Source organism: Lacerta agilis, chromosome 2 (assembly GCF_009819535.1).
Source record: "Lacerta agilis isolate rLacAgi1 chromosome 2, rLacAgi1.pri, whole genome shotgun sequence".
In the NCBI taxonomy this organism is placed as follows: domain Eukaryota; kingdom Metazoa; phylum Chordata; class Lepidosauria; order Squamata; family Lacertidae; genus Lacerta; species Lacerta agilis.
This window is the reverse complement of record NC_046313.1, coordinates 76206197-76278107: the sequence shown is the minus strand read 5'-3', so window position 1 is coordinate 76278107 and position 71911 is coordinate 76206197. Positions and strand designations below refer to the sequence as shown.

General features: G+C 42.8%; 2 protein-coding genes across 5 annotated transcripts; both read left to right on the top strand.

Moving 5' to 3' along the window:
• The first annotated feature begins 21080 nt into the window (after positions 1-21080).
• Positions 21081-57133, top strand: PTPDC1 (protein tyrosine phosphatase domain containing 1). 4 transcript variants are annotated; one of them, XM_033140863.1, is made up of 10 exons: positions 21081-21263; positions 39827-39919; positions 44791-44962; positions 45716-45796; positions 45985-46103; positions 46814-46951; positions 48798-49945; positions 51710-51895; positions 53450-53560; positions 56401-57133. In XM_033140863.1, the coding sequence occupies exons 2-10, from the start codon at positions 39835-39837 to the stop codon at positions 56515-56517; spliced, it is 2157 nt and encodes a 718-aa protein (XP_032996754.1). In that variant the 5' UTR covers positions 21081-21263; positions 39827-39834; the 3' UTR covers positions 56518-57133. The 4 variants fall into 4 exon arrangements, with proteins under 4 accessions (XP_032996754.1, XP_032996756.1, XP_032996753.1 ...); XM_033140865.1 differs by lacking the exon at positions 21081-21263 and adding an exon at positions 44234-44390; XM_033140862.1 differs by lacking the exons at positions 21081-21263; positions 39827-39919 and adding an exon at positions 43809-44390.
• Positions 57134-59691: 2558 nt separating this feature from the next.
• On the top strand, positions 59692-62623 carry LOC117042321 (probable E3 ubiquitin-protein ligase MID2). The gene is made up of 3 exons (XM_033141868.1): positions 59692-59924; positions 61256-61414; positions 62444-62623. The coding sequence occupies exons 1-3, from the start codon at positions 59751-59753 to the stop codon at positions 62621-62623; spliced, it is 513 nt and encodes a 170-aa protein (XP_032997759.1). The 5' UTR covers positions 59692-59750.
• The last annotated feature ends 9288 nt before the right edge of the window (positions 62624-71911 follow it).

Below are 71911 nucleotides of genomic sequence, written 5' to 3'. Positions count from 1 at the left end.
ATAGGTACTGTTGTGGTGGGAAGGTAAACGGCGTTTCCAGGCGCTTTGACTTCCATCACAGTGTTCTGTTGCACCAGAAGCGGTTTATTCGTGCTATATGACCCGGAAAGCTGTCTGCGGACAAACACTGGCTCCATCTGCCTGAAAGTGAGATGAGCGCCGCACCTCATAGTTGCTTTTGACTGGACTTAGCCATCTGAGGCCCTTTAACTATATGCTGACAACAACCTGGGTGAAACTGTTTCTGCCCAAATTCCTTCGTTTTTGCCATGATAGCTCATTAGTCTTGTGGTATCCCCAGAAAGACTAAATAATAATATTTCTGGCAATCAGAACTTCCTCTGAGTTTGGGTTTAAATGTGTAACCCAGGGCCCCTTACGCAATTCTTGTGGGTGCCCCTAGGGTCTCCTTCCCTTGCTGAAATTAGGCTTGAAAGGAGCATTTGAGTGCCCCCAGTAGACCAGGTAGCCAACATAACTTCCCACGACAGTTTGCAAATGCATCCATGGGCCCCACAGCTTGGCAACTTCTGGTGTCACTTGTTTGTGGTTCCTGGACTGAGTCAGCTTTGCAGCATGTGGAATGAGTAGGAGGAGACTGAGCAAGTGCAGAAAACATTTTCTTCCCCAGGAGAAACCACAGCCACCCTTCCCATTGTGAGCATAGGGGAAAGGGCAAGACCAGAGGTCCCCAAACTAAGGTCTGCAGGTAGGATAAGGCCAGAGGGACTCATTTATCCGCCCCACAGCAACCCCCCCCCCCACCCGCTGCTGCCACCCACTCTTGGCACAGCTGCCCACTTCTGGGTCGGAGAGCACCAGAAATAGCTTGTGCGCATGTGCAAGCGTTATTTCCGGTGCACATCTAGATCGGAGGAAGCCCGTGCACATGCGCACAAGCTATTTCTGGTGCTCCTCCGACCCGGAAGTGTACCAGAAATAGTATGTGTGCAAGCGTATGGGCGCGCTCCCCCCCCTGCCCGCTGTGCAATCAGCGGTGGAGACACCTGCCTGAGGGGCGATAAGTTTGCTGACCACTGGGCAAGACCCTCTAGGATCAGAGAGCCTGACTTCCAGGGATGGCACCTCTCTTTTTGGAGAAGCAGAGCATAGCCCCGAACTCTCCTGTCATCCAGGAAGCTTCTGCAGAGCTGAACATGCCACATTTAATATTATGACCAGCTGCAGCACTACTAGGCAATATTAGGAAGCCATCCAAGAAGATTCCTTAAGAGAAGATAGTTTTGCTGCTGCAGCAGCTGAAAGGGATTTTCCCATCTCAGCACTGTGTGTGGCTTTTCTTCTTCTGCCTGTCAGGATCAGAAATAAGAAGTGTGAGAAAGAGAGGACCCTGTCAGCAAAGTGGCATGGGTGGGTGGAGGAACTTGGAGCCTAAAGCTCCTGGAGACCCAGACAGCCAGAGCTTCTAGCACGGAATGGCTAGAAGGTGCAGGCAGGAAGTAAAGGAGAAACAGAAACAACAGGGCCAGCCAAGGACATTTTGCTGTCTGAGGGGGAAGGAGAAGATGGTGCCCCCCTTCCACATACAGATGCTGATTGGAACATAGGAAGTTGGCCCATTGGCCCATGGAACTCAGCACTGTCATTATCTTAGATTCATAGAATTGTAGAGTTTGTTCCATGTCTTTATAAATGACTTGGAAGAAGGAATTGAGGGGATGCTCGTCAGATTTGCAGATGACACCAAACTGGGAGGAGTAGCTAATGCCACAGAAGACAGAATCAGAATTCAAAATGACCTGAACAGATTGGAGAACCGGGTGCAAGCTAACAGAATGAATTCCTATAGGGGCAAATGCAACGTTCTGCACTTAGGTAGGAAGAATCAGATGCACAAATATAGGATGGGGGACACCTGGCTTACTAGCAGTACATGTGAAAAAGATTTAGGGGTCTTGGTGGGCCACAAGCTTAACGTGAGTTAACAATGTGATGCAGCAGTTTTTTTAAAAAAAACCAACAACAACAACTAATGCTATTATAGGCTGCAGCAAGAGAAGTAGTGTCCAGATCAAGGGAAGTAATAGTACCACTCTATTCTGTCTTAGACCACACTTGGAATACTGTGTCCAATTCTGGGCACCACAATTTAAGAAGCATGCTGACAAGTTGGAACGTGTGCAGAGGAGGGCAACCAAGATGATCAAGGGTCTGGAAACTAAGCCTTATGAGGAGCGCTTGAAGGAGCTGGGTTACCTGGGTAAGTTTAGCCTGGAAAAGAGGAAACTGACAGGAGATATGATAGCCATCTTCAAATATCTCAAGCGCTGTCACATGGAGGAGGGAGCACGCTTGTTTTCTCCTGCTCTGGAGGGTAGGATTCGAACCAGAGGCTTCAAGTTACAAGAAAGGAGATTCTGACCAAACATTTGGAAAAACTTTCTGACAGTAAGAGCTGTTCAGCAGTGGAACAGACTCCCACGAGACGTGGTGGACTCTCCTTCCGTGATGGTTTTTAAGCAGAGGTTGGATGGCCACCTGTCATGAATGCTTTAGCTGAGATTCCTGCATTGCAGGGGGTTGGACTAGATGACCATTGAGGTCCCATCCAACTCTATGAAAGGAACCTGAGGATCATCTAGTCCAACTTCCTGAAATGGAGGAATGTGCAGCTGTCCCATATGAGGATGGAACCTGCAACCTTGGCATTATCAGCACCATGCTCTAACCAGCTAAGCTATTGGAGTTACTACACTACACTAAATATGAAAATACTGTATATGTAACTGGATTGGAGCCAATGTTAGTCTTACCCAGAGCAGACTCATTGAAAATGATGGAGGTGACTAACATAGACCCATTAATTTCAATGGGTCTACTCTGAGTATATCTGTGTGGGAGACAACTCACTGTAATTAATTACTGAATCAACCAAAAACACACACCCTGAAATGATTTGATTGAGGCCTTTTTATCTGGATAACAGCTTCAAAATTATTACATGGGGGTAAACTCTACCACGTGCATTTTGCACCATACTAAAAAGTATGCAATCTGATGGCTGAACAAACTTTTAATCCTTTACATCAGCCATCCCCAAACTTCGGCCCTCCAGATGTTTTGGACTACAATTCCCATCATCTCTGACCACTGGTCCTGTTATCTAGAGATCATGGGAGTTGTAGGCCAAAACATCTGGAGGGCTGCAGTTTGGGGATGGCTGCTTTACATGCTCAGAAGTTCAATGGGACGGACTAGGGCATTGTTGTACCTTAGCTTGTTGAGTACGAGGAATACAAAGGAAGCCTCATTGGGAATTGGCAGCAGCGAAAACAAACACGGAAGCTTCAAGGTCAGGTGCAGGAGGGGGGACTGTTGTGATATGTCACTCAAAGCGTAGCCTTTGCTTTAGGCTGATGCTTGCAGCAATCACATTAGCCCTCCACTTCCTCAGCATTTGTTGTGGTTTCACCATGCCAGTTTCAATATAGGGGGAGTGTACATGTGGCTTTAGAGGTGATTGCAGGATCTCTGCATAGTGATTTGTTCTCCAATAAGATTAAGTTACATACACACGTTGCATCCAAGTTGAATAATTTAAACAGGTTCTTTTTCTTGGTGCAGAATCTGGCTGACTTTGGGGTTTTGCGTTTTCAGGAGTATACCCAGCACTGTCTAGAACAGGGGTTCTCAAACTTGTTGCAGTGATGCAGCCCTTCACTTTAATATTTTGCAGCAAAATATTTTAAAACTGTTTTTTTTTTTAAAAAAAAATGCCTACTGCTTATGGAGCCAGTGTGGTGTAGTGGTTAAGAGCGGTAGACTCGTAATCTGGGGAACCGGGTTCGCGTCTCCACTCCTCCACATGCAGCTGCTGGGTGACCTTGGGCTAGTCACACTTCTTTGAAGTCTCTCAGCCGCACTCACCTCACGGAGTGTTTGTTGTGGGGGAGGAAGGAAAAGGAGAATGTTAACCACTTTGAGACTCCTTCGGGTAGTGATAAAGCGGGATATCAAATCCAAACTCTTCTTCTTCTACCGAATAACATAAAGCTGGTCTTTTAAAAACTTGCCTTTACAGATCAGTTTTGTTCCGAACTTAACAATGTTACACACCATTTATTTAATGAGAATTATTAATGAAATGTTAAGAGTGACAGAATGAGGGAGGGAGTCAATTATTGAGCAAGGGAGAACCAGTCAGAACAACTTTTAAAAGAGAGCAACCTTGAGACTTTGAAAAACCTAGCTGTCAAGCTCCTGGGAGAAACCTTTTGCTTTGTTTGTCATCCTTAAGGGGTTGGCCCTGATCAGAGAGAGTTCTTCTCTCTGTGTTGTTAAAGGAACAGCAGGTTTCACCCTTCTGCTCAATGGAAGGTGCAAAGAGGGGATCAGGGACCCCCCATGACCAGTGCTTGAGCCGCACATTTAACCCAGTGGTGCAGACAGGACAGCATTGCTTTCCTAAATAAAAGTCCCACAAGCCAGAACAGCCATGCTGACTGGCACTGATGGGAGCTGCTGTCAAAAAAAAACCATGTCCTCGAGATCAGGAAAGACTCTCTTAAACCACCAGACCCATCTGGTGATCTCTCCCCATATGCTCGAGTTGCAGCAACACATAGTACTGTTTGACTTAGGTTAAATTCCTGCCTTGACAGCAACCAGCTGGATCTGCCAGTGGCCTGAGCCTGTACACCTCATCTGCCATTATTTCTGTGGGATGTGCATTCAGAACTTGTAGTCTTGGGTTGCATGGGTTGAGTTCCACTTGCCCCCTTTAAGGGTAAGGCCCAGTATGTTGCTTCTTGTGTTATATAATGGGTTCCCTGGGTGGCACAGGACCAGGACCAGCTTCTTCCTATTAACCTCCAGATGCTTGAATTTGGTGGAGACCTTCATGCCTGCAAAGGACACAGCCTCTTGCCTCTCCCTCTGCACCAGAGTAACTGCAAAGGGGAGATCAGCTGCTCTGATGTCTACCTTCCTTGCTGGTTACTGCGCTCAAACATTCAGGAAAGGCACGGAGCATGTGAAATCATGCTCTCATTCGTACAAAGCACCAGAGCAGTTGAAGGCATAATTTGGGCCTGAGTAATACACAGCATTTCATGGCTGAGTGAAATTTCGTCAGCTCCGAAACATGTGGCCCTCTTCCCCAAATGATTTTTCTGCAAGCACCTGGCCATCTCAGGCAGTTGCAACATGAGGCTATCTTTGAAAACGTGCAGTGAGATCACGTAATTGGCATGCCATGCGAGCTACATCCGACTGCACTCTGATCCTGTGATTTCCTCGCCAATTAAAATGGATCACCTTTTCACCACCATCTTCCTTTCCAGACACTCCAAATAAAGAGGGCTCAGTTCCTTCTACAGATTTCCATAGCTGTAAAAGGCCCAGCAGAACCACCCACGTCTAAAAGCTTTTGCAGCATCAACATTTGATTCTACTGCCTCATTTTTGCTCTTCTGCCTCATTCTCAGGGCACTTTAGAATTTCTTTTAAATTGTGTGTGTGTGTGTGTGTGTGTGTGTGTGTGTGTGTGTGTGTGTAATTTAATTTATCATTGCAAGGCATTCATGGGTAGTGTATATATCTTTCTTTCATGTTAACTGTTATCTAGCACCCTGTAGCCTCCTCTTTTGGTTTGAACAAGCCCTATAAGGAGGAGCAACTTTGTGATACCTCCCCCTGGGCTTTGATGGAAGTGAGGTCACCCAGGAAGGCTGCAGCCTGCAGACCACCAGTAAAACAATTTGCAAAATGAAAGAAATCCACACAGACAATTTCTGCCAGCTCAAAAATAGAACAAGTGCAACAAAGCTATACTAATGATGTAAACCCATTACCCAGGGCTTGTGGTGAAGGGACAATCATGCAAGGTACAATAAGCTCTTGTCCTTGAACACTGCAGTCACTCACCTCCTGTGCGTGGATATTTCCTGACATACATATTTCTCATGGAACCAAAGTCAATGCCCGTTCCTGAATTTATGCACAGTTCACTGAAGGCACACAAAAGTTCCATAGAACATACTAAAACACGCAATAACCTGAGATTATTTCAGATTCAAGGAAAGCTATTCATATGATGGGAGAATATTTGCCATTTACCTTCCCGCCGGAGTGGTACCTATTTATCTACTTGCACTTTTTGGCGTGCTTTCGAACTGCTAGGTTGGCAGGAGCAGGGACCAAGCAATGGGAGCTCACCCCATTGCCGGGATTCGAACCACCAACCATCTGATCGGCAAGCCCAAGGCTCGGTGGTTTAGACCACAGCGCCACCTACATCCCTTAGAGAGCCTTAATGTGGTTAGGAAGGAAAGAAAGAAAGAAAGAAAGAATCAGATACGTAGAAGCACATTTCTCCAGGCTGCTTGCAGAAAGATCTTTATTTGGAATAACAGCCATCAAGATACAACTGGGAAGGAAGCTTATATGTGTGATGTGATGGAGATAAACTCATACTCCAAAAGTTTCAGACCAGGGTGTGTGGGTGACCACCTGCCTCATCTTCTGGGTGCCACACCTTCTGAAGTCAAGTGGGTGGTGACAAGAGGCAGGATTTCTTACTGGTGGTGTCCTCATTATGGACCGCTCCCCCAGAACACGCCTGCCTGGTGCTGACCTTATTAACTGCAAGGTACATACTATTTTATTTTCTAAAGTTCTTAGAGGATGATCTTGTAACGCTGCTTTATTATTTTCTTTGTCACTGATGGTTTCATCGTTGGCCTTCCTGCCATATTAGTTTATTGCTGTATTAATTGGGCGCTTGTCCTTTTGGCTGTGAGCCACATCAGAAGTAGTTCTACCGAAGCACAGGCAATAAATATTTTAAATAAGCGCCATTGTTATTTGTATATAAAATCTAGCACTGGCACCAGGCCTAACACACAAGCCCTATGGCCCAGGAGGTGGATTGTGAGCCACCCCCACCCAACAAGAAGGACCCCCCACTTCGTGACCAGCAACGCAGCTTGTGGGGAGGGCCACCTATTTCCTTAGAGGTGGAAACCACCTTTTAGTTACTACTGCTGATTCCACCTTCTAACTGCTGTCACCAAGTATCTGTACCTGTTTACTAATTAATTTAGCTGTATCCCAATAGCTATAGTAATTTGGGCATGGAGCAAAACTATCCAGACACATTTTAAAAACTAAATATAATAATGAATATTACTTTTAAGGTTGGTATGATAAGAAAAACACCAGGCTTCAACTTTATACTTTTAAGACTTACTTATATTCAGTATAATAAGGTTACAGCATATCTTTAAATGAGTTACAGAGGTTTACACAAGGCTGGCTGATAAAATTTACTTCACAATCTCATTTAACTTATAATACAATTACACTTAGTCCCTCTTCCGGAGACAATCTCACCACTACCAACGATAGACTTCAGCTGGCTTTCTTTGAGACAGGTTTGCAGGCAGTTCTCACTCTGGTCTGTTCCCCAGGTTCCTTGCTGAATTCTGCTTAATGCCCTTAAATGGCCTCACTGCCAATCTTCATCTGAAAATGTATTTGGTAGGGACATATGAGAGTGGTGTGGCAAAATAACAAAACAGCTTTCTGTTTCTGTTATTAGTATGTGCACGCCTAGGACCAATGAGCCAAAGCACTCAGGGTTAGTGGAAATAGCATCAGACTTTTTTCATAGGCAATACTGTCCTCTGCTGGTTTGATATGCTTTAGCACTCAAAGAATAACAAACACTTTTGCTTAGTAACGGAAGGGCTTGCAAGTGATACAGATATTGCCTTCCACACATTTCTTTATTTTAGTTTTCCAGTCTCTTTACGTCAGGAGTATTTACAATGTATTGGTAAACTTATTTGTTTACATATTTATATATAGAATTCTTAGACTGTGCTCCTGAAATGTCTTAAACTGGGCCCAATTCAGCCAAACTTAACACTTGGATATCAGTGGTTTCCTTATTGTGAGGAATGGATGAAGGCAATGGGATTTTTGTATTTTTTTACAGCGAGACTTTGGAACAAATAACTATTCTAAATTGTGTGAAACTGATCTGCCATGAGACTTTGGGATAGAACAATCCTATTCACATCTTCTCAGAAGTAAGTACCATTGAGTTCAAAGGTCAGGAAAGATCATCTGACCTTTCTGTAGATGCTCTCTCCAGCATCCAGTTTGAAGCAAGGAAATTTGCAGTTATTTCCGGAAAAATAAAGGACAATCGTAGAAGTAAAGTTGTAGAAGAGTGGGACAGCTTTCTAGGCTATTTAAAGAAGAGGTGCGACATGTACAGGTTACTGTATTCACTTTGTAACAGCTCTTGAAGAAAAACTATGAAAAGTAGGGGGAAACGACTGAACAACAACAAATTGTTTTGTTTTGTTCTGTTTTGCTGTTGTTGTGGCTGTGAGTTTGTTTGTTTGTTTGTTAAAAATGTAAAATGAATAAATAAAAATGGGGGGGGGGATGAAGCAAGGAAATTTGCCATGTGAATGTGTGCTAAGTGATTTAGATTGCAGAATCAGATACTAGATATTTATTTGATGGCGAAATAGCTATTACCAAATGCAAGCTCCTCAATGTTTTACAGAATATCTGCATTATGTGCTCCTCCTAACAGTCATTCCTTCTCTGGTCACTGCTGTGGCTACACAACCTGACTGTCTTGTTTCCAGGCACTGTGATCATAGGAGCCAACTCCAGAGGGCTGTGAGTGCTTGGGCACCCACCAGGGCCGTCTTTAGCATATGCGCCGCCGGGGTGCAAAGATCCACCCAGCACCCCCAAATTTAGTTTAGCCACCCCCAAATTAACTGTTATTGAGCTTTTTTGGGAGGGGGGGAACCAAGGTTGTTGACCTTTTTTTTAGGGGTGGTGAACTCAAAGTTGTTGAGCTTTTTCTACTTTTGGTTCCTGACTCGTCGGGAATATTTGACGCAACGGAGTAACACAGTGACAGAGGGACAGAGGAGGGGGTGGGTACTTTCGCTCCATTGCTTTTCACTGCTGCTGATCGAGATGGACTGGTATACAGTTGGTATACATTTGCCGCCCCCCCCCCAGAGGAAGAGGAGCCGCTGCCACCGGCTGCTGCAATGCAGATGTGCAACATCGCATGCACATGTCCGCATGTAGTGCATGTGACAACACACGCACTACGTGCAGGCGTGTGCATGGGAAGTCACATGTCCATGTTGCAGCAGTGGGCACCCACAATCGAGGGCAAGTTGGCACCCCTGACTCCGATCATCTGCAAGGGATTCCCATACAGTGGGTTTAATGTTGCCAGTCTTTATGTCGCATTTGCAGACATCTTTGTAATGCAGAGTTGGTCCGCCTGATGCCAGCTCCCCGTAGACCACATCCCTGGGAATCCTGCCATCTTCCATTCTGTGTACATGACCAAGCCAGCATAAATGTCACTGAGATAGAAGTGTGAACATGCTGGAAATGTGGGCTTGGGAGAGCATATCTTTGTTTGAGACTCTGTCTGGCCACCACTCGACACATCAGCATTAGCAACCACACACTTCAGGTGGTAGACAATTTTGTCTACCTAGGCTCCACCATAACCAGCAACTTCTCTGTCAATACTGAGCTGGACAAGCGTTTTGGCAAGGCAGCCAAGGCAATGGCTTGCCTCTCCAAGAGGGTATGGGAGACTGAGATGCTAACTTCAAAAAACAACAGGCTTGCATGAACATGTCTAGAGGAGGGCAACCAAAATGGTCAAAGGCCTGAAAACAATGCCTTATGAGGAACGATTTAGGGAGCTGGGTATGTTTAGCCTGGAGAAGAGAACGTTAAGGGGTGATATGATAGCCATGTTCAAATATATCAAAGGATGTCATATAGAGGAGGGAGAGAGGTTGTTTTCTGCTGCTCCAGAGAAGAAGACACGGGGCAATGGATTCAAACTACAAGAAAGAAGATTCCACCTAAACATTAGGAAGAACTTCCTGACAGTGAGAGCTGTTCGACAGTGGAATTTGCTGTCAAGGAGTGTGGTGGAGTCTCCTTCTTTGGAGGTCTTTAAGCAGAGGCTTGACAGCCATCTGTCAGGAATGCTTTGATGGTGTTTCCTGCTTGGCAGGGGGTTGGACTAGATGGCCCTTGTGGTCTCTTCCAACTCTATGATTCTATGCATGTTGAGTGTGCTACTTAATGGAAGTGGCGGGATTTCCTTTCCCAAAAGAACATACCCCAATTATCTTGCTTCTTCTATTTATTTTGTTCATACATAGATGTAAGGAAGGCATATATGGTATCTAACATTTTATCTCCCTTAGCTGCCTGGGATAAATCAGGTGCAATCAGACACAGAAATGCCAAGGCACATCTGTGAAGCCCTTCAGGTTGCACTAGACTAGAGAAATAACAACTGTGGCCAGAAGAGGGCTACAGAACCCAGTGGAATGTCAAAGGGAACACAAATACAGTACTGTAAAGTAGACTGTTCCCACACACCTCCTCCTGTTCCATTAAAAACATTCAGGATTCAACATTACTGTATTCACAAAGTGCCCCAGTATGGACCAAACTTAACTACCGGTAATCCACAGACTTACAGACAGGCTGCTCTTCTTTATTTCTTTATTTAGAACAAAAATATAAATGGATTCATTAAAAAAATCTCTACAAGAATAATATATAATAATTATCATGGATTAAATCAGTTAAAATATAAAAGTAAAAATCCATAACTAACTTATGAATAGGCTCACTAGAAATAAATTATTATTATTATTATTATTATTATTATTATTATTATTATTATTATTATTATTACCCCACCAATCTGGCTGCGTTTCCCCAGCCACTCTGGGCAGCTCCCAACAGAATATTAAAAACACGATAAAACATCAAACATTTAAAACTTCCCTAAACCGAGCTGCCTTCAGATGTTTTCTAAAAGTCAGCTAGTTGTTTATTTCCTTGACATCTAATGGGAGGGTGTTCCACAGGGTGGGCGCCACTACTGAGAAGGCCCTCTGCCTGGTTCCCTGTAACTTCGCTTCTCGCAGTGAGGGAACCGCCAGAAGGCCTTCGGCACTGGAAGTGTTTGGACTGAACAATTGGGGGGGGGGCGGAGATGCTTCTTCAGGTATACAGGACTGAGGCCATTTAGAGCTTTAAAGTAAGGTTACCAGATTTTTTCCAATGAATCTGGGAACATTTTTCAACTTCAATGGATTTTGTCAGGGGACTGATTTGTAAATCTGGGGACTGTCCCTGAGAAATGGGGACGTCTGGTAACCTTACTTTAAAGGTCAGCACCAACACTTTGAATTTCAGTAGACATCTAAAACAATATATTGGGGGCACCTGCCTAAAATATCCAGAATAATGTTTTTTTTTAACAGCTTTTTGGTTGTTGCAATGGTTTGTCCACCTTCTCTTCCATGCACTGCATTGCTCCATCAGACAAAAACAGTATTTATATTATTCCATTTCCGCCCTCTCCCAACACACATTCATACTTGAGCAAGAGAGAATGAATGACACTGGCCCCTGGGGAGCTTTGGTGCTGAGCAGGGGATTTCCCCAGACTAGATCAAGTAGCATGATCTAGTACCACAGCACCACAGTGGTACAAGTCCACACCCACACCATACATTGATACCACATTAAAGGTTGCTTATAGGAAAATCCTGGGAACTGTCGTTTCTTATGGATGCTGGGAATGGTAGCTCTGTGAGGTCAATACCCTATACCTGATTACCTGAGAGTGAGCCCTACTGAACCCAGTAGGGCCTACTTCTGAGTTGGCATACAGAGGTTTGTGCTGTGAGAGCCAGTGTGGTGTAGGAGAGCCAGTGTGGTGTAGTGGTTAAGAGTGGTAGACTCGTAATCTGGTGAACCGGGTTCGCGTTTCTGCTCCTCCACATGCAGCTGCTGGGTGACCTTGGGCTAGTCACACTTCTCTGAAGTCTCTCAGCCCTACTCACCTCACAAAGTGTTTGTTGTGGGGGAGGAAGGGAAAGGAGAATGTGAGCCGCTTTGAGACTCCTTCGGGTAGTGAAAAGCGGGATATCAAATCCAAACTCTTCTTCTTCTTCTTCTTCTTCTTCTTCTTCTTCTTCTTCTTCTTCTTCTTCTCTGGATGAAAGCCAGAAATCCCAGTTGGGACAGCCAGGTGAATGAGTGCCTGCATCTCTGTGGAGAAGAGGATATTTCTGCAGGTGTAGCTTTTCACGTGTGGCAGATAATGTATGTATTTCCATGTTTTTTGGTGTTTAATGAGCCTGTTTTGGTTTTAATATATTCCATGAGACTAGTTGCCTTGGGGAAAACAGGGGTTAAGTGAAAATGTAACTACTTGGGAGTGAGACAGTTCTGGGCAGTCTTGGCAAGCGTTGCCAAGGGAGTCAGAAGTTTGGGTTGTGGGGGAGAGAAAATGGAAAATGGTCTCATGAGGAGGAATAAAGGGCAGCTGTGAGTTTGTGAAGCAGCAAAACATGAAGGAGGACATGCAGGCCCCAAACTCTAAAACTGAACTCAAGCACAGAGCCTAGGGCTTGCTGATCAGAAGGTCGGCGGTTCGAATCCCCGCGACAGGGTGAGCTCCCGTTGCTCAGTCCCTGCTCCTGCCCACCTAGCAGTTCGAAAGCACGTCAAAGTGCAAGTAGATAAATAGGTCCCGCTCCAGTGGGAAGGTAAACAGCATTTCCGTGCACTGCTCTGGTTCGCCAGAAGAGGCTTAGTCATGCTGGCCACATGACCCAGAAGCTGTACGCCAGCTCCCTCAGCCAGTAATGTGAGATGAGCACTGCAACCCCAGAGTCGGACTCGACTGGACCTAATGGTCAGGGGTCCCTTTACCTTTTACCGCTAAATGGTATGGGGACGACGACTTCAAACCATTTGTTGAGTACAAGGAATACAAAGGAAGCCTAATTGGGGACTGGCAGCAGAAGCCTATGTGGGATAGTTAGGAGTGAAAACTAACACAAAAGCTTCAAGGCCAGGTGCAGGAGAAATTATAGTCTTGCAGTGGTATTATATGCTGGGGGAAAGTCATTCCTTCCCTCATTTATAGTAAAAGCTATTTTAACAAAGGTCTTTGTGTAGGCTTTGCAATGCTCTTGCTAGAGTGCAAACGTGGAGTGTGACTCTTATACCTTTCCCACACCATTTGGCACCATGCGCCACATATGCAACCTGCAGCAGCTGACCTGCCCACTTTCTACACAACTGTTAAGAGGTGCAGGGGCCCTGTCCTTCCTCTTTTTCACCTTGGCACCCTTCCTTAGGGAAACTGCACACTCATGCAGAGCTCAATGGTGCTCAGGTAAACACAGTTTAGTATTGACTTTGGTTAAAAATAATTTGGGATGACATTTAAGTGAATGTGCAAGTGACCTTTGTAGACACAATGGCTTCACGCAGCTACCCACCTCCGGAAAGCATGCTGAGTGATAACATAATTAACTGTTGACAGTGTTGCCTTGCAGCAACTGAAGCTTCAAAGTGATAGACTGGTTTGGCATCCCCCTTTGGAAGTACAACATTGATGGAACAAGCTGTTTTCAAATCACAGTGCCTGTCTCTTTTTCATTCTCTGTATCTGTAGTTCTGCATCTCTTCCAGCTGTTTTTCACAGGAAATGTCCTAGAACCTACCATAACCAGTTGGCAGTCTCATTCTGAATGTTGTCCCTGAGATGAGAACAAGCTACACATGACATTAAATGTTCTCCCCAGCACTTTCTCTACATTTGGGGAACTCAGATGAATTTTGTGTCTCAGTTTTAACGACAGATTCTAACCCAATGATCACAGGGACTAATTCCAAGTTCCATAGTGCAGCCATCAGAAATAGGCCATAAATATTAAAGAGAAGATGAGTTGTGAGTTAAAGTTGTCTGTAACTTTAACTATTTTTTTATAGATTTTGTAATACTCTCATTTATTCTCATGTGTGCATGTATGCACATCATGTTTCTTTTCTTGTTTGCTGTGGTTGTCTTGTTAACCCTACACTGTTTTTGATGTTCATGGCCTGTAAACCAAAGAAACTGAACTTAGAATCATAGAATCATAGAGTTGGAAGAGACCACAAGGGCCATCCAGTCCAACCCTCTGCCAAGCAGGAAACACCATCAAAGCATTCCTGACAGATGACTGTCAAGCCTCCGCTTAAAGACTTCCAAAGAAGGAGACTCCACCACACTCCTTGGCAGCAAATTCCACTGTTGAACAGCTCTTGCTGTCAGGAAGTTCTTCCTAATGTTTAGTTGGAATCTTCTTTCTTGTAGTTTGAATCCATTGCCCCGTGTCCGCTTCTCTGGAGCAGCAGAAAACAACCTTTCTCCCTCCTCTATATGAATCCTTTTATATATTGAATTATATATAACCTGAATTAAACATGGTGCCACTCAAAGATTTGATTCTCCTCTCTGCCTCCAAAACATATAGGCAGTGGCAGAGGAAGGGGGTGGGTGGGGTGGTCCGCCCCGGGTGCCATCTCTGAGGGGGGGGGTGAAAAGAAGGCACCCCGCAGGGGGGCTTGCCCCGCCGAACCCAGGCACAGCGGCGCGAGCCCCCGCCATCGCACCACCGCAGCCACATGTGGAGGATCCCTCCTCCACCGCTGCAGCCACGAGCAGAGGATTCCTCCACCATCCATACTTTACCTCCTGAGATAGAGCAGCAAATGGTGCTCTCCCCGGCCCGGCCCAATCAAGGTGCATAGTAGTTCATGGCTAGCCAAGTTATTTTTGCTCCTGAGACAGAAAATTCCACCAGGGTCTCCATGGGAGTTAAAATGCAACAATATTAAATTCATTCTCCTGCCCTCTTATGAGACTCAAATTCAGCTGCTTGAGGTGCCAACTCATTCCGCCTAATGGTAGGACCAGCCCTGTATGGTGGGAGAGAGGGGTTACTGAACACATGCTGGTTTGGGTGGCAACCATCACACACCTAGTGTAACATCATTTTGACATGATTTGGGCTCTACATCCAGGTTTCGTGCATATGAAGTTATGGCCTAGTCTAAGGAGATCCAAGGGGTTGCATCACAAGGCTGAGCTAGCTTCTGTTCTTTCTTTCTTTTTTAAAAATACAGCTCAGATGTATGGCGAAAGATGCCATTGCAGCCGTACAAATGGTGGCCGTGCCTATACCTTTGTGCAGCCCAGCTGATGCTGATACTTCTTTATGTGCTGCTGTACCCAAGAGAAAATAAATTCTCGGCTTCCCTATGTGAACCAACCTAATGTCTCCATAGCTGGACAGGAGGCACAATAGCTGGCCTATATGAGAGGAAGGAAAGTTTCTGTTGTGAGAAGAAAATAGGAAACATCAAGAGTCATGGGACTGGCCAATGCAGGCAGGAGAAAACGCCCAGAATGGATCTACAGCTTTTGCCTGCATCTGTCTCTGGACGTGGCAGTGGGGTGATTGGCAGGATTGGTGCTTCCAGAGACAGGTGCAGGCAGAAGCTCCATCCTTTTTCTTCTGCTTGCATCTCTTTCTTCGGTTTCTCTCCTCTTGCCTTTCGCCTTTGTCTCTTCCCCATTGCTGATTCCCTGTGGGTCATGGCAGCAGAGAAAGTCAGGTACTCTGTACTCTTTCCTGTCTCCACAATCCCTGTTTTTGATTATTAAACATTAGGGTGTGCCTTGGCACACACAAAATACCCTGTGTACACTCCCATAATGATAAAGAAGATAGCATGATATTATTAAAACATTGTGACGCTACAGATGGTTTGGTTCTCATGAAAGCATTTTTTTTACTTGCAACAATTGTTGATTTGGCCTCAGAGGGTTAAAATATTAAGTGCTGTGAGTTTACATAATGTTCACCCATAAGCAGATTTATTGAAAACATGGTAGATTTGCAGATCGCCTCCCAAACCTTTGGATTGCAGTTCATAAATGGTAATATAGTACCAGTTTGTTTCTTTGCATTCAGCTTTAAAAATAAATAAATCAGCAACTGCTGAAAAGGTAAAAATGAATCTGATGTGACCAAACAAAGGAAGGGGGAGTGGTTGAGGATTATTCATTCACAGATAGAATATATGATTTTTTAAAATAAGAATAGTGTGGTACTTTGTGGTAGAGTCCTACAATATTACAGAAATATTTATTATACAGTTTCTGTGGGAATGGCTGATCATAATCAGCCAGTGTTGCTGCCTACCATAGGCTGTGCCTTGCTGTAACGGCTGACTAGCCTTCTTTTGTTCTGTTCTCAGTTTTGTCACAAACAAGACAGTTATTGTGTAATGTGTGATGCGTCTATGTAAACAGGGTAAGCGAGAGGCCTCTAGTGAAAAGCAATGTTGTCTCTGGAAAGGCTGTATTCACTTAGGTAAAGAGCAGAGATACATAACTGTCGCTAGTGATAAACAGAATTAAAGGAGAAACAGCCAGAAAAGGATGTAAATAATGTTCATAACAGAGCCAGAATGAATTGTGTGTCAATGTTTGGAATTAAAACGCTGACAGGAACTGAACTAAATACTGAATCCCTGCTGGAGGAGCACCATTCACCTTGGCTATAGTCACACCGAGACTCTGGTGCGTACTTTGGGAAAATAAGAAAGCTACGTTTATTGTAGGAAATACATGCTTGATAGGAAAGACCCATCTAACTAAGGTGGAAATGCAATGAGCCATGCTTTCTCAGCAGGAGACACAGAAGGAAGATGTCTCCTCTCTCAATATGAGGATGAAGATGTAGGAAGTGAGGTCAGTAACCTTAAGGGTATAAGGTGGAATCAACACACATTTAAAAAAACGCTATGAAAATGCTTTTTAAAAGTTTTGCAAAAAAACATTGCATTTGGCATAGCTCACCATCTCCATCTGGTGTTATATTTGTATAATGCATTTTACAACACATTTAAACCGTTTTATATACAGCTGTATAGCTGAGTATATGAGATGGTTGGACAGTGTTCTTGAAGCGACTAGCATGAGTTTGGCCAAACTGCGGGAGGCAGTGAAAGATAGGCGTGCCTGGCGTGCTCTGGTCCATGGGGTCACGAAGAGTTGGACACGACTGAACAACAACAAAAGCTGAGTCTAGCGTCTGATGGGAGGTCAGCACTGGTTAGCTCAGAAATGACAGTCTAGATAACCTGGAGGTTCCTCTATCTACTTCCCCCATGCAGACACATCAGCCTTCAGTGCAAGTTGAGTGGCATCTTAACCCTTCCAGTATCAAGGATACATTGTTCTGCAGTTGAAATACGGGTACATAGTGACTTGGTATATTTACTTCCCTTGAAGGGCTCCTCCACACTTGTCTCACTGCTTTCACCCATGAAAACTCATGGTTTAGTGCTGAATCGGAACAAACAGGCTTTTCCATGCATTGCTATTTGCTCTGATTTAGCGCTAAACATTGGATTTTTTTTAGGGGGGAGAAAGGCAATATCCCTAAGAAGCCTTATGTTTGAACCCCTGATCTAGAATAAGAAGCATCACGTAACACAGTGTTTTTCAACCACTGTTCCGCGGCACACTAGTGTGCCGCGAGATGTTGCCTGGTGTGCCGTGGGAAAAATTGAAAAATTACTTTATATATAGTCAATATAGGCACAGAGTTAATTTTTTTAACATTTTCTAATGGTGGTGTGCCTCGTGATTTTTTTCATGAAACAAGTGTGCCTTTGCCCAAAAAAGGTTGAAAAACACTGACGTAACAGACATACCTGAAAATCATCTTCATGTTAATTACTTACCACAGTTATGCCATGGTGGCTGAGCTAATATGAAGATACTTATTCAAGAAACTCATCAAGATTTCAGAGGTCCCAGATCAGAGGCAAGGTAAAATAAGACCCAAATAGCCCTTTTAGGAGTGCCAAGGCTTAATACACCTTGAGACATGTTACCTTTCCCTGCCCCACAAAACAATTCCTTATATTTTGGGTAAGGATGTTTCAAGCTACTCCAAGTTAACTTGGGGAGGAGGGTTTGGCTGGTGAAATGGCATAAGAGCAGCTCATGGAAGGAAGACTTAAAAGCACCATCATATGTGCAGAGCTCAGCACCCACTTGTTGGATTGAAGCCAAATACTGCATTCCTTCACTCAGTCTTATACATTCAATTAGAGCATTCACAGGGTTGGAGATGAAGTGTTTATTTCCAAAACAGAGATGTATACCAGTGTCCAATTTTAACACCTTTCTGAAGCAGGCCTGTAATGAATAGGAACAAGGTACTCACATTTTGAGGTGGTAATTGTTGCTGTAACTCATGGGTAGGCAAACTAAGGCCCAGGGGCCGGATCCGGCCCAATCGCCTTCTAAATCAAGCCCACGGACGGTCTGGGTGTTTTTACATGAGTAGAATGTGTCCTTTTATTTAAAACGCATCTCTGGGTTATTTGTGGTGCATAGAATTTTGTTCATTTCCCTCCCCAAAATATAGTCCGGCCCCCCCACAAGGTCTGAGGGACAGTGGACCGGCCCCCTGCTGAAAAATTTGCTGACCCCTGCTGTAACCACTTGCTTTTCAATGTTTTCCCCAAGTTAGTCAAAACAAAACCGTGCCAGAAGAAATCCAAAAGGAATGTTTAGCATAAGTGTCACCAGTCACCCTGTTTCCTACATTCATGCTTTACTTATAGGAGCGTCTTAAAAAGTGACACCTGCAATCTTAAATGGCCCATCACATTTAATCTCCTCAAATCCTTCCAGCCTCATCCTGCTACATTTGTAGACCCAGCACAAACTTCACAGAACTAGGTAGAACTTCATGGGATATCTGGGGATAGTTGATGGAGAAACTTACCACTCTTTGTCATGAGATTCACCAAGTGAGATTCCTCACAAAAGTGAGGAAAGAATGTGCTGCCTTCAGGTCTGCAGTCCCCCTGGGCAACACATCTATGGAAATCTAGGGAGTGAAAATCATCTGGGGGGAGTCATTTGGATTGTAGAAGTGGCTGGAAGGGGAAAAGATTCGTCCTCTGCTTCTGAGCTCCAAATTGTTCCTTCTGATGCATCTCTGTCTGTCTGTCTGTCTCTCTCTGTTGGGCTTAAGATAACATAAGAAAATGAAAACAAAATAATAATTAAAATTCCTTCCAGTAGCACCTTAAAGACCAACTAAGTTTGTTCTTGGTATGAGCTTTCATGTGCATGCACACTTCTTCAGATATTCTTTAGGTATCTGAAGAAGTGTGCATGCACACGAAAGCTCATACCAAGAACAAACTTAGTTGGTCTCTAAGGTGCTACTGGAAGGATTTTTTTAAATTTTTTATTCCTTGTTAATTGATGAGTTGCTTGGGACATGATAATAGTCTGAAAAGTGGGGTTCAGAATAAATAGCTGCAAAAACACAGTTGGAACCCGGCATGAAGAGGCAGCTTAGAGGTCAATTTGGAGTGAAATGTTAGGCAAGGATTGGAATGAATTTAATACCCCAGCTGATTCTCCACTCCTGAAGCGGTAAGGAAAAGAAAATACATTTGGGTTTGTTACACATATTGGCAGATACTGTTTAGGCCATAAATTGACCCAAGAGACAGAGTATCGGCTCGGAAACCCTAATTTTAACTGATGGAATAAAGAAAGCAGTGTTCATTCTTCATCTCTTGTGTTGACTTGCACTGTGGAGGAACAATGGAGCAATTCAGTATTCCAGCAACATTTTGTATCCCTAGAAGACCTTAAAGCTTGGCATAGTACAATGGGAACCTATTCCCTCCCTTCCCTTTTGACCTGCTTGCTACTGGGCTGAGGACAACAATAAAGTCTCCCAGAAGGAGTAAAACTTGTAATTCTTTGGCATATTTATGGGGGCTATTGGGTTTCTTTCTCTTTTCTTGACTTGGGGAATATCAGATTTATTATTAGAGTTGATAATAAATAATAAATAAAATTATATACCACTTATTATACTAAAACCCCCAAGCAAAAAAGTCCAAACACACCACACATTAAATATATCAATAATAGACAGTTAAAACAGATACTTAAAACATTCAAAAACAATTAAACTCAACCATAAGCAAATAAGAATTAATTTATAAAAATATTTGTATACAGCTATAACATAAAAATATATCTAAGCAGTTTACAGCAGTAAAAACATAAAATAGTTTGCAAACACCTAGTGTTGTTTAATGTTCCTGCAAATGGCAAATGAACTAGGATGAAAACTGATTTGCATACACAAATTTTCAGGGAAATTAAAACAGCATCAGTTACTTAATTATTGAGCTTTCTGATTTGCCACACAGATTCTATGACATTGCATCAAGCAAATTTGTACCCCACACTCCCCAGTCCATTTTCTCATCACTTTCATTATTGCAAAAAAGGGTCCGATTTTTGTGTGGTGAGGGAAGCACGTTTTCACGCAACAATGATAAACCAACATTTAATAGCACAACCTGAGTTTATATACACACAAACACATATACTTTTTATCATTTTCTTTAAAAGGTTACACAAAATTCTGCAAAATATGTTATGAAACAGGATCTGGTGACAATATATGTAGTTTGTATACAAATACTGACAGAAAAGGAAACTACAGTAAATGAACCATGGGTATGTGAATGCATGGAAGGTAGCGACTAGAACTGCATTTTGATGGCAGAAAGTGGATCTGTTGCACAGGAATGCCAAGCTCAAGCCCACTCTAAATGTGCAGCCTCCATGCTGTGGGATATCCAGCCTATAATGATGGTGATGATGTTGATAATGGTAAGAGCTGTTTTAACAGTGGAATGGACTCCATCGGAAAGTGGTGGACTCTATATCCTTGGAGGTTTTTAAGCAGAGGATGGATGGCCACCTGTCATAATGCTTCAGTTGAGAGTCCTACATTGCAGGGGTTTGGACTAGATGGCCCTCGGAGGTCCCTTCCAAATTCTAAGGGCAACGAGCCCCAGTTTAAATTTACGAGCGCTCGCTCTTTTTTCCGTGAAGCTACAAAGCCCCGCTGGACGAAGCGGGAGACAGTCAACCAAACCCAACGTGCCGTTTCCCCTCCAACAGAGCACGGGCGGCCAGCATCTGGCGCTGAAGGAAAGGCCTCCCTCCGCCCCTCCCTCCCCGGTTTCGTTTTTCCCGCCGGGCTGTCACCATGGCAACAAGCCCAAGCAAGGTCTGGCCTGGCGGGCCGCGCAGGCGCTCCCCCCGCCCCCGGAGGCCGCTCCTCTTGGCTTCGCCTCGCCTTTTCAAGAAGCCGCCGCCTGGAAGGCGGGACGGGCCCTCCCATCCCTCGGGCCTTCCCCAATGCCGGCTGGGCCCGGCGCGGAGAGGAGGTCCGGGAGCGCCGGATGGGGGGTTTCTCCGCCCCACCGCCGCTGCCTCAGAAGCCGACCGTGACGAGGTGGGTTCGCTTCCGCTGCTTCGCAGGATATGCTCCCGCGGCGTCCGCCCTCCTCCTCCCCACCCCCCAAACCGGAGGGGGGCGTCTCCTCGAGGGCTCCTAGGCGAGGCTCTCCCCAGCCAGCCTCGGAGCTCCCCCGGTGCCGCTTCCTCGGTTTTCTGGGCCCTGAATGCACCCCACCCCATAAGATTTTCTCCCACCCCAGAGACGGCTTCCTCCGCTGCCCCTGTGCGCTTTTCAGGTGGCCTTCAGGGATGCTGCTGTGTGGGTCACTCACGCTGACCACCTGTCATGGATACTCGGGTTGAGATTCCGGCATTGCAGGGGGTTGGACTAGATGACCGTGGGGGGGTTCCCCTTCAAACTCTACGATGCTATGGTTCCATGACCCACCCACACTCAACTTCCAGGCTGCTTCCCCACATAGGCAGGGTTTGCCCTTAGTTCCTGGGCAGCGTCTCACTCCAAACAGGGGAGCCCTCGCCCCTTCAGTGATATGCTCAAAAAAAAAAAAAAAAAAAAAAAAAACTTGAGGGGAAAGCAAACCCATACTAAATCGGGAAATCTGGACACAATAGAATGAGGGTTCCTCTCCTCTTCTTCTGAAGAGGTACCGTGGCTGCTTGGGCTCATGCACTTTAGCAATCAGGTGCTTCAAGCTTTTTGTGTTGTTTCAGAGAATTGGCCACCAGATGACATTGGGAAGATAGAAGCTGTGGAAAGCAAAAACATTTCAGACAACTTAACACTCCTAAAATACTGTCTCCTGTCTGATCAGAAGGTACTTTGTCACCTGCCTTTGTCAAGATGCAAGGGATGTAACTTGCATTAAACCAGGCCATTTAGTGTGGATAACCTAGGGATTTAGGGGACGTCTTCTACGGACAAATAAAAATGCTGTTTAATCCTTTATGTGATGAAATGATAGGAGGGGGTACCTTTTTGTATTACTTGCAAAAATATCCAAGCCCTGAATATGTAGTGCACTCTAAGGCAGGAGTGGGGAACCTTTTTGAGCATGAGAGTTCCCTACCCTCATGGGTGAGGCTCTTGTGCTGGTAATGGGCAGAGTAACAAATATAAATTTACCTTTCTGCAGTAGACTCGTTTATTCACATAAAACATATGCAGTTCTAATAATTTTGTTGGAGTAGAAAACCTATAACTGCCTTGAAAAAAAATAACTGATAATTACTATTTCTTTAAACTTTAACACCTATGCATTTCTAGAGAAGCCAAGATAAATGTTATGGGTGATATCCAACTAAGTCGTACTCAAAATAGACCTGTTGAAATTAATGGACTTGATTAATTTCAGTCTACTTGGAAGCCGTGTACAATGTAGCCTTTGCGAATCACAGGGCTCATTTTCTCACAGTGTTCCTTTGTACATAGTTGTTTGCTATTGTACACACCTTCCTGTGATAGTGTCATCTAAAGTGACAGCTCCTATCTGTATTGTCTGTACTTGTTTTCAAACTAGTGTGCAAACTATTCCCTTCCCCTCATTTGGTATTTCCACAGACTTTAGAAAGAGAGCGGCTGGAAACTGGTATATTGATGTACAGATGATATATATTGGTATACAGAGGCAGCTAATAGGAGGTGTCCTGAGCAGATAAAAAAAAAACCAGATAGTGGCATTTACATACATTTTGTTTTCATTTTGAGATAAATTACATTTAGAAATGCTTAATCTGGATTGAATTGTACCACTGTTTGGCAGTTTTAACGATGAGTTACCATGGTCTCCCAATAGGGTTAGTGACTGCGCTGGTGGGATTTAGCAGCACTGAAGTATTGTGCTTACTCAAATAAGTAGCTATGACCTAAGACACAGGGAGTACACATCTTGGGTAAGCATATGCGGTGTTATTACATAATAGCTTTTCTTCTTGAATCCTTTGCTCTGGAAAAACCCATGTTTTTCATTCATTGATATTTGTGTTTGTGCTTGTGGTATTTGAGCTCTTGAGGCTAAATGTTGTGCTTACTTAACCTAGTTTTGTTTGACAGAGCTTCTTAAAAATGTTCAAATTAGAAAATAAATAAAAAGTGAGTGTTTTCACATATACATTATTTTTACTAATTAATAACAAAAAATAGTTATCTGGTTTTGGTTTATGCCTTGATTTTTTTACTTTTATGCACATAATAACAGCAATAAAACTGATTAGCTTCCTAGCTGATTATGTGGAGCTAATTATTTTTTTCTTCTGCACTGTTCCCTTGACTCCTGGTGCTTAGAAAGAACTTATTGTTTCTAGCAAGCTTTCATCCCAGTTAGTAAAAATTGGGCCCCAGGCCTGTGGGATAATTAATCCCAGGGTGATATATACAAGCAATATATACAAGGTGATACATACAATTGCTTTTGAAGCAATTTTCTTTCTCTTATCAACAGTTTCTGTAAAGTCCTTCATGGTAGCAAGGGAATATATAAACAAGTGACGCAATGCTTCAATTTTCAGAATTGGCTGGATGCAACTGAAGTTCTGAAGTGCATTGTTAGCTCTCTCTTTTTAATCCATTTTTAAAAAAACTTGCAGGTTATTTCTGTAGGCAGTTGACTGTTCTCATTTTAATATGTTTGAACTGCATAATTATTTCAAAGTGAATTGGCATGTTCAATCTTGAAACTACTGTGTTCTCTACATGTGCCATATGCTTCAAAACAAACAATTTTGTCAGATTATTCAGCAGTGACAGTGACTTGCCTTGTCTTATTCAGGTAGCATTCTGTAAGGGTCTTTGCTCCACATCCAAAAAAACAGCCTTTTTTAACAGTCATCAGCATGCCTGATTTAGGACCAGCTGTTATCATATAACATCTTAAATTGTGTACATATACCTGTACTACCTAACCACAATGCCTATGTTATACCTTCACTGTTGGAGACAGTATGCTTCTAAGTACTAGTAGCTGGGAATACTTTGAGAAAAGTTTATATAGTTTTTGATATTGTAGTATAAACAAGGGCTTCAGCTGGCTTCCATGGCATGATTAAGTAGTACCGGTAGCTTTAGACACTTGCCCCAAGAGCAATGGCCCTGAGACATCTTTTTTTTTTTAATCATTTATATATATTGCAACAATTATTCAATCATAATTTTATCATTTCAAATTTGACACCCTTTCCCCTATTTCTGTGGTTCTTTACATTTTTTTCATCTTCCTGCATTCTCCAAATCATCTCAACATATTCTTTTATATATCTATTCCCGTATATATCCCATATATATATTGAAACTGCAGGTTTTTACATTAATCCTGCCAAGGCCCTGGGACATCATTGCTCATAAATAGTCAAGTGTACTTGGATTGATTTTGTTTATTGATTAAGGAAAATATAAAGCAAGAAATAAAAGATCCCTGAATTGTTTTTCTTCTAATATTTCTCTTTCCAACATTATGCATTGCAAATGTATCTGAATACAACTACCTGTATAGTCATAGATTAATGACCCAATACAGTGGTACCTTGGTTTAAGAACAGCTTAGTTTATGAACAACTTGGATTGAGAATGCTGCAAACCCGGAAGTAGGTGTTTTGGTTTGTGAACTTTGCCTTAGAAGCAGAACATGTTGAGTGTGTTTCATTTGTAAATTGAGTCCCCCACTGCTATGGGAAAGCACGCCTTGGTTTAAGAACGCTTTGGTTTGAGAATGGACTTCCGGAACGGATTAAGTTCGTAAACCAAGGTACTACTATAATTAAAAAATAAATAAATTATAAAGTACAAAATACAGAACTGAAGAATAAAAGAAAAAAGTGAAAGGAAAAGAAGAAGAAGATGAAGAAGACAGACCAATATTTGATCACTATCCTGTTTAGGTATAAGTGTAATATATGCAATGACCCAATAATTTTTAATCCCAGTGTCTGCTGGCCAGTCAAATATAAGCATTTAGCTGACACACTATTTTCCAGGCTTATTTGCTGTTCAGGTTTAGGTCTTGGGCAGGAGTTGCCTCTAGAGTTTTCTTGCTTGCATAAATTGAATAGATATCTCCTAAAATTCTGTGAATATATGTTACTGTATTCCAAAGAGAGTAGGCTATGGTGAATACAGTGGCAACTATGTGCTGTATCAGCTGTAGAAAAGGAGCAGTCAGAAGGTCAAATGAAACAGTGCAGTAAAGTTCACTTCTGTAGTGTGTAAAAGAGTCACAATTTCAGCCAGTGTGTTGTAGGAGTTCAGACTAGGACTGGGCAGACCCAAGTTAAAATCCCCACTCTGCCATTAAGCTCTTTCTGAGTTGCCTTGAGCCAACCACTAGCTTATTTTACTTCCCAGGGCAGCAGACACTCATAAAAAGACAATTATCAACAAAATAAAAACATATTTAAAACATGCATCGACTTCAACCATCTTGGTCTAAAACTTGGACCATCTTGGCTATGAGTCCTGGAAGACCTGCTCCAAGCCTTGCACCTGGCCTGGGAGAGGGCCCTGACTGATTCCAGCTACAAAACCTGAGGCTATTGAACAGACTCTTGGGCTGAGGTCTTATTTAGGGAGTTTTGTTGTTTTTTCAGCTATTGCTGTTAATTATTTGTATCTTTAAACGGGACGCAGGTGGCACTGTGGTCTAAACCACTGAGCCTTGGGCTTGCCAGTCAGAAGGTTGGCGGTTCGAATCCCCGCAACAGGGTGAGCTCCCGTTGCTCTGTCCCAGCTCCTGCCAACCTAGCAGTTCGAAAGTACATCAAAGTGCAAGTAGATAAATAGGTACCGTTCTGGCGGGAAGGTAAACAGCGTTTCCATGTGCTGCTCTGGTTTCGCCAGAAGCGGCTTAGTGATGCTGGCCACATGACTTGGAAGCTGTACACCAGCTCCCTTGGCCAGTAAAGCGAGATGAGGGCCGCAACCCCAGAGTCGTTCGCAACTGTACTTAACTGTCAGGGGTCCTTTACCTTTACCTTTTATTTGTATCTTTATTTTAGAGCTTATGGTTTATGTGGAAATTGTTTGATTTGGTTGTGTATTTTGATATTTATTTAGTGTTTATGACTACTTTATTATGTTGGAATTATGTATTTTTTCACATTGTAAGCCGTCTTGAGCATGGGTTGAACTATGGAAAGGCAGCATGCAAATAAAATTATGTATGTATGTATGCAGACATTTCTGTTTTCTGAGGCTAATTTGGCTAATACCTGCTCTGTGTTTTATCTGCTGCCTCATATTACTGGTGACGTTTTGGTTTTATTGTATATTTTAGTGCTTTATTTTTTATACCACCCTGGAATGTATTGAATGAAGGGCGGAATACAAATGTTTTTAAAATAGAAGAGAATGAATGAATGAATTTAGCAGAGGGGTGCCTTACAAACTTGCCTTATCAGATGCTGACAGCTGCAGTTTTTTAAAAAAAACAAAAACAAAATACCAGCCTGTTATTTAAGCAGCTGTCTTGTAGCCATGAGGTGAGTGAGTGGGTTAGTGGAAAAGGAAGGACCCTTTTTTATGCTCAACAGACTGCTGGAAGAGGGTCTGAGCTCTCCATCACTCCTATGCCAGCCCCCAACAGGCAAGTAACATTTATAGGGGTATATACGAGGTTGCTTTTACCATGTTCAACCTAGTTAACTTAGCTTTATCTTCCAAACTCTGTGTTTAAAAAGTCACAGGAGGAAGCAAAACAGTCTAGAGAGGTAGTACGAAAACATAATCTCTTTTAATAGAAATATTATATTATAAATATTAGAGTGTGAAACTATAATCATTGTTCCAAAGTGGTAAACTTCATTTGCCTCTTAAGAATAAAGGGGTGCTTTCTAGATAAGAAAGGCGCTCTTATTTCAAAATAAGAATGTTCATCAAGAAATGCTTGTTGGATACCTAAAATTATTGAATTAAGGTGTGTATCTTAACTGGCAGTTTTGAATTAATTAACTTCAAAAATAACAAGGAAGAATACTGTATTGCAATGGCTTACTATGATCTGTTTGTTTAAAACCTATTTATAATACAGGCCAGGCCCAAGAAAGCAGTATTTGGGATAATTGTCTGCATAGCCCACTTAGTGTTCCGCATGTAGGTTGAAGAGAAAAAAGTAGGCTGCTACTGGCTCCTCCCAGATTACCATTTACAAATCCAATTAACAACAGCAAAAACTGCAGCACCCAGCAGAACTCTTCTGTATTTCTACGCTGTGCTGTTCTTGTGATTGGTCAAAACCGGTAGTAATGAAAGGATCAACTATTACCAATTCTTGTTACTGGGTTACAGGTAAGGCTAGCAAGCTGCAATTACTGTGAATGATCTGCTTGTAAAAATAAGAGGTTAACTTTAATTCTGGGCATTTGAAATGTTCAAATACAAGAGAACTGTAAGCATAGAGGACAGTTCTAAAACAAGTGTAATGATAAAGCTACTGGTATTTAATACATTTAATCGTAGAACATAGTGATTCTAATTCCCATGTAAAACTGGAAAAGGTGGAAAATGTCAGGGTTTTTTTGTTTTGTTTTTGAAGCAGTTAATGTATTCAGTTTTGTTATAGTTTTCTGTGTTAATTACTGGCTGGAAGCCTGTTCAAGATACTGTAAAATATCTGAAAATTGTTACGTTGCGTCTTGCCATAATGATACTGACAGTGGATTACTTACTGCTAATTAATTTCTGTCATTTAGCACTCAAGTTTTTGCCGTTAATGCATGGCAGTTTGAAACACTGAACTACCATAGAACACCACGTATCACCAATTAAATTGCATGTCTTTATTCCTTTTGTCTGCATTTGGTGCATATAAGCAGCCCTGGCTCTATCTAAACATGGTGCTTACTGATTAAGTGAAAATCAGTTGTGACTAAAAGAGGTGGCGAATGGTTTTTCAGCAAATCAAAGATAGTTTTCAACTTTTCTTCTGGTCCTTGTCTTACACAGTCGTTATTTTTCTGCCACCATCTCACATGATTAACTTAGATATTTTGTCTTGCACCTAGTCTTTCATCTTGGGACAGGGATTGTACTGTGGCTGGAATGTTCCTTAAAAAAAAAGTTGGGTACATAAACTTCAAGAACTGTAGTTTATGTACTTCCAGTTTTGGATTTGTGAGACTGAGGGGCTATAGCTGTGTATATAGAGCTTGGGTACACTGGTTCTTTTGCTGACCCTCACCTCAGTTCACCAATATTTCTGTTCTAGAAATGGATTTCTCTGACAGATGTGGCACAACAACTATTAGCAAGCCAAGAAAAGGACTCAGGAAGTTCACGTTCCATTTACGTGTGTCCTAGTGACCTTTTGGCCAGTATTGAGCCAGCTATGATTCTTAAGCTCACTTTAACAGCTGGCAGGCAGCGTTGCAAGCGTGCACCTTTTGCACTTGCCTTATTTAAACTGCTGTTGCTATAGATGTATCACCATCTGCTCTTTCCATCAATTGCAGCTGTATTAGCTAATATCTTTTCAGCGAATCTCTCTGGCAGCAGAGTACTGTGTCCCCTTAAAACTCTGGAAGGCCCTCCAGAGCAACTTGAGAGACTTCTGCCAGAAGGAAAAATAAGTTGCTGGGGTGAGAAAAGGCACCCATGGACTCTAGCACTGGCTTCCCATTGCCTGCAGCAATGGTTTGAGGCAGCCCTGGCGAGATGCCTTATGGTGGCTTCCTCCTTCTGCTGCCACAGCTTTGCTTCTCCCCATTTGCCATTGTTTCAGTGTAACTGCCCTTTCCTGCTCTGCTTCTCTACCCAACTGCTTGCTTGGTGAATGGAGCAGCTGACCACACTTTTCTCTAGGAAAGTGGTAGTAGCCGTCTGGATGCTCCGCTACCAAATGGAAAATGGCGCTGGCAGGAAGTCAGAGAACAACACTGTTACGTGATCACATAATGCATAAGTTCCTTTCCCACTTCCTGTCAGTACCATTTGTGAAACAGATGACAAGTAGTCGGTTGCTCAGGCTGCAATATCAGTAAAACCACTATCTGAAGCTGTGCAGCTGGATTTTAAATTGCATTCCTTGGAACTTCATCACTTCCAAGCAGTGGTTTTCCTGAGATATTTAACAAAAGAGCGTAACAAGACCAAAGGCCCATCTGGTCTAGCATCCTGTTGTTAACAGTGATGGACCAGATGCCTATGGAAACCTGCAAGCAGGATAAGAGCCCAATAGCACTCTTCCCATTTGTGTCTTCCTTTATTTTACTCAATACAGTATACACACACACAAAAACCAAATATCACATTATTCTGTGAACCATCCTGAGACCTCCGGGTGTAGCGAGGTATATAAATTCAATAAATAAAAATAAATAATAAATAACATCATTTTACATAACCTTAGGGCATTAGTGGTCAGTATAGGCTCTCTACAGACATGCTTGTGAAATTAGTGGGAGAGATTTGCTATCAACTTCCCTTACGTAAGAAAAGAAGGGGGACCAGGTTTCATCATTATAACACCTTTTGCTACCCTTTTAAGCCCAGTTAATCGCTCTGAAATAGCCATGTCCCATATATTTTTTAACCAAACCTCAAGGGGTAGCTCAGCCTGGGATTTCCAAAAATACGCTATCACCAAATGTGCAGCCGTCAGTAGAAAGAAAATTAGATCTTTATGTGGAATAGTAAGATCAGAAGATCAGAATCTAGATTTAATGAGAGCAGGGCTAAAGCTAGATTTGGTGAGAGAGATTGTGTATCAATTTTAGAAATGATACTGAAGACCTTTTCCCAAAACGTGCGGACAAATTTACATTCCCACCAAGCATGAAAATATGTTCCCCTATTCCTACATCCCCTCCCACAAAGAGGGGATAAGGATTTGTTGATTTTTGCTAAGCAAACCGGAGTCCAATGCCACCTGAGGACGGCCTTCAAAGAAGTTTCTTGAAGGTGAAATGAAATGGTTCTTAAAGGTGGGGTCCTCCATATGCCTTCCCACTCATTATTATTGATTTCTTTGCCTATTTCAGTCTCTCATACTCCGTGCAAACCTTTTGCATTCCTGATGTAATATTCCATGAGCACACCATAAATCAGTGAAACCACACCTGTCATATCACAGTGGGATTCAATACACCTTGTTTCAAATGCCATAAGAGAACAAACAACTGCAAATGAACAACATTGGAGAATCTGGAGCCAATTGGGGTGCTGCTCATTTAGATTTTCCTTTAACCTTTCTTTACCTATTGCTTTGCCTTTATAGAGTAAGTATAAGCCTCTCTTTTTCCATTTTTTTATATGCCAATATTTATCTTCTTGTTTAAAGGCAGGATGGTCTAGAAAGGGAATTAATGGAGACGTTCCAGGGGCCAACATTTCCCTTTGATTTTTCCATGTCAACATTGCAGTTTTTAAAAATGGATTCAATTCCCTTTATCACTGAATCTAATAATTTTAAGAAGGGAAGTGCTCAGAATGCCGGCATGGCGGGGGCAAGTTCGATATGGACCCAGGAATCTTCTGTTTGGTCCCAATCAGTGGGATTAATGATTTCATTTGAAATGCCACTTTATCTACAACATGCTGTTACATATGTAGAGTTTGTGTGTTCTTCACACATGACCCTAAAACATGCTTATGAGAGACGGGGACTTTTGCAGGAGTCACAACTGAGTGCTGTTCAAAAGATCTGTTTCAACAGTTCATTCATACCACACCAAAGGTTTCTTTGGATGCTCAAGAGAAGCATCCATTTATTATATAAAAAACAAAAGAAATAACGGTGCAGTATAAATATAAAATCACAGGTGTTTTTGAACCAATGTCTTAACACATTCATACTCTAAAGAAATAAGCGCCCCTAATCTACAATAGAAATACAGTGGTACCTCAGGTTACAATGCTTCTAGTTATAGACTCCAGAAATAGTACCTCGGGTTAAGAACTTTGCTTCAGAGTGAGAACAGAAATCACATGGCGGCAGCGGGAGGCCCCATTAGCTAAATCAGGGGTCAGCAAACTTCTTCAGCAGGGGGCTGGTCCATTGTCCCTCAGACCTTGTGGGGGGCCGGACTGTTGCTTTTTTTGGAGGGGGGAATGAATGAATTCCTATGCCCCACAAATAACCCAGAGATGCATTTTAAATAAAAGCACACATTCTGCTCATGTAAAAACACCAGGCAGGCCCCACAAATAACCCAGAGATGCATTTTATATAAAAGGACACATTCTACTCATGTAAAAACACGCTGATTCCTGGACCATCCGTGGGCTGGATTTAGAAGGTGATTGGGCCGGCTCCGCCCCCCCGGCCTTAGTTTGCCTACCCATGGCTAAAGTGGTACCTCATGTAAAGAACAGTTTCAGGTTAAGAACGGACCTCCAGAACGAATTAAGTTCTTAACTCGAGGTACCACTCTAAAGCAGTGGACCAATTGCCCGACACAGTAAAAGGCAGCTCCCTGTGTTACTTGTTCTTCTATAAGCTTGGGTTATTATCTGTTTGATAATGCTTTCCACTATTTTACCAGGAACAGCCTGTCATTTCCTGGATCTTCCCTGGATCCCTTTTTTTAAAAAAATGGTTCTATATTGGCCATTTCCCAATCCTCAGGTATGGAAGCTGATGTTAGGGACGTGTTACTTTAAGAACTCTGAGGATTTGTTCATTTTTAATTTGTCAGTAAGGTGAGAACTGCTTACCACTGTTTGCCTCAGTTCAGGCACAAGAATCTGGCCCACATTTTCTGCAGTGAAAACAGATGCAAAGAATTCAACCAGTTTCTGATTTTAGAAGTCTGGAACTGAAAGTGAAAATAAATAACTATGGACTGGCCAGTACAGTTAAGCACACTTTAAGCCCATTGAAATCAGTCAGCTTAAGCAGGCTTAACTTTGTGTTGGACTGTAGCCAGTGAGACTTGCTCCCAAGTCTTAACATACCATGATATGACTTGTATGATACGGTTGCACTGTTTCATTGCCTAGCAAGGATACTCCTGCATAGTGCTAACAAATTAAAGCTACTTTAAACTTGGTATTTGGAGATTTAATTTAAATTATATGGGTATTAATAGTAATACAACAAAAATGGATACAGTGGCGTAGCGTGGGTTGACAGCTCCTGGGGGCCACACAGAAGGTGGGGTGCGAGGGAGATAAAAGGATGAAGTACGCATATGCAGCGCCGTCTTTAGCATATGCAGCGCCAGAGTAGTAATAAAGAAGAGCCTTGGAGGATACATACCCACCATTTATTATGCAGTGGTGAGAAGACCTTAATACCCTTGCTATCTATTTGGATGGCTTATATTGAGTTATATGTGTAAACTAAGATGGGTGTATTGAAAGTTATTGTATTGTTTTCCTTTTGTTTTCTTTTAATAAATTTTCAATAAAAAAGCAAAACAAATTACTTTCTTGTGTTTTAAATAGTATCCTATATGGCCTATTTTGATTTCTAAGATTGTGTGCAAGCATTTTTTTTATACTGTCTATATGCCAAGTTTAATCACTGAGAGTAAGTGGAGGTGTGTAGACCATGGATGAGTTAAAAAAAAAGAGGTAATGTGATTTATTTATTGTTTTATTTTCTTACATTTATTTCCTACCTTTCTTCCATCATGCAACCCAAGATAAAGTGTGTGTGGTTTTGAAGTAGTCTCCCAACTAGGCACTGATCAAACTCAGTCCTGTGTGGCTTCAGTATGGTGCCTTCAGACCACACCCTGAGAACATCATCATTCTTGTCTTTTATATCAGTGTTTTTCAACCACTGTTCCGCGGCACACTAGTGTGCCGCGAGGTGTTGCCTGGTGTGCCGTGGGAAAAATTGAAAAATTCAAGAGAATTACTTTATATATAGTTAATATAGGCACAGAGTTAAATTTTTTAACATTTTCTAATGGTGGTGTGCCTCGTGATTTTTTTCATGAAACAAGTGTGCCTTTGCCCAAAAAAGGTTGAAAAACACTGTTTTATATAACATCTCCACTATCATTACCCAAAATGTTAGATAGATAGATAGATAGATACAGATTGATACATTGTGGATTTATAATTTGTTGAGATGATCAGTAGGTAACTAAAAATAAATTCAGTAATTTTTCACCAGTTCCATTTTTGTAGGGTAAATTCTGACTCGGATGCCTTTCACCTGCTAACTAGCACTCTCCTTGTGCGCCAATCCAGCCAGGTGCTCCATGCTTGTGGAAGCAGACTTCTGTGTTGTGCATCCCTTGTAAGATAGAGAGTTGTCAGCAGCTGGACTGAGGAGGATTAGTGGGGATCTCCACCCCTCGAACCTTCCCTAGAACAGGAGGACAGTATAGATTTACAACAGTGGTTTGCAGAAGGTCATAGTTCAGAGACTGCAGAGGGGAGAAGCTGGGAAATAATGGGAGAGGAATAGCAGGAAGAGGATGCACCGGGGAGAGACAGCTGACAGACTCATTGTCTTTAGATAGCATTCCTGACCCCCCCCCCCCAGGACCAGGCGGGCATTGAGAGTAGTACAGTGGTGCCTCGCAAGACAAAATTAATTTGTTCCGCGAGTCGTTTCGTATTGCGAAAATTTCGTCTTGCGAGGCACCACTGTACAGTACAGTACTGTAGTCATAAAGTCATAAAGTAAGCCATAGCAGGTTTTTTCCACATTTGCGAGAAATAAGCCATAGTGATAGGAGCAAAGGAGAGTTCCTGCGTCCTCTCTTTCTCTCCCCACACTCGCTGGAGAATGCGCTCCTCCCCTCCTGCCGATCAGCTGTGAGGCACAGAACAGGCAATTCACCCATTGTGGCCTCAGCGGCTGCTTCTCCCACGTGTCTGATTGCCCTCTCCTTGCTTTTACGGAAGGCATAAAGCAGCCTTTTAAACCCCCTGCTGCAGTGAGGGCTTTTTTGTGGGTAAAGGACGGGCAGTTTATCACACCCCACTTTCTTGCTGGCTCAATTGCTCCTTAATTGCTACCATTTACCAAGTCAATTGCCCCTTAATTGCTACCATTTACCAAGTCAGCAATCTTCTCTGTTTTCTATCTCTTAGCATTTTCCGCCTCTTAGCATTTTCTGCCTTCATTTTCGTCTTGCGAAGCACAGCCATAGAAAAATTTGTCTTGCGAGTCACCTAAACAATTGTAAAACCCTTTTGTCTAGCGAGTTTTTTGTTGCACGAGGCATTCGAGGCATTCGTCTTGCGAGGTACCACTGTAGAACAGAAAGCTCAGAGGCAGAAAACTCAGATCAGCTGACTCAGGGATGACGTAGGACAGAAGAGATTGAGGGGGTGGGACTCGGAGCAACTCCATTATCTAAGAGAAACTGCTTTTCTTCGTCTCTCTCTGTGAATATTGAATAAAATATTTGGTAAGAACTCTTCTTGTTTATCTGCTTCTTGGCTGCCACCGTGGGAGGGATTTGATTCCCTGAAGCCTGACAAGAGTTGTACTTGTGGCAGAGGAATTCAAACCCCAGCCAGGCAGGGGTGGGAGATGATGCAGTGGCATAACCACCACAGCATCCACAGCTGCACTGCTCGTGTTGACCAGGGTGGAAGGCAGGTTTGGCAAAAGCCTGCTCTGGACAACACCAGTCTGGAGTTGGCACAGTCATTGGGCCTGGTGCTGTTGGGTGAGGGCAGTGGGGCTGGCTGGGGATCCAGGAAAGCCCATACCAGTTCAGCCCCATCCCTGGAGCTTTCCATGGGCTACTGCCAGTGGGAAGCCTGGCAGACAGCAGATGGAATGGGGAGCAGGGAGCAGTGCAGTAATCCTGGGCTAGGTGGAGGGAGACCTCCGCCCCATCCACATGCATTCTAACCCAGCAGATCATGGTTTTGGATTGCAGCCTAACTAGATATTGCATCTGCAACCCGCCCAGTCTATAACAGCAGAGCAATGTATGTAGCCCTTTCAAAAAAACACAATTCTACTGATCAGGTCAATGGGTTGTTGAAAGTTCCCCCTTTCTGTGCTTAACAGCAGATCAGTGGAACTTCATCTATAAAGGCACAATTCGGCTGCTCCTTGCAGATTCTGTTGGATCAGAGAACTGGGACACATGTGGACCTGCTCTGATTGAAATAAATAGAGCAAGGTTACAGCCTTGGTAAAATAATCTGTCAGTTTATAAAGACTGAAGCGGAGTTTCCATTAAGCAATTGAGTCTTGAATCTTGATTTCTGACTCATTGCTCTTTCAAAAAATACTCTCAAAATTGTTCACTAAATGGATGAGGCATAAAGAAGGAAGTGCTATCAGTAAAGAAGTAGGATTAGAACAGTTGGCCACTTGTGCCCCTGCTCAGAGACTCTTGCCTTAATATATAGGAACCTCTCAGCATCATTTGCCACAGGAGCAGGGGTAATCTAGGATTTAACATATAACCTCTTTAACTATAGGAGTGAATCATTAGTTTAGCCCAGCAGCCTATGCAAAACCAGGAAATTATCTGGTTAGGCAATAAAGTTTAAGATCAATTGTTACAAACAATGAGTAGTGAGTTCATTATGTTGTGATGAAGTAATAAGAGCAATACCAGTGCTGTAATCTTGTTTGGATAACTTCAAGAATGATGAGAATAATCTGAAGATTGTAGATTGTCCAAGAGGGAAATCAGTCAGCTGATAAAAACTCTGTCCATTAATATGTCCCATTAATTAGTTCCAAGGAAGACAGTAGCATGTTAGTGAAATGTTTGCTGAATGGTAGCTAGACACAAGCAGTGCAATAATGTTCTATTACAAACCATTTGATAGTATGCTGTTTCTTCCTTAAGAATAGCACAATAGGTGCCTTGACCATAAATGATGTGTTTGTTCGTGAGGTAAATAGGTAATACATATACGTATATGTATGCTTTATTTCCATTACATGTGTTAAATCAACAATATGGGGAGGGGGTGGTTCAAAGTGAGGTGACATGTTTCCATGCTCCCGAGATTAATGTTTCTTAACTGTCATGGCAATGGAGGTGCATGTTGCATGGATAAATGTAGTTGATCTGATTAGTCCAATAACCTGACTATCTAGAGCCATGTGGCTTTATTAGCTCTACAGAAGAATTAGGAACATGGCCTGAAATAACATGGAACATTGTTGTCTAATTATTCAATACCTTCCAAAATTGTTTACATAAATACATAATGAAACATTTGTGGATGCAAGCCTTTTGTTGGTAAATATAAATAATAGCTGTTTATACTCTTTCTGTTCAAGAAAAAAAAGACTTTTGTAACGTAAAAAAAAAGATACTTCATTTTATAATAATAAATAAATGCACCTTGCCTTGATATCTTCCGGGCCACCCCAAGAAACCCATCACTCCTCCATTTCTGAGATTGGGCTGGCACAGTCCATTTTCCAGCCACTGTGTGATGTTCATAGAATTGTAGTGTTGGAAGGGATCCCAAGGGCTACCTAGTCCAACCCCATGTACCATATTTTTCTGTGTATAAGTCTAGGTTCCACCCCTAACAAATAATGTAAAAAATTAGGGGGCGTCTTATACTCTGGGCCATCTCCCCACATTTTCTGAAATCTGAGTCCCCAAAAATAGGGGGCATCTTATACATGGGGGTGTTTTATAGATGGAAAAATACTGTAATTCCCAAATCTCAACTAAAGCATCTATGACAGATGGCCATCCAACCTCTGCTTAAAAACCCACTGAAGGAGAGTCCACCACCTCTTGTGGGAATCTGTTCTACTGTCAAACAGCTCTTACTGTCAGAAAGTTCTTCCTGGTGTTTGATCAGAATCTCCTTTCTTGTAACTTAAATCCATTTGTTCAAGTGGGAGAAATCAAGCCTGCTCCATCTTCCATGTGGCAGCCCCTTACATATCTCCTCTCACTCTCCTCTTTTCCAGGCTAAATACCATATACCCAGCTCCTTCGATGGTTCCTCATAAGACTTGGTTTATGTTGTCTTATGCAGAGTCTGACTATTGGTCTTTCTAGCTGTGTTCTGATAAGCAGTGGCTTCCCAGGGTCTCCTGCACAAGCCTTTCCCATCATCGTGTACCTGGCCATTTAGTGAGGTATTCAAAACGAGAGCTACCTGGACACTAAGCTATATGTCCCCCGCTTCACTCTTCCCTTGTCTTCCCCTTTAGTAGAGGCTGTTAAGTTAGTGTTATTGTGTTAGCCCAGGATATTTTGCTGCATGAAGCTGAGTCCAAATGGTGCCTCTCCTCTTAGGGCTAACACTTCACAAAGTCTTGCTGCACCATTCAGGCACTGGTTCCTGCCTGGATCTTTCTCTTGTCACCACTTCCACAGTGCTGTCTGAGATAGGTTACTTCACCTTTCTGCATAACACGGCCTGCCCCTGAGCCTTCACGTTCTCCATCTCAAGAAATAAACAATACCCCTCTCTACTACCCATCAGGGTTTTTCAATAACACATGTATCACATTTCAGGTATGCGTGTTTGAAGAAATGTAGCAATTTTGACAACTGTTAGTGAGGATGAAACACCTTTATATATAGATAATAACTGAGCAATGCTACAAGAGGGGGGGAATTGTGTTTCCTGACAATTTTTGATGTGGATATGCAGGTGAAGTTCTAAAGAGCTCTTGTTTTCCATTGTGATTAGTCATCGCACTTTCCTTTCTTATATAAATGCAGAGGCTGAGCATTACTCATAGTACAGAAATTGTAACTGACTTGACAGTAAATTCATCTATATATATATTTATGTATGTATTTTAACCAAAACTTCATAGGTTTCTGGAAGCCGTTAAATAGCGTTGTCTGTATAAAATAAAATGTATATTCAGGAGTGAGGGTAGAAGAAAATAAATCCAAACTTCTGTAGATCTTTTTTATTTATCCCCTGCATTTCCAAAGTGGCAAACGATACATAGGCCTAGTTTGCATGACCCAGTAGGTCTCCTTTTACATAATGGGGCCACACAGGCATGCAGGCTGCTGGAAGGGAGCTCATAGAAACTTTGCTTTCCCCACCCCCCATCCCTTTTCCACCTAGCCATGCTGAGTGTAGCGAGTTGTCCGAACCAGAGTTTTTGGTTAATCTCTCTCCTGACTAACCATGAGCTGCCACCAAGAAGAAACCATAGTTTGGCTTACTGTGTTGTGCAAATCAGGTCATTGTAAAATGTGTAATTATCATTCCAACCCATTAGAGAACAAACATGCTAAAACTCTTTAATCATATGTGTATTTTTTCATGGAACTAGTTGTCAGCACTGAGAAATGCACATTAAATATGATTTTGGGTAGGTATACTATTCTGGGTACTTCTACTGATTTTATGGTTTATTCACACCCATGCTGTTTTAATCACATGTGCATCCTTCCTTTCCTCCAGAGGAGCTTTCAAGTGTCTCTTCTTTGTTCTCACATGTATGTAAACGTGACAGAGCGGCTCTTAAAGAGAGCCTGCAAACTTGTTGCAATATAATGTGACTCTTTCAGTAGAGAGCAATTGACTGTGTTCTCTGCTGTGGGAAAAGCTTCCATGTGCAAATCCTCTGGGGATGTGATGTTTCAGGTGACAGGCTCTTTTTTAGATGCATCTAGATCATATCTAAAATTGGCATAAAATTTGCCTTCTTAAGTTAAGAGACTTTATTATGCCTTACCATATTCAATTTGGAATCACAGCTCAAACCTCACACTTTCTGAACTAGTGCAGAATTGCTTCTTAACAGTTTAAGAAGGGACAGAGTGGTCATCTACTGCATTACCGGTAAAGTCATTGGCAGTAGATTCAGGACTGAGAAACTACTTCTTCCCTTAACACAATTCATTTACGTGGTTTCGCTCAGCAGTTTCTACACGTTGCACCATCTGGTGCTTATAGTATTGATATGAGTTTGTAGGTGCCATGCACCCATAATCAAAGCAAGTGTTAAAAGCTCATCAAGCCAGGCTAGCTTCCTGACAAGGTAACCGCCTGGGTGGTGGGTCATTAAGAGAGCAAAGAAAAGAGTCTTCTGTGCCAGATGACAAATGGGTGGGACCCCTCATCCAGTGCTTAGACCAAGGGTCAGCAACCTTTTCCAGCCGTGGGCCAGTCCACCATCCCCCAGACCATGTGGTGGGCTGGACTATTTTTTTTGGGGGGGGGGGATGAACAAATTCCTATGCCCCACAAATAACCCAGAGATGCATTTTAAATAAAAGGACACATTCTACTCATGTAAAAACACCGGGCCGGATTGAGAAGGCGATTGGGCTGCATCCAGCCCCCAGGCCTTAGGTTGCCTACCCCTGGCTTAGACAGTTGGAATGACAAAGCCTGAGTCTTTGGAGGGAGAGTTGGCTGCGATGTGACCTAGAGGAAAAAGAAGCAGGGTGGAAAGTCAAAAGAGAAAGTCATGGCTGATTTCTGCTAGAATCCAAGGCTGTGGGACCGAGACCCTTTTGGGGTGTTGATGCTGTGAACCCCTCCTTCGTAGGTTCAGGTTATATATGTGTGTTTAAATAAACTTTATATCATAAAGCCACCAGTCTCTGCTATGCCTCATTCCAAAGGAAACATAGGTCCTGGGTAAGCGCCTGGACCTCCTGGAATCTTGCACTGCTCAGAGATTGGGGTGGTGTGCAACAGTACGTTCTACCTTGGCTTTCCTCCTCTGGCTATTTTTGAAGATACGCAACAAACTGCAACTAAGACTACTGTGGCAAATGTTTCAACAGGTACTGCGATGGCTGCAGGAGTCCTGTTGCAAAATGAATTACCCTACTGTTCTCTGGTATCAAGCAGTGCATATCTTGCAACCATGAGTTCAGGTAAGTGGGGGGGGGCTATTTTTTGTAAATTGAATTTAGTAAATTAAAATGTGGGATAAAACAATGAAAAAACCCCAAGCTATTCTTGCAAAACCTAGATTTGAAGAAGCTAAGGGCATGTCCAGATTTGAGCATTATTTAGCTTTCAGTTCAATTTCTCCTCTTCTTTATATTAAATTGGAGCAGTGGATAAATTGCCATATTGTTGAATACCGGTATGAAGTAACATTGTGATAAGTGTTTCAACAAGGTAATATACCAGTGAACAAAAGGTGGAGACTTAACAGCTTCTGGGGGTAGCTCAGCTGAACTAATACTTTACAGATAATTTGCAGGCACAGTGTCTCCAGCTTTGTTTGCTCTCCCCCTCATCCCTCCTAACAGATAAGAAATGACAATAAGCCCTCACATAAACCAGCAAACTCTTTCAGCTTCACCCATATCTTTGTTGTGGGGGAGGAAGGGAAAGGAGAATGTTAGCCGCTTTGGGACTCCTTTGGGTAGTGATAAAGCGGGATAGCAAATCCAAACTCTTCTTCTTCTTTCCACTTAAAGCTCAGATACTTATGCAGAGCCTGCTAATAATCCAGGAGGAACCCCACATGGCCAGACAATCACAGATTCTTTGGCAAAGTAAACAAAGAACATAAACAAAGAACTGAAAAGCACTTCTTTTTTCCGCTTACATTCACCCGCACCAGTAGGAAAAAAAGGGGGGGGGAGTTTTTAATTTTCATTTTCCGGTGCAGGGGGCAGCAACCTTTTTCAGCCGTGGGCCGGTCCACCGTCCCTCAGAGCATGTGGTGGGCTGGACTATATATTTTTTTTGGGGGGGGGGGATGAACAAATTCCTACGCCCCACAAATAACCCAGAGATGCATTTTAAATAAAAGGACACATTCTACTCATGTAAAAACACGCTGATTCCTAGACCATCCATGGGCCGGATTGAGAAGGCAATTAGGCCGCATCCGGCCCACGGGCCTTAGGTTGCCTACCCCTGTTTTGGTGGTTAGGTTGTTGGTTCCACCTAAATAGCTTTCCTCCATATTAAAAAAGAAGGGTTATTTATTTATTTAAAGGATACTATCTTTTTGCTTGCTTGTCCTCCTTTCCTTTGATAAAATGTAAAATGGGAGAGATTGGTGGGATGAGGGCTTTTGTGGTGGGGGGAATGGAGGGGAGAAGATTTAGCTGACTGCCTTCTGCTGAAATGGGAGGTTGGGAACTATGAGAGTGATGGGGAGGGTGTTTTTCGGTAAGCAGTGCAGGCGAATGTGTGTCTACTCGCAAGCAAGCCCAATTCAATGAGTCTTACTCCCAAGGAAAGTAGAAGTAAGTTTAGTTGAATTCAGCAGGGCTTATGCAGGCATAGATTCCACTGAGACCTCTGAGTAGGAAAGCAAATGCAACGTGACTACTCGTTAAACTACTCGTAAATTAGTTGAAAATATATTAAATATATTATATGGAAGATTATTTTTTTAATTAAATCTACCACTTCCTTACATTTTAAGGCCTTCCACCACTGCATGGAGCCTTGTCAAGGCCCTCTCTGATGTGGGGAAGTGTGGCGCACCCTCTATCACCATGAGGAGGTACGATGGGACCCTCTGCCCCCGCGGAGAGGCCCAGCAATGCCCTCCACTGCCACAGATATATATTTTGATATATCAAGATTTTGTGACGTTTAACTGGTGATATATCATGATGTTGAAAACCAGATATCGCCCAGCCCTAGTCCCACACCCACACATAACTTGGATTTATATATGAGAAGCAACATTGGTCTTTCCCATAGATGTTCCTATTTGTGTTTTCCCTGCTTTTAAATTTGTTGATTCTAATCTGTTGAACCTGGGTTTGTTTTTTGTTTTTTAAAAAATAATCCCCGCCCAAGAAGTGTGCAAAAGTACGTAAGTCAAGCAATTGTAAATTTGCATCTGCAGTTTTCTGGTTTGGGGCAAGTTTGGAGATATAGATATAGATATTGCCCAATGGAAGAGGTTCCCCCTGTTTCTCCTCCGATACACTTCATAGGAGGGACTAGGGTGGAAAATTGGCAGCTGCACCAGAAGCAGTGCTGGAATAATAGCAGAATGTAACAGAGGGATGGTATTGACAATGCAGGATAACAAATGACCATTGTCATGACTTGTAATTCTGATTCATCATTTTGGCAGAGTGCTTTTAAGGTCAGTGAATTAAGAAAACAAAAGTTGCAGAATGTGATTAGGCCTTTTTTCTCATGTCCAAATCTCATGTTCCTAATTGTCCATAAGTAAATAAAAGATTGGAGACCTGGGATGAGAACTCTCTCCACCTCGCTACTACAGGGAACTACTTTGGATAGCATTGTGATCACTATTTGCTGTTGATTCAGCAATATCATGCCAGGTTCTGTGCACCACTAAATATTACAATTAAATGTTTTACTTTTTTTTAATGAGAGAGAGATTGTTTTGATTCTGTGGAGGAGTCTGTGCCTTTTGGGTTTCTTTATTTATTGTTTCACCTGATTTCTGTTCCTTCAAAAAGGATGGGGTGGTGGAGAAATTACATAAGTAGGAGCTCCTGAGGATTGGACCCAGGTGGCACTGTGGGTTAAACCCTAGCTCTAGGGCTTTCTGATCAGAAGGTCGGCGGTTCGAATCCCTGCGATGGGGTGAGCTCCCATTGTTCGGTCCCAGCTCCTGCCCACCTAGCAGTTCGAAAGCACATCAAAGTGCAAGTAGATAAATAGGGACCGCTCTGGCGGGAAGGTAAACGGCGTTTCTGTGCGCTGCTCTGGTTTCACCAGAAAGCGGCTTTGTCATGCTGGCCACATGACGCGGAAGCTGTCTGCGGACAAACGCCGGCTCCCTCAGCCTATAGAGCGAGATGAGCGCCGCAACCCCAGAGTCGGACACAACTGGAACTAATGGTCAGGGGTCCCTTTACCTTTACCTTTATGACTGCTCCAGGTTATGCATGACTTCCTACACATGGTTGTGCTGAGAGGGCCATTTGGGTTGGGAAATGTATAAACTGGGGTGTAGACAAAAAGGAAGTTGAAAGCTATGTGAACCAGTTGGCACAGCTACAAGATTTCCAGTAACTCCATTTGTGATGTAGTCCAGCACCTTTTAAAGTGAGTTAAAAGACTTGTCCTGTTTTGTCATTAAATTATAGTTAAGAACCTCAGCTGGACTGAAAGAATATGAGTGACTGCTGCTAGTTTCTGGTGGAAATTTAAGGTATATTCACAGAAATTCTCTGATGGTGCAATGTGCTGTGACAGGCATGTACTTAAGAGTGCAGTCTGTTGTGTATCTGCTTATGCATTGGGAACTTGCAGTGTAGAAATTCCTGCTGGACACTTAAGTAAGCAAATGAATAAATCCCATTTTTGGATTGCTGACATATTCTTTGATGATAAGTGCTCCCAGATACTGGCAGCACTGCTTTGGAATGTGTTGTTGTTGTTCATACTATGAGGAATAATTTTATCCCTCATCTGTTTCTTTCACCCTTCAAGTAGTATCTATACATTCTTTTACAGATCTCATAAAATAGAAGGATAACTTTTTTTAAAAAAAGAGCAGTGTTGCTTTTTATTCCTGCTGATAAAATACTTTACAGATACAAGTGTTTCTTTAGAAAGCTTTATTTCTACGCTAACATTAAAATTAAAATGCATGATAGTTATTTTGCTGGGGAAATGAGTGTGTTATATAATTTCTCTCCAAGAAAAGGTTACTTCCCCTTTTCATCCTTTTACATAAGGCTCGCCACGCACTTCTGGTTTTCATCTTCCAATCCGGCATGGGATGTTCATTGACACCTTAGTCATGATTTCTTGAATTGTATTAATTTCTGAGGGTTTTTTATTTTTATTTTAAGAAGAAGCCTCTTCTTGTCCAGGCTGTTGAGGTCTGTACTTCAAATTCCAGAAACCTTTCCTGTTCATAGTAAACTATTTGGGAGTCCTGCTCCAGTTTGGAATTATCTGCTTCAAGTGATTCTAATCCTCATCGGCAGTGGAACAGTTTGTCCCACACAGAATCAATGTATATAGAATTCAGCTGCCAAAAGGGTAGCTGCCACTAGTGAGTTCATTGTTGGTTTCTATGGAGACAGAGCAGCCTATCCTGAACAGCTATTAGATCATACAGAAAGATGCATGTCTCTGTGCAAGTTCAGTACTGAGCAAGTCAGACTTCTCATTCAGTTTGACTTCCTACAGCATTTCTAAACTGCTACAAGTAGTGGGTGACCATGCAAGGCTCACCCCGAAGACGCTTGACAGTGAATATTTTTAGCAACTTTTTTCAGGGCCGGAGACATTCCTCCTCTGATCCTCTTCTCCGCATACTCCAAAGGCGACGGAGCTCTGTTGTAGAGGTCCTCTCGACTTCTACGCATAGAGTTATGGTGGCCATTTCCTCTGTAAGCCCCGAAGAGCTAAGTGCTGCTTTCCATGAGAAAAAAAGTAAAGTATTGGCAATTTCCTTTATATAAACCGGACTTGGGTTTTATGGCAATGTGTCTAATCTTGTTCTCATAACTAATCATAGATGAAGTTCTTGACTCTTTACTTATCAGTTTATACCATCATAAAAGCTTAATGTTATTTTTCCAGGCATTTTAGTTGAGAAAAAAATCATTTGCTGCTTCTAGATAATGACTGACAATTACTTTATTCAGGAGCTGCTACATACAAAGACCCTTGAGAGGGAAACGTTACGACAGAAGCCAGTTTTCAACAAATGATTTCACGATTCTGGTTGCTTTGCCTGTTTTGAAATCTATACTGCATACATTCGTTTTTATATGATTCACAAAAGTTGTATGATGAAATATTTTACTTGGTCTTGCCTTTTGTGTTGCAGGAAGGTCTAGGCGTCCGACTGCGAAATACACAAAAGTTGGAGAACGCCTTCGCCATGTCATTCCTGGTCATATGCAGTGTTCTATGGCATGCGGTGGTCGTGCTTGCAAATATGAAAATCCAACTCGGTGGAGTGACCAAGAACAGGCTGTGAAAGGGCTTTACTCTTCCTGGTAATGTGAAGCACTTAGCTTCTACTAGAGTTCTAAAAATGTTGCTTTTAAATGTCAAAAGGTTACCCAGAGTTACTTGTGAGCAAGTCCCATTGAATTCCATTGAACTTCTGAGTAAACAAGTTTAGAATCAGGCTCCACAGTCAGCGAAAAAGAACTAGTTTTATATAGATTTAGATACTTTATGTTTTAGATGTGCAGACCAGCTTAAATACAGTGCCAGTGTAAACTACATATGTAGTTCATGTAAGGTTCCTTTTGAATTCTGTGTCTTTGACTTATGCTCAAAATGTGTATGTTAAAATGCTATTGGTAGCATTGGCTTTTGCTTTTTGTAGCATGGTTTTAATGTCAGATTTTTTTTTTTACCACAAACCATATTTTAATTTAATTGAAATTTCAGAATTGAATAGTAAGAATTAGATGTAATGATAGCATTCCCAAGCACTAGAGTGCTATTTTATAAAGCTTTTAAAAGAACATTTAAAAGAAATGTGTAGTTTTTTGTGCTTGGATATAGAAATAGAAATCTGCGTATTCTGTGCTATCTACATTCTTATCACAGTATCTTGCACCATAATGTAATTTTGTTACATAACGTTTTTCATCTAGAGATAATAGACATTAAATGGTATAAAAGCACATAGTTATCTAAGGTGGCATGGTTTGTTATTAGAAAATTACAGCTGAACACCAGCTAGCAAGTATTTTAACCCATAACTGCTCACTTCATTTCTCCCTGCTCCTTTCCAGGATAACAGATAACATTTTAGCCATGTCTCGACCATCAACAGAACTTATTGAAAAATACAATATTATCGAGCAGTTTCAAAGGTAAAATAAATAGACTGGTAATGAATTATTGCAGTTCTTACAGCTGTAAAGCTGACCTATTATTTCTTTTCTGCGTTGGTTTGGAACTGTTCATAACAATTCTGAAGTAAAAAGGAACGTTGGTGGGGATATTGATTGTGAAAAAGCACGCACAGCTCAATAATGTGCCTTCTTTTTCTTTGCCTAAGATGTGGCATAAAAACAGTAATTAACCTTCAGCGTCCTGGAGAACATGCTAGCTGCGGGAATCCACTGGAACAAGAGAGTGGTTTCACCTACCTTCCTGAAGCTTTCATGGAGGCGGGAAGTAAGTTTGCTCCTGCTGTTGTTCCTTGTTAATTATAAAGTGTGGTGCTTACAGGCTGTTTCTGCCACCTACTTCTTGGTGGCAGCTAGCTGAGAAATGTTTGCCAAAGAAAATAACTTGCACCTAATGAGAAAGTTAAAGAAATACACCACTCCACTATGGAGCATTATAGATTCTAAATCTCATAAACAGCCATAAAATAAGCATCTGAGAATGGATAGCTGTGTTTAGTATCCGCAGCTGCGCATTTTGCACATTGGCAAAGCAATAGATTTGCATGTGGATTTTATTGCCTCCGCTGCAATCAAAGGACTTTCCCTTCCGACGAAAAGACACTGTTGCTCATTTCGGTAAGATTGACAACTGCTAAGAAAGATGTCATTGAAAGTGGAATGCTGTTACTTCCCAAAACATTACGTTACATTGTTCGTGTGTGTGTGTGTGTGTGCGCGCACACACGCACATGCACAGCAAAATCCTTACTTGTTACAGGTTTGATATGCAATGTTTGTGTGAAATGTCTTGACTAATTTGCAATGTGGCATTTGCAGTTCTCATAAGACAACATACTAAAATGAAGGAAGACAAATACAGCTAAAAATTCTGAAGAGCTTTCTTAAAGCAGATCCTAATATTTCTGTTGTAATATGAATACAATGAGCTGTGTATGGTCTTTTGATAATAATGATGTTCTAAACTGTTTTTTCTAGTTTATTTTTATAACTTTGGATGGAAGGATTATGGTGTGGCTTCTCTCACTACTATCCTCGATATGGTAAAAGTGATGACTTTTGCCTTACAGGAAGGGAGAGTAGCTATTCATTGTCATGCAGGACTTGGCAGAACAGGTAAAGATGCTCAACTACAAATTCACTGAGAATGTATTGTTATAAAATGCAAAATAAGGATAATTTAGATTCCTTTGTAGATTCCCTGATACATTCATATAATGAAGTCTATTCTGATAGAAATGCTAGCACAACGTCCTCATTGTTTCAAAGGCTGCTGCATGCATGCATTTTTCACAATTTTCTTCTCAGATGGGCCACACAACTCCCAAACTGGTCTTTGTGTTCAAAGGATTTGGCATGAGAGCTTTTGTAAAGGGGAAATCGGAGGTGGGGATAGCATTTCTAGAGGCACTTGCTATTTAAGAAGCTTTTGTGCCAAATCCATGAAGTGCCTTTTCAACACCATCCCACTTTCCATGCTCATACTTAACCCCCCACACACACACACTTAATTCTTTCCCAAAGTATCCCTCAGGCATAAGTGTATTCATCTAGCCCTTTTTGTAAAAAACCCAAAATGTGGTAACAAGAACAAGGCCACTCCCTCCTTCCCCTCATAGGCACCAATGCCTTGCAATTTTTGCACATCTTTTGCTTATTATTATTGTTAAAACTGCTTTCTCACTCCCCTAAATCAGGGGAAGCACTACTAGAAAAGTTCAGTATGTGCTTTCCATTACCTTCATTCATCCGCTAGTAAAGACCTATTTGTTTACAAAACAATTTCCCAATTTTTTCATCTCCCGTTTTGGGTGATGATGTAATCCTTAAGTCAATTTGTTGCCGCCTGTTTAGTGTAGATGTTTCAAGGTTGTTGGTTTCTAATAATTTTTTGTTCTGGAAGCTGTTCTATGTTTCTGTAGCAAATAAATGTGCAGTTCTTTATATAAATAAACAAGTATGGTGCAGTGTGGGGGAAATAATCTGGAGGAGCTCCTACAAGGCTGAATTGATTTTTCACAGGGGCGTCGCAGGGGAGGGGCGGGGGGGCGGGGGCCCCCGGGCAGCGCCCCTGCTGTGGTGACACACCGGGGGCGGCCCCGCCCACTGGGCTTAAAAAATTTTTTTTTTTACTTTTTTACTTTTTTAAGGCTATTTTTTACTTTTTTAAGGCTATTTTTTACTTTTTTAAGGCTATTTTTTACTTTTTTAAGGCTATTTTCGGCACTGCCGGGGTGGAGCCGCAGGGGCGGCCATCGAGGAGGGGTGTCACCCCTCTTCACTGGCCGCCCCTGCGGCTCCGCCCCAGCAGCGCCAAAAATAGCCCCCCCTTCCAGCGGCGCAGCTCGGCATGGAGGCAAGGGGCGGGCCAGCCAGGTGGGGTGCCACCCCCTCCTGGCTGGCCCGCCCCTTGCCTCTTTGCCGAGCTCCGCTGCTGGCTGGCTTGCGGAGCCGGGGCATGGAGAGGGGCCGTCCCTCTCCCTGCCCCGACTTGCGCTCCGCCAAGGGAGCCCGCCCGGCGGATTCGCGAGTCTTTGCAGCCCGCAAAGACTCCCGAATCCGCCTCCCAGCACCCCTTCGTGCCGCAGCTGCTCACGCAGGCACGAGCAGCCGCGGCACGAAGGGGTGCCGCCGCCGGGCGGAGGCTTCGGGAGTCTCCCGAATCCGCCGCCCGGCACCCCCGGGGGCGGGGCGTCACGTGCGTCATGACTTCATGACGCACGCACGCACCGCAATGTCCCGCCCCCCAGGGGTGCCTCTTGGCTTCCCGCCCCCAGCAGCCAAGGGGCTAAGAACGCCCCTGATTTTTCATAACTGGTGTCAGCTTCGGCTAGCCTGCTCTATTGGAAGGAACATGAATCTGCATCTGTATGCTCTGTGCTATTTTGATAATGACATTTTTGTTTTCACCTAACAAATTTAACATTTCCTTCTTCTTTTTTGTCCTTTACTTACCTTCCAGGTGTTTTAATAGCTTGTTACCTGGTTTTTGCCACACGAATGACAGCAGACCAAGCAATCCTTTTTGTCAGGGCGAAAAGGCCTAACGCTATCCAAACTAGAGGACAGCTGTTGTGTGTAAGGGAGTTTTCGCAGTTCTTGATTCCTCTCAGGAATGTTTTTGCATCCTGTGAACCCAAAGTGCACGCTGTGACTCTTTCCCAGTACCTGATCCGGCAACGGCATTTGCTCCACGGTTATGAGAGCAGGAACCTCAAGTATGTGCCAAAGCTTATTCATCTGGTTTGCAAGTTGCTGTTGGACTTGGCTGAAAACCGGCACGTGATAGAGGAGGAACTTTTAGACCTTCCAGACCTGTCCGCTGAGATTGAAGAGACCGTTTCTCAGCTAGCTTCCACTCAGCTTGATAAAGAGCTGACAAGGCAAGACAGTAGTGCTTCAGAACCATTTTCTCTCTCGGGAGCCAACCCTCTTCATCCCAATGAACATGAATGTGATCCTCTTTGGAAGAGGAGGAACGTTGATTGCCTTCAGCCTCTGGGTCGTTCAAAAAGGCGCCTGAGCTACAGCGACTCAGATTTGAGAAGACCGGTGTTTGTCTGTGAGCAAGGAGAGACCCCCTGGTCGGTGCCTGTGCAAATGCCACTCTGCAGCAAAACAAACCCACCAAACAATTGCCAGACTCTCAAGGTTGATTTAACCCAAGAACTCTTAGTCCGTAGTACATTTACTTTCTCGTGTCAGGACAAGGCACCTTTAGATGGAAAAGAAGCTAATTCTCCATTTTTCCATAAAAGCAGGTATCCCGGAGAAGTACAGCGTAGCCAAACCTTTTCTTCGGGCCTTTCGTCTGATCGGAAGGAAGAGGGGGCGGAGGAAGATGAAGAAGAGCTAAAAGCACTAAACTATCATTGTGGCAGAAAAGCTAATAGCTATGGCAAAAAAATGTGGTCCTCTGAGGACTCGGACTCTTCGAAAGCAGAGCGTGAGATCCGCAATATTCGGGATCTCTGTGAATCGATCCCCCATATCGTCGTGCAGTCAGAACTAACTCTGGAGGCACGAAGAACGTTGGCAGCCAAGGCCCTGGCTAATGTGAATGAGTTTATGGGAGCAGAAGAAATAGAGCAAAAAGTGGAGATGTGGCAGGTATTTTTGTTTTGTAACTGTTGCACACGTGTCTAGTTCAGGAAAGCACCTCCAGGAAGTGTGTGGGGGGGGGATCCTATAACATCTTCGCTTTCAGAGAGCATAGTTGTACACATGCAACTAACGTGCAAAGCTGGGCTCTAGAACCAGACTTATGACATCTGTAAAAAGATTACTGCTCCTCTTTCAGTTACGACTAAGTGAGTACTTCATCAAACTGGTGTACACTCCCCTTCAGTGGTCCTTCATAATACTTGAGCAGGTATTTTGAAGAACATGGGAGTCAGCTCTTTACCAAAACACAGCCTGAAACCAAAATGGGCGTTCAAGTGCAAAAGGTTTTAAGCAGTGACAAACCCTTCGATTTTTGTATGAGTGTATTGCAATCTAAGGGCAAACCTGCTTATGAGTCAACACAGGGTCCTAAACTCTCTGCTTACATTAAATCCTAAAACAAGAGCAAGGCATTTGTAAGAAAGACTCCGTTTGAAGCAGCAGGTGCTTTAACACATACCTCCCGGCCATTCTCCCCTTGCAGTTGTCCTGGGCAGCAAGGTAGGGACTTGAAGGCCAGTCGTGGGTCTGTTGCCCACCAGCACTACCACTTTGCATGGGGTACCCAAGAATGTAGGGACACGGGTGGCGCTGTGGTCTAAACCACCAAGCCTAGGGCTTGCCGATTAGAAGGTCGGCGGTTTGAATCCCTGCGACGGGGTGAGCTCCCGTTCCTCAGTCCCTGCTCCTGCCAACCTAGCAGTTCAAAAGCACATCAAAGTGCAAGCAGATAAATAGGTACCACTCTGGCGGGAAGGTAAATGGCGTTTCCATGCACTGCTCTGGTTTCACCAGAAGTGACTTAATCATGCTGGCCACATGACCTGGAAAAACTGTCTACGGACAAATGTCGGCTCCCTCGGCCAGTAAAGTGAGATGAGCGCCGCAACCCCAGAGTCATTCGTGACTGGACTTAACTGTCAGGGGTCCTTTACATTTACCTTTTACCCAAGAAGGTCAAGGGCACTGTGGCTTTGGTCTTACATGACTTGTCTCATCTAGGTCAATGAAGCCTACTAAGAATGCATTGGCTGAAGGGGGCCCCGATCCTGGAACTGGCACCAGAAATGCATCCAGGCGTGTTGAATCTGTTTGCTTCTAAACTGGACCCAGAAAGTGGAAGGCTTTGGGGAAACTTGTTTGACGGTCCCCAACAAATGCTCTCTGCCCCCATATCCCCATTATCTTCTCTCTCTCTCTCTCTCTCTCTCTCTCTCTCTCTCTCTCTCTCACACACACACACACACACACACACACACACACTATGTGACCGTGGTCTTCAGGGTGGGGGGTTGTTGGGAATGTGACAGGAGCAGCAGAGAGAGAGAGAGAGAGAGAGAGAGAGAGAAGTTTGGGACTACATAAGCTGCCCAAAGGCATTATTTTCCATATTGTAATCACATGGAGAAAGAGCAGGTCTGCCTTTGCTGCACCTGTCACATTCCCAACAACCCCACTCCCTGAAGACCATGGTCACATAGAGTTCTAAATCACAAATTGAACAAATGCTCTTCAGATATTTACTCCCCCATGCATGTGGGGCAGGCAGGGATCTGGGGATGGGACAAAATTTTGGGGTGGTACAGCCTTGCTTCCTTCCTCTGTGATTATGCCAAAAGGGGTCTGTGTTTGCAGAATTCTACCCTAACATTACTAAAGCAAAGACAATTCATAGAAAGCTGACAAGGATTTCTTTCTTTTTTTCTTTAGAAAGAACTGAATTCTCAGAATGGCGCCTGGGATAGGATATGCGGCGAGACAGATCCTTTTATCCTCAGTAGTTTGATGTGGTCCTGGATAGAGCAACTTAAAGAACCTCTTCTAACCAAAAATGATGTAGATGTTTTAGCAAAAAACAATGTAGACCCTCAAGAAGCACTTAAATTATTAGACAAGGTAAGCATTTAATGTATTAAGGCAGTTATATAACACTTTTCAGGAAGACCTCACAAAGCATTTTGCATAAGATGACACAAATCCGGCTATACGTCTCCTTGCCTTTGGTTGCTTCTAGAATATCATGATTCATTTGCACATAGTTTGCAGGGAGTTTGTGATATCAGCTATTTATTGAACATTCATTCTAATTTGTTTGTTCAGAGGTTATACAATGTTGCATAAATAGTTACCCTATACTTCCCAGTGTATTTCCTGTCACTTTCCTTATCACAAAAAGTACAGCTTAACGAATGTACATTCACTAAGGCCTCTTCTTTCATGGTACTTGTATCTGTCCCTACATTTCTGCATACCTTCTTTCGTATTATCCCAATGTGGGTTCATCTGTTATTCATCTTTTGCATGACCCTTAAGAGTAATGTTTGCATTTCCCCCCTCCTGTGTATGTCTACACCACTATGAAAATATGTTCACCCTTCATTTTGCCTCCTATACCATGTCACTCTCTGCCTTTAAACATGTTCATGTTCTCCTTTTACTAATAGCTTTTACTTTCTTTTCTTGGTAACTTATAATGGCTAGGTGGGAGAGCCCTATAAGTGCATGCTGTATTTCATATCACTTACCTTTTTTGCTACCGATATAGAGGTCTTATAAAAACTATTTTTTGTCTAGTCTACTGGGTGGCAAATGTTAGTGGGGCAGTATTTAAGAGAAATGTTCTTTTCCATGTATGCTAGGCCCCTGTGGTCAGAATTTGTAAATTTTTGATGGGAAACCTTTTTGTTTGTTGCGTTTGAATACATAATTCAAGTGGACATAATTTACTGAGTAGCCTATATTCAGGGCTGGATTAAGACCCTTAGAGGCCCTAAGAACTTAAGAGATTTTGTTACCCCCATATATATCGAATTCAAAATATAAACTGCAGTAAACCCTAAAATAAAATTTTATTTTTTCAAAGTGAAATGGAACCTACAGTAAGATGGAAGATAATGTTTAGTTTTCTATATTTGTATAAATAATGTTTATTTTTGTTCAGATGGTAAATCTGGCAATGGGAATTTTCTGTGGTGCCCCCCCCTTCCCTTGATGCCCTAAGCATGTGCTTATTTTGCTTTATGCTTAATCCAGCCCTGCCTACATTTGCTATAAATGTGTGAATGCTGTTGATAAATGCCACTGACATTAACAGGTTTAAAGAGGAGGAGCACCTGCGGCTCTGCAGATGTTCCTGGACTACAGTTCCCATCATCTCTGATCATTGGCCATGCTGGTTAGGGCTGATAGGAACTGGAATCCAGCATCCTCCAAAAGGGCCACAGATTCTCCACCCTTTTATAGAGGACATTTTGTGCTTATGCAGGTGTAGTTTGCTCTTGCACTAGTGGCAATCACAAAGGGGATTGTGAAGGAAAGAGTTTGCACTCTCTTTATAGAATCGTATATCTTAAAGCATGCCAAATGCTGTTGGATTGTGGTTGATATCTCTTCCATGTTGGTGTCTTAAAAATATTTCCTACCTAACAATGTCTTTCTGCTCCCCATCAGGGAAAATATCACACTATTCTGTGCATTTTAAACTGCGTGGTGCAGTTGCAGACCATACCAGCGTACGTGGAGGACCTTCTCCTTGACCGTGCCATTAAAGCATTTACAAAGGCAAGTGGAATGTGAAATTGTGATCTTTTGTAACTCACAGACTAGCCTAGAACGCTGACCATAATTAACCTCATGATAAACTATTTCAAACATGGCATTTCATGCAAAGAATCTGAACCAAATGTACTGTACGCTGGAACCAATTAATGTGTGGGTGCACACCTACAGAGGGCTATAGAATTCTGGTGTCAATCAGTGTCCACACAGAGCTTGCTTGCTTTCTAGGGGTGGGCACCACAAAACGAGATTTATTTTGGACCTTGATCTGGCGATTTGGAAAGCAAACGGATTCAGCTCCGACTGCTTCAGAAGCCACCCACTTGGCCTCTGCTCCAAATTACAACCTTGCTTTGGGGGGAAATGAAGCTCTGTGTCTCCCTATTCACAACCGCAGCTGTAACAATTCACTTTTTGACAAAATTGCATCCATAGCAGCCCAGTCTGAGTGGATAAAGTCTGCCAAATCTAAGAGAGTTAGGTACAGGGCATTTTGTGTTAAGTGACTGTAGTTTTTTTAGGTAGGAATTCAGTGTTGCACTCTCCTGACCATTCCGTTAGCGCACACATTTCTGCTTGCCAGATGGAATGATCCCGCCTCTCCTCCCAACCCTCTAGAGCAGATTTGTGGGAAGAGTGAGGGAAGTCTCATTGCACTAGTGGAAGGCCTTGCATTGGCTTCTGCTAGTCAGCCAGGTTTAGCTGAACCCAGCCCTTAGTTGCTGTTGTTGTTTTAAAAGGAACCTTCTATAAGGGATTTTTAGTATTAGTTTGGACACAATTGGATGGAATTTATAAGAAATCAGCAAATATTGTAGAAAACAAAACAAAACAACCCCCCACAAAATTTCACACATAAGTGTAGGTTGTTTTGTGCTACCTTTAAGGCCGAGTAGAGCAGAGTGAACTAAAAGGAATCCTCCCCTGCCAAGATTTTGTGGGCAATTGGTATGAAAATGGTGACCCCGGGTAAGTAAAATTTCAGAAGGATAAGTGCAGGAACTAAGGAGTTATGATGAATAAAAAACAAATTGAGCCTTGTTTGTTTTCTGCACAGAAAATGCTTGAATAGATGACATATATGTAAATGAATACACACACACACACACACACAGAGAGAGAGAGAGAGAGAGAGAGAGAGAGAGAGAGAGAGAGAGAGAGAGAGAGAGAAATGCAAACTATGCTTGTAAAAGCCTCAGCAGCTGCACCCCAGATTCTTAGACTGCAGTGGTATGTGCACTTACCTGACTGTAAGCCACACTGGATGCAGTGGAGCTTTCTTCTGAGTAAACCTTCATAGTGATCATGCTGCTAGATTCTCAGATAAAACCTCATTCCCCACCCCACCCCCACCCAGTCAAGCCAGCTCCGGTACCATGCAGGCACAAGATTGCCACCTCAGCTGTTGTGCTAATTTAAAATAACCCTCGTCCACTTTCCCCCTTCTGTGTTGACAATCACTAATGAGGATTAGAAGATCACAACTTCCTCAATAAACAGCATAGGGAAAAACAAAACAGGCAAATCCACTCCCCCCCCCCCATGGCACACAGATTAGCTTGCTGCTCAATGGAGAAAGTAATCCACATTAATTAGTCAGGCCGCCCACATTATGTCCCCCCCCCCATTTGACAACTAATTTTCATCCAGGGTTAGCCAGAGAAATTCTCTTTTCAGCCAAGCAAGAAATCAGCTACCCCTCTCCATGTCCTTTGGCTGGGATCTTCATAGCACAATCCTAAGCGTTTGTGTTTGGAAGGAAAGACCACTGAGTTAATGAGACTGACTTCTAGGTGAGTGTGCATAGGAAGATTGCAGCCTTAGGAAAGGGCTGTATGCTTTGCATGCAAAAGGTCTCCGGCTTAATCCCTGGCAAGGCCAGGTAGTGCCTGACATCTGGGAGAGCTGCTGCCTGGCAGTGTAGTGGCAGGGGTTGGACTAAATTACTTCTGAGGTACCTTCTTCTCTACATGATCTTTGCTTGCTCACTTCCTTCCAGCGTGCATGTTTCCTGCACTGCTGGTTTGAGGCAAATCAGGAGTGGTGCTTATAGCATCAGAGGCTGAGCTGGGCTTCACCTCACTGCTGCCTTCTTTCTCCTTCCTCAATCTCTCTTGTGGGAGTGGCAAACCCAACTTGGGCCGCTGCTGCCAAGCATTCCTCTGGACATCCTTACGGTTCACAATAAATTTGAACAGCTAATTTTGCAAGCGCTGTTCTCTGTTTAGCTAGCTCCTGCTACTCCATTTTATAGGTGGGTACGTGGGTGGCGCTGTGGTCTAAACCACAGAGCCTAGGGCTTGCCAATCAGAAGGTCGGTGGTTCAAATCCCCGCAGCGGGGTGAGCTCCTGCTGTTTGGTCCCAGCTTCTGCCCACCTAGCAGTTCGAAAGCATGTCAAGTGCAAGTAGGTAAATAGGTACCGCTCCGGCAGGAGGGTAAACGGTGTTTCTGTGTGCTGCTCTGGTTCGCCAGAAGCAGCTTAGTCATGCTGGCCACATGACCCAGAAAGCTGTCTGTGGACATACGCCGGCCCTCTCGGCTTATAGAGCGAGATGAGCGCCGCAACCCCAGAGTCATCCGCAACTGGACCTAATGGTCACAGGTACCTTTACCTTTACTCCATTTTATAAACTAAATCTAATAGCCATTGTAGTTCAAGTGGTAAACTTTAGATATTATTCTAGTATTAGGTAAAATGAGACAAACTGAATTTCTATATGTAGGATTTATATTTTATTTTCTGTACACACCATTGTGTTTTGAATTAGACAGTACTGTATTTCGATAAAGCCTGATATATTTGTGTTATAATTTTATTAACTTTAAGTTTGCTTCCGGCAGGTGAGTTCTGATTCGGAAGGTGGACTGGACATTTACAGCATCCTGAAGAATATTTTTAAACAGATATTGGAACACCAAAGACAATACTCCAAAGACCAAACAGAAACCCTCTTTTGATGTTTACATGCTAAGCTAGTTTTCTGCAGCTTTCCAAGACTATCTTTCCTTTACCATCCATTGTTCTATTTTGTATTCCTTGGTTCATGTTAACTAATAACGTTGGTTATTAAATAACCATAACTAATTCTATCTGGCTATGTACATAAGTTAATATTTAATGAGTTGCCATTTTGTGTCTGTACTGTGGCATTTTGTACTTAATTTATTGATTTTAGAAAGTTTATGATTAATAAGCTATTTTTTCCACACTGAGCTATTGCCATAAATTCAGTGCCATGATACGCAATGGTTTATTCCGTTAAATGTTTGCAGATTAACACTAAGTATACAAGATGAAGTTTACGACAATGGTATTACATTTTATTTTGTGGTGAGTAAACATTGGCTTCTATTAATGACTTTTGTACAACTGTACAGCTTTTCCTCTGTAATGCCAAAACAAACATGTAGGGGAAAATAGAAACGACGTGCAGCACCAAGATAGGCAATCAATTGCCCATAGATCCTTTTTAGAAAATTGAGAATTTTGACTTTATAACACCATATAAATTTATAATTCTCACATTTGTTGGGGAAACTGAAATGTGAGACCTGTATTATAGTGTCATGCAGACCAGAAGATAAATAAAAAAGAAATAGTTATTGTTTTAAAGTCTCTTCATTTCCTACATAGATTATTGACTGGGGAGGTGGTGACTCTTAAGAAAAAAATTGTATGTTGTGAACATACAAATCAGATCAATCAATCAGTAAATCCAGAGCCTTAAACTAGAATATTCCAGAATATCATCTCATTCAGACCTTGTTGAGGCAGAATAAGATACAGATAGTTTTAGCTGTCTTCCTGGGATTAGATTGCTGCTTGAGATTTTGAGAAGTTCTGACACCTTGACTTAAAAGAAATACAGTTTAGCAGAAGATGGATATTAACATGGACTGAAAGTTTTAATTACCAGTAATATTTTTTTCTTTTTGTATGAAACCAGCAGATGGAAAATAAGAAGTTTTCTTTTTGCATCTTTTCCTAATGTTTCTCTCTCTCCCTTTCCTTTTTATTGTCCCTTTCTGTTTTCTGTTTGCCATCTTTGTTTCTCTTCTTTTTCTTTCTTTGGAGTCCACTGTTTGGGGGTGGTAGATGGTTGATGGAGGACCCTGGGGAAGAGACAGGAAAATGTTGGTCTCCCAGCATGAGAAGGTGGGATGAGAAAGGAAAGATCCCAGGTGACAGCTGGGAGGAGCTACTGTCCTCTGAGGGTAGTAAAGACTAAGAATTACTTTTAAGAGAAGACTATATTCTACTTATTCAGTCCCCCCCTATATTGTGAGAAGAAATGAATAGATTTTTTAAAAAAGGAGATTTTGCAAAGCTTTTAAAACTGCCACTTGTATTTCCATGCTATTTTACTTGGCGGTGGGGGTGTTGCTGCTGCAGTGGAATCTGCTTACCATGAAAAATCATGTGAGAAGGGTCAGCAGGCAGAGATTAAAATGGAGAGAAGATTATCGGGCCTGATGTGTTCTTATGTATCTAAATTCACCAATCAGGGACTCAAGAGCTCGAGCAGAATAGTCCTACCTGGCTGGTGAAATAGCAAACAGACCCAGTGGCTATGATATCCATTGCTATGATATCCATCCAGAGCAATCACTAGTGGTGAGGTGGGATTCAGTAGTCTCTGCTTGCTGTGGGTCAAGGAATAAGTCAATTAACAGAAGCAGTCAATTACCTCATAAGCAAATTGTATTTTTTCAACTCTTGGCTACGGTGTGTGATTCTATGCCTTGCTAGACGGGTGGTGAGGGCAGGAGAGAGAGTGAGTTATATCTTCCCTTGGCTGGGAGGAAATGCAGATCTTCAGTTCACCACCACCTCAATCATCATCATCAATCATCATCATCAGGACTTCAAAGCAAACATCAATTGTAAGTTTCTCTGCTGGAAATAAATCTAGAACAGCAACTCCTGTCAGAGGCAATGTGGTAGCTCTTTTACCAGACAAAAACAGCACCGAATCTAGCCCTTCATCCGTCAGCAGGCCCACTGCTACTTTGGAAAGAGAATGTACCACTAAGATGTTAACATGAAATTCATCAGACTTTACTGATATACTGAGGTGAATTTAAAATTGCAAATTGATCAGTGCACCCTTCCTTTGTAAAAACTTTGGCCAAATAAAAACAAACCATTAGATTGGATCTGTAGTCCTTTCTTTCTTACTGAAATTATGCTAAACATCCCGGGAATATATTAAACTTGTAACATCACTACTGCACCAGAAGAATATGAATATTGAGTCATTTAAATTTGCAAGAAATGTGAAATAATTGTTTTCAGCACTTTTGTTGAAGCATATGAATCTGCTGAACATGAAGCACCATCAGAGTGACTTTGTTAATTCCCACAGAGGTTTTCTGACAGTATTGTTAACAGTGATGTTGTTAATTTTGAAGGAGTGAAAATGAACCTTAGTGAGAAGGCCTTATAACGGTGTTATTGACCGTTTGAAAACAGATTCAGGGAGAGACAATTCTGTTATAATAGCAGCTTGCAAGTATTTGCTCCAGTATGGGAATGAGGACAATTTGAATCAACTATCTGAAATATTGAAACATTAGCCAGACAACTGCAAAAAGCTAGGAAACTTAAAACTCGAGCTTGAGTTGGCAAAACTCCATATTAAAGAAATATATTTGGTACGATCTGCTGATGAGCTCGCAAAACACGAACCTGCATTTCTGGGACTTGGTCTTTTGGTCAAGACTACGTTGGCACTTTCAAACAATAGTGCAACAGTCAAAAGCTGCTTTTCAAAGTCAGTTTCAGGCCCACAGTGATGGTGAACACTACATGATGAATATAAGCCAATCTTGTTGTTTTAAGTTAATAAATTAAATTTGAAAACTAAGGGTTATAGTCAGTGAAGTGCTACTCAGAATAGACCCATTGGAACAAATGAACCTAAGTCCTGTCCATTAATTTCAATAGCTTTACTTTGAGTGGGAACAGCATTGGATACTGATAATTTTGTGTTTCCATGGTTTGACGATGACAGACCACAATTCTCAAAGATCTTCTGCAAAAGTGTGGAACTGTTGAGTTTATGTGTTGCTATGGTGCTGCTGTGACATGCCTCTGGAAAGGCCTTCGGTGCCATTCTAGAACTTTAAATGAGAATGCTGCTCGAAGAGAAGGCAAGTTGAGGCTCCATTCTTTTGAGTGCAGCCATGTCATGGAGGCATTAGCACAGGTGCTTTCATGTTCGGTGTGCTTAGAGTTGTTCACTCCCCCCGTGCTGGTCCTATCCTGCGCTCACAATTTCTGCAAGAAGTGCCTGGAGAAGATCCTCATCAGCCAGAACTGTAGCCATGTCAATGGACAGTTCTCCTGCCCAATGTGCAGAAAAGTAAGTTAGAGAGAGCTTTGTTTTGCCCTCTGCAATCTGCTTACAGATTGCCCTGTCCGATGGTATGAGTGGGTTTCCCACTGCCCACATTCACGCTACAAGATGAACAGCGAAATATTAAAGCAGAAGCCGGCAGTTAGAGGTATAGCAACTGGGCAGACGTATATAGCAATAGTACTATTGCAAAAAACATACTGCCTCTGCGGATGGCAACATTCCTCATGCAACAGTTCTAGAGCAAGATCACAGGGATCTGTATGACTTTTATTCCTAATGGGTAGTGTCCCCTGCTGTGCTCAGGCAAGGGGGATTCCATGCGCCTCTCCACCTCACTTCAGCCCCCTGCATGCGCTGTGGGAGCAGGAATCAGAGAGTATTGGGCATGAAAGAAGCTTTTGGGGGGTAACAGCAAGACCCATGGTCGGGACAGGGGACCCCCCTTGGGCATATGCTGCAGTGGATACAACCCAATATTTACAAATTGCATGTACAAAATATATAACCACAGGCAAAAAAGGACTGAAAATAGAATCACATTTATCTCCCAACTTTGCATTGCACAACAACCTTGTTTTAACTTCAGTGGTACCTCTGGTTACGAACTTAATTTGTTCCGGAGGGCCGTTCTTAACCTGAAACCATTCTTAACCTGAGGTAGCACTTTAGCTAATGTGGTTTACTGGTGCTGCCGCACGGCAGCGGCACAATTTCTGTTCTCATCCTGAAACAAAGTTCTTAACCTGAGGTACTACTTCCAGGCTAGCGGAGTCTGTAACCTGAGGTGTTTGTAACCCAAGGTACCACTGTAATACATATGCCAATGGTTACATTTTAACATTATATTATACAAATCTATTGTTCAAATAGTCTATTTGAAAAAGACCACATTTCATGACAAACTGGAATTGTCTTTAATTGGGCCAGTTGAGAGTGTGTCATTACTCCCTACCTTGTTCCTGATCGTGGCATAAAATATTTTGTGTAGCCACTCCTGTAAAGATGGAACTTCACTTGGTTTTCCTGTGTTTTGCAATTTCTATTATTGCTCCTGCTATCATGTAGGTCAGGAGTTTATCTCTATTACCTTTAAACTGGCCTTTCCAATCATTTATAAAGAACTTTTTAGCTCACAAGAATTGGCAACCCAGAAGGATACAGTAGTACTAAAAAGAAACTGATGCGCATACTGCATAGTTGCAGCATTTAATTTACTTTCACATTATGCTGATCGATAGAAAATCTGGGTTCAGAACAATTATGTCATTTCCCCACATTAAACCTTCGAAGCAAAATGTTACAGGATGTATTTGATGATTTCATCTCACTTTCAGATCATACCCTTGAGAGGGAGAGGGATCATTGGCTTGCCAAGAAATATTCTGGTGGAGAGTATCTTGGAAAAATATAAGTATGAGCTTGAAAATGTGCATGCCAAAGAACAAGACCAATTGTCCCAAATATGTGAAGAACATGGAGAGCGTATGAATTTGGTATAACTCCACCACTCCTTTCTTTCCTATTCCTTAATGAAACTAACTTAACTGCAGTGCTTTACTTTATTTTCAGTTGTTAATTTGGAATACTGTATGTATAAACTGCTAAACATTGCAAAATACCACATCAGTGTATAACAACAACAACACATCAGATACAGGTGGGTAGCCATGTTGGTCTGCCATAGTCGAAACACATCAGATAAAAAGAGAAGAGCAATTCTCTAAAGAGAAATCTGATGCTGGCTGATCTCAAGACATTCTGCTGCCTGAGGCAAAAGATATTATGGCGCCTTACAATTTTACAGAAGAGGAGATGACTGTTGGGGCACAGCTGGGCCTGTCAGCATTGTCCCCCAGCTTCTGCTGCCTGAGACAGTCACCACACTAATTGTGGGGCCCAGCCCTGGTTAACTCTAAAAGTGAGGGCTCTCCCCCTGCCCCTTCCAATATGATGGAAATTTACATGATCCTCTAGATTGGGTAAAACGCGTCAGGCTGGGGAAAATGTACTCCGCTGAACATCATCCAGGCACCAAGGAATTGCTTCAGTTGTGGTCTATTGCATTTCTGCAGCTAACATAGCTGCCGCTTTTTCAAGTGATGTCTCAACGTTATGCAGGCATTGTGCCATACTGCACCTATTGGGTACTCCTTGTGACATCACAACTCCTCCGGACTGTGCCCACACAATTTGGTGACCTTTTAAAAGTGATTGATTTGCTTAAAAAAAGAGAGGATTGTGTTTACAGGATATAATTCAGTGAATACTAGACTGTTGCAAGAGTAAATGAAAATAAAATATGACACTTTTTAATTTTAATAACAGAAACAGAAGAAAGCTCCATTAAGTTCAGTACGACTTATTCCCAGGTTAGTTTGTATTGATTGCAGCCTAAGATACAGTTAGTTAGCTGACAGAGTTCATAGCTCTGAGGGAATGTTTTATTTAGATGCTTAAAAAGTGGTGTCAATTTTTTGCTGTGCTGGACGATGACATGACATATGTTGCCCATTCTCATCCAGGTATGCCTGACTGATGATAAGCCGATATGCTCCATCTGCAAACTCTTTGGAGAGCATGAGTCCCACAATGTAGCAAAACTATCTGAAGTTTATTCTGAGAGGAAAAAGAGATTGATCAAAGATTTAGATTGGGTAAACCAACAATCTGAACATGCTGAACAAGCTAAGAAGGTGCAGTAAAATAAGCTTGATTATATATATATATACATACATACATACATCACCTGCATTAACAAAAACAAATTTTCATTTTCATGCTGAGTGGGTTTTTTTCCTTTTCATTTCCAACAAGGCAATAATAATAAAATGCACTGCTCCTTACTATGCATGTGCACTTCAGAGCGACACCCCACCCCTGGGGGGTGCCCCTGGGTTTGCCACTCCGGGCGGCCAAGTGGCTTCATTCGCCACTGAACTGCAATAGAGTTCTGGTGCACTGCGAGATGTATCCAAGCTAGTGCCTTAATCTGTCAATCCACTGCTTTCATGGCTCTAGCACCCACTTTCATGGGCGTACCCAGGGAGGGGCAGGGGGGCATCTGCCCCCCTAGAGGCCAGCTGCCCCCCCCCCCGAAGCAGCCTTGAGTCCCTGGCAGGACATGGAAACGCAAACACGCTTCATGCTGCTCATGTTTGGGGTGGCGAGCGAGGCGCTGCAGCCTGGAGCTGGCTCCTGAGGCAGCCGGCTCAAAGGCGCCTGGCACATCATGCCCCCCGCCAGCCAATAGGCTGCCGGGGGGCGTGGTTGACGTGCTCCCGCAGCCACCACTGTTGCCACCGCTGGCACCGGGCAAGAGAGGAGAGCGCTGCGCACGCAGCCCCAACTCTGCCTCCCAGCTCTGGCTGATGGTGTTCAGCGCAGGAGTGCAGGTGCAGCTCTCTCCCTTTTCCGCTCAGCAAATTCCTTTCCCTTTCCTTCCATTCCTGGCTCCCCCCGCCTTAGCCTCCACTCAGCAGGCTCTGCGTTTGCTTCCCTTACCCCCAAAGGCCCGTTTTCTGTACGTGGCCTGGCTGTGGCGTCAGGTGCGCTCTGTCTCTCTGCTCTCCCTGCCTTTTCTCTTTCTCATCCTGCCGCTGCCATTGCTGCTTCCATTGGGCACCTGTCCCTGCTGTGTTGTCTGTTTTCCCTGCTTGGGTGGACGGCGTGAGCTGCCAGGCTGTGAAATGAACAGGGTGTGGGAAGACCGCCTCTGCCCTAGAGGAAAGTTGTAGTGGGGGTTGCACAAAGGAAGGAGACGAGGGGTCTGTCTCAGACTTGTCATGTTCTCCCAATATTGGCCCAGGTCAGTTAATTAAAGCATTCCCCTGCATGAAAACGCAGGTTCCAGTGGTTCCTTAGAGGACTTTCTCAAAAGTAATCAATATTTAAGTTGTTTTTTCTCCAGCAGGAGCTTTAGTTTTGCCCTAACGTCCACCCTACTCCTGAAAACATAAGAATTAATTCCCATAACCTTGAGTGTGAACATTCAAGCGTGGTTAAATTAAAGCATGATAAAGCTACATCTAGCCCAATTCTACGTTTTTCTGAAAAACACACATGCACAACCCAACCATGGTCCCTCTGCAGTTCTCATCCCAAGCAACTGTGTGTGAGACTTGCTCCCCAGAAAGTGTGCCTTGTCTTGCTAACTGTGGTTTTTGGTCTCTCGTCAGCCCCCTCCCCCCAATCTATTCATATTCCTTTCTCCCTAATCTCCAATATTACATTTTCCTCTGGTTGAGACTTAAAACAGAAAGCCTTAATTCCCAAATGTGTTTCTTGCTGCAGTCCTACTGTCTACTCAGAAGTAAGGTCCTATTAGATTCAGCAGGGCTTACTCTCAGGTAAGTGCAGTTAGGGCTGCAGCCTTTGTGACCCAAGTTTTGGGTCCTTTTTTAGGTTTAGGATGTCACTGCTTTATACCCACCCCACCCCACCCACCCCACAATGTTTCAAAACGTCAGCTTTGTACTTAAACAGCAGTTGTTGTTTCATTGGTTTCATTCGCTTTTTCCGTGCTGAAATGTCACAACCTGAACGACCATGGCTTGCCCCCCCCCCCAGTTTTGATCCTGGGTACGCCCCTGCCCACTTTGGGAATCTTCACTCTAAGGTGATGTGCTAAGCTGACTACAGGCATATGTAGACCCTGGAGAGAAGGTTGGTCATGTGATAGACCTCAAGGTAGCTGGCATTGCTAGAATCGTATAGTACAGAACTGACTCCATTCACAGCTTCTGAACATTAAAGCTGAAAACTGGCCATTGAAAGAACTTAGCAACACCGTTTGGTGCCCGAGCTTGCTAGTTTTTGTCTCCCCACTCCAACCCTTTTTCTCTGTGTGTCATGTCTTTTTAGTCTGTAGGCCTGGAGGCAGAGACTGTGCTATTCTGTTTTTCAAAACTGATTTGCAATCTGCTCTGGAAACTTTTCCAGCTGAAGAGTGGAGCAAATATATTTTGAATGAAAGAATGAATGAAATTGACTACAACTCTTAAGATTAGTTAGGAGAGGAGGAACTGGTGGAACTGGATGTGGAAGAAACTGGGTGTCTGTGTGTGAAACTACGAACAATATGATTACATGACCATATTGTTCTAGTAACAGGGGCAGTGTACATTACCACATTTATGGTTTACGTTGGGCCAGAAAAGTGATGTTTCCCCCCTTTAAAGTTATAGTGTCATAGCGCCTTCATTAGAAGCCATATGGAGTTTTGTTATGGCAAAATATCAACCCATGAGAAAGGTAATTGCTTTGCTGCTCCCCCTTACCTCAGACCACCCCATGTGAGAGAAGCAAAACAGCAGTATCTGCAAAGCTAGAAGGAGGCAGTTCGAAGCAAAAACCAAACCAAACTGGCAAGGCAGCAATGTCATTGCCAGGCAACCTTGGGGACATAGAAGTCAACTCATTAAGTGTTATAAGGGAAGGGGATAAATAAAAACACTTGGATAGCTGTCAGGAAGCATAACCCAAGTCCCTTTCTGGATTTTTTTGGGACTGGATATGAATAGGGATTGGTGGGTAGGGCATACCTACCTGCATCCATCTCACTGCCCCAGCCCTGCGAGTCCAGGGATTCTTCCTAGAAGGCTGCAAAACACACTTCTTCTCTTCATCTTCTCTGACTGTTTTGGTCTTTGAGTTAGAAGACAGTAACAGCGGCATAAAGTTAAGATTTCTCAAATATTGGCAACTTTCCCTTCTCCTTTTGTGAAGATTTTATACATTTTCTGTCACTGTATGCCATTCCCACATATGGGCAACCACATAGGCAGACTGCACAAAGTCACAGCTGACTGTAGGTGGCAACTTCTAAGCTAACTCATGATTGTTTTGTTAAAGAACAGCATGCTGCTTTTTCAGTAGCAGAATCTGAGTGCACAGTCTTTTGGAGACTCATAGATGCCTCCAGAAAAGATTGTGCTATTATATCCTCGATATAAGCCAAAGGGCTTTCTTTGCAATGTATCTGGGGATTACCATTTACCAATAATTGCTTTGAATAACGAAGCTGAAGTAGTTTAAAAAAATGTTTAAATTGTACTTTCTGGGCATTACTAAGAAATTCTATATCATACTTCAACAGGAAATTGAAATGCTGATCAATGAACTTACAGATACTGCTGCTGAAGTCAAGGTTGTTATTGATGCCACTGGAGCAGGCTTACTAAAAGGGATCCGACGGAGAATGACTGAACTTAAAGCAATATTAGGCAAAGAATATTCTATGAAAGTAGAAAATCTCCAGCAGCTGGCAAATGAGCTTGAAGTCCCAAGGCACCTTTACCACCAAATGAAAACTCTCTTGGAACAGCATTCAAATTCAGTGCATTTTCTCCAAGAGGATAAAATACTCAGAAGCAAGATAGAGAAACTTGCAAAAGGAAATTCCTTATACCCAAACAAAAAAGATTATCATATTTCCGTTGGGCAATATTTTAAAGACTTGATCAAAGCCACCCATATCAACAACTATGTCTCCTCTAATTCCAGTGAAACACCAGCAAGGTCAGATGAGCTCCCTGACGTGTTCAGGCCGGAATGTCCCACATTTTCCTTTTCTGATGAAATGCCTAATGAGTCCTTCTACGAAAAATTAATGGATTTTTTCCAAAAAGCAAACGAAACAAAGCAAGATCCTAATCAAAATGCCTCCCATAGGGAGAACAATAGCACGCCAAATAGGAATGACATCTAATCGGAAACAGAATCAATATCAAGGCAAGTCATGGAATAGGTAAAGCTTTAGAAACAAGACCTCCAAGAGCAAAGTAATTTATTAAAAAAAAAAAGAAACAGAAACAAATGTTCTTCTAATCGATCTTCACTACTCATTAGCAAATAAAATATTTATAAATGCAACCACAAGGCATGGCATTTGACACATATTGTGCTGGGCCCTGCTAATTAGTTATCATCACCCTTGCATAATTATTTGAAAGTTTGAAAGAAAAGGTCACTGGTAAAATTCAAGAGGAGGATACAACAATGCTTTAGGATTGTACTTTTAATATTGCTGTCATTTGGTCTCACTAGTTAACTTGTAGACTAATTGTTAGAAACCCAAACTCTCTACAACTCCAGTTTCCATAGCCAGGACTATGACCTTGAAGCTTCTAGAAAACTGATTTTGACAGACAAATTTGAGTAAAGAGAATTCATTTCACATATGCTTTAGGACATTTCCACACAAGACTCAGTGTGATCTTAATGTGGAATGCAAAGTGGAAGAGATGTTCAAAATTAAAATACTGTATATGTTTGGGTCAGGATAGAATTCTCTATTCTCACCACAGAGTGGTTAAAGACTCATCATTAGCAGCAACTGTAGAATGCCAGATAAAATCAACTCCAAAAGAAATAGATAAAGTGGAAGAGATGTTCAAAATTAAAATACTGTATACGTTTGGGTCAGGATAGAATTTTCTATTCTCACCACAGAGTGGTTAAAGACTCATCATTAGCAGCAACTGTAGAATGCCAGATAAAATCAATTCCAAAAGAAATAGACAAGTCAGTGATATGCTGCAACATCATAGCCACACGACATTTTCAGCATTGCAACATTTGCTGCCAATCTCCCTTTGGGTGATCTGAGGCAACAAAATGGTTTTCTGTTAGTCAATTTAGGTCTTCAGTGAGACAGATGTGATTTACTGGTGAAGGGAACATTGAAATTGTAGTGAGCCAACTCATTATTGTCTCAAACATATGGTGCTAAGGTTTTCAGGTGCAAATGACACATTTTGAGGCATAGTTGTAGTCACAAAAATGTCACTGATGGTTATTCTTCCAGATGTCCTGTATTTCACAAAATGAAACCACAATTTAAAAAAACTGAACTATTTCTGAGCATTGTATGAAAAACACTTGGTCTCAGTTCTTTCTTAACCACAGTGTAATAATTTTCAGGGGGAAAGGGGACTGTTTTTGTGTGTGCACAACTGTACACATCAGATATAACATATATATTTCATAAATCAAGCTTTGTTTTATTTGTACCTTCGAAAGCTGGGTCTCCTGTTCAAATACATGAATGCTGCAGACATGCATAAATTAATTTTCCATTTAAAATGCAATTTTTATTTTCTTGATTACTACTTGCATGCATCTCAAAACTATAAGTTGTGGTTTATATGCAAGTGTGTCAATCATGAAAAATATGCTGGTCATGATAAGACACAACTCTTATTCCCAAAGTGTGGCAAAATGAATGGAAGTTACTGTTGACGGTAAACCTGATCTTTTAGCTAGCATTTTATACTTAAAGCTGAAAAGCCTAGTTATAAATCCTACCTTATCTATGGTAACGCGGGTGGCGCTGTGGGTTAAACCACAGAGCCTAGGGCTTACTGATCAGAAGGTCGGCGGTTCGAACCCCCACAACAGGGTGAGCTCCCGTTGCTCAGTCTCTGCTCCTGCCAACCTAGCAGTTCGAAAGCATGTCAAAGTGCAGGTAGATAAATAGGTACCACTCCAGCGGGAAAGTAAACGGCATTTCCGTGCACTGCTCTGGTTCACCAGAAGCAGCTTTGTCATGCTGGCCACATGACCCGGAAGCTGTACGCCGGCTCCCTCAGCCAGTAACGTGAGATGAGCGCTGCAACCCCAGAGTCGGACACGACTGGACCTAATGATCAGGGGTACCTTTACCCTTTACCTATCTATGGTAATGGACACATCATTGGCTTGGTTCTTAACATACCTTCTATGAATGTAACACAGTTCATGTTCACAGAACAGGACTTTCCCCTTCTGCCCCCTTACTGTTGCAGCCCCCTGCACCGCCCTGCCCCGATTCCTCCCAAACCAGATCCTGGGGATATAAGTCATTTTTCCACTTCAATTCTCCGCCCTCTACAACAGAGTACTGATCTACTTCACTAGACTGCTGTAAGGCTGAAAGATCTATGGATTGCAAGAAGAGCAATGAAAAAATATCAAAATTACAAATATGTTTAGGTAGCAGCAATGTGGTCTGGGGCATAAAAATACTGGATTGAGAGTGATTAGGATTAAAATGATACAGGGTTTCTTCCTTTTTGAAAAAGAATCCTTGGTCCTCTATTTGTAAAGTGACCACCTGAGAGATTATTACAAACCTTGCTGCAACAGCTGCAAAACAACTGTAAAGTGCTAGTTAAGCAATTAGTCATAACAGTGGCTAGTATCCATAATGAGAGAGAGTGTGAGTAGCCTGGGTTTTGGACAATCCACTCTGCCAGAACAGCAGATTCCATGTCTTAATCTGTGTTCTGCTGTGTTAGTACAGTACTTAGTCTGCTGTTTCATAAAAACGAACCAAGCAGTTTTAAAAACAACTGATTTCAAATATTTATTTTTAAATTACCGACACTTTAGTAAAACCCCTCAAATTACTGACACAAATTACTGACACTTTAGTAAAACCCCTCAAATTATATTTTAGAATGAAAGCATTACTACTGCAGATTACTTTATGACTGGGAAAGGTACAGAACAATGGTATATATACAACAGAAACAGAGGTTCTATTAATTCCATTATGACTAATTCTCACTCCTTGTTGAGTCAGCTTCCATTCATCTAATTGATAGGCTCAAAGTAATATATTCAGTGAACAAAAATATTCCACTCCAAAAATATACTGTTACCTGTCACTCTATTAATAATTCTTTTTCTCTAGTTCAGCATGTGATATGGCAACAGGAAACCATTTTCTTATTGTACCAATTTGTCACCGATGCTATAATTTCATAGCCAAAAGATTATTTGGCTTATACTCTCAGCAAAATTTACTAACGTGAAGTAAAATGATATTGCTTAGTATATAAAGCATTATCTCTTCTCATTCTAGCAAGGGAGTTTACAGGGGAATTTATTTCGTCTTAAATATATATATATCCAAAATTAGGTGCAAATGAGAATATTTCTGCTTGTAGGTGTTTATGGTACTTTTTAGGGTAAGGTTAAAGTTTCAAGTCTGAATCAGAATCATTCAGCTGAAATGACCAGAAGCTCGTCACATCTAACCCAATTGATCCAAAGCATATTCCTTAATGAACAAGCTCTTCTCTACATGCATTCATAATGCAGTGTTTTTCAACCACTGTTCCGCGGCACACTAGTGTGCCGCGAGATGTTGCCTGGTGTTCCGAAGGGATCTTTGCGCGCACCCCCCCCCGCCCCGATTCTCGGTGCAGGGCTGTAAATTCCTCCTGTCAAGCCACAGATGCAGCAGCAGCAGCGAAACCTTGCCGCTCTCCGCTCTCGCCGGGCTGCGGCGCTGCGCCCTGGCTTGCAGCCTTCGTGACATGCGGCAGCTCGTACTGCCGCTGCGACTGTTTCACCCCGGACTGCTTCGGATCCGGTGCGGGGTTTCCCGCTCTGCGCGCTGCTCTGGGGCGCCGCAGGATGAGGCCGCCGGCGGAGCGCCTGTCCTGCAAGTCCCAGCCTTGACGGCCCGCCCGACGGCGGTCACCTTGCGTCCCAGGAGGGGAAGGGGGAGAGGTGGAAACTGCGTCTGTCCCGCCTATGCCCCAGCCAAGACGGGCGACGAAGCCTCGGGGGGGACGGACGCCTCTCCCTCCTCCCCGCGGTTCCGAAGTGGCGCAGCACTGCGGGGAAGGACCCTCGGGACTTGGGGGGGGGGGACACACCCCAGCTCTTGGGACCTTTGGTGGCGGGGAAAGACCCTTGACGAAAAGGTCCCAAGAGCTGCCCGCAGTAGCGAAGGTTGAGTTGCGTTCTCGGGCGTCGGGTCCAACTAACGACGGCAACGCGAAGTCGACGGCAGCCGCTTCTCCACGTCGCCAGCCCCGATCTTTCGGGCATGCGAGGCATGTGCGCGCCCTCGCCACCCGCCTCCGCCCGCGTGGTTTCGCTAGCCTGGGGGTGGGGGAGTAATCGAGTGGAGCTGAGGCGCCCCCGAACTTGCGTCTTCTCCTTTTGCAAATGCGGCGCTTCGCTTGCCGAGAGTCGCGGCGGCACTTTGGGCATTTCTGCTCTTTGCACGCTCCGGGACTGGGCTGGGGAACTTTCGGGGTCCTTGCACCCTGGGAGACTCTGAGAAGGGGTCCCTTGGTAGAAATCCACTCAGGGGTAATTCCCCACCTGTGAATATGGGCTTTGGGCGAGCTGCAGTCACAGAATGGTAGAGTTGGAAGGGAGTCCCAGGGGTCATCAATAAAGTATTTTATAATTTTTCATATTTCTGTTTACTTACTATTTCATAATAAAGTAATTATAAAATACTTTCTTTGTGTTTATTTGATTCCTATTCAAGAGAATTACTTTATATATAGTCAATATAGGCACAGAGTTAAATTTTTTCACATTTTCTAATGGTGGTGTGCCTCGTGATTTTTTTCATGAAACAAGTGTGCCTTTGCCCAAAAAAGGTTGAAAAACACTGTCATAATGCATGCAGCTAGACACCTCTTCAGCAATATGGGACTCATGCTCCCTCTTGTGATAGAAAACAGAACTGAAGTTGCACTACCTTGCTTTCCAACAATTCAGAGTACTGTGGTTTGACCCACTCCTGCACTGACACAGCAGTTCATATAATGAAATGGTCCCAGTAGGGACACAAGAGGGCGGCTTACACATTTGAACTGGACCAGAGTCTCACTCAAGGCACAAGAATGAAGGTAACAATTTGCATTAAATTATCTCAAGAGCGGGTATGGTTAGGTAGCCATACTCCTTGCTCTTTGGTTAACTGATTTAGAAGATTGCCCAACTACTTGATCTGATTAATAAAGACTTTTGGAGGAGGCAGACCTCACACTGTGGATCACAGAGCCTTGGAGCTATTTCAGAGAAGTTTGTTTTGCCTGCTAATTCTTGCATCTATCCTCAAGGGTTGAGGCTATTTCCTTAAGTATATGTTAAAAGATGCTCAGAATAGTAAATCATCCTGAAGTCCTCCTACAGTGTTTACATAAGTGGCCTTCTAAATGTCTTTTTTCTTGTCAATGTCTTGGCCTGAGTTCAAATCC

Excerpts from the sequence above, each read along its gene's own strand:
- PTPDC1 (XM_033140862.1), top strand. The coding sequence starts at position 44,177 with ATGCAAGGCTCACCCCGAAGACGCTTGACAGTGAATATTTTTAGCAAC. Across the intron at positions 44,391-44,790 it reads TGCTTTCCATGAGAAAAAAA|GAAGGTCTAGGCGTCCGACT; the intron begins GTAAAGTATTGG and ends TTTGTGTTGCAG. Across the intron at positions 49,946-51,709 it reads AAAAAGTGGAGATGTGGCAG|AAAGAACTGAATTCTCAGAA; the intron begins GTATTTTTGTTT and ends TTTTTTCTTTAG.
- LOC117042321 (XM_033141868.1), top strand. The coding sequence starts at position 59,751 with ATGGAGGCATTAGCACAGGTGCTTTCATGTTCGGTGTGCTTAGAGTTG. Across the intron at positions 59,925-61,255 it reads CCTGCCCAATGTGCAGAAAA|ATCATACCCTTGAGAGGGAG; the intron begins GTAAGTTAGAGA and ends TCTCACTTTCAG. Across the intron at positions 61,415-62,443 it reads ATGGAGAGCGTATGAATTTG|GTATGCCTGACTGATGATAA; the intron begins GTATAACTCCAC and ends ATTCTCATCCAG.